At 41.4% G+C, this 72,089-nt stretch overlaps 3 protein-coding genes and 3 pseudogenes across 3 annotated transcripts; 3 read left to right on the forward strand and 3 right to left on the reverse strand.

Moving 5' to 3' along the window:
* The first annotated feature begins 4,174 nt into the window (after positions 1-4,174).
* Positions 4,175-5,254, forward strand: LOC132657096 (speckle-type POZ protein-like). The gene has a single exon (XM_060393317.1). The coding sequence runs from the start codon at positions 4,175-4,177 to the stop codon at positions 5,252-5,254; it is 1,080 nt and encodes a 359-aa protein (XP_060249300.1).
* A 20,137-nt stretch (positions 5,255-25,391) lies between these two features.
* LOC110544877 (speckle-type POZ protein-like) lies at positions 25,392-26,490 on the forward strand (annotated as a pseudogene).
* A 7,803-nt stretch (positions 26,491-34,293) lies between these two features.
* LOC132646078 (speckle-type POZ protein-like) lies at positions 34,294-35,385 on the forward strand. The gene has a single exon (XM_060363326.1). The coding sequence runs from the start codon at positions 34,300-34,302 to the stop codon at positions 35,383-35,385; it is 1,086 nt and encodes a 361-aa protein (XP_060219309.1). The 5' UTR covers positions 34,294-34,299.
* Positions 35,386-40,609: 5,224 nt separating this feature from the next.
* Positions 40,610-41,694, reverse strand: LOC110544630 (speckle-type POZ protein-like; annotated as a pseudogene).
* Positions 41,695-44,634: 2,940 nt separating this feature from the next.
* LOC132657097 (speckle-type POZ protein-like) lies at positions 44,635-45,715 on the reverse strand. Its single transcript, XM_060393318.1, is given in 2 exon segments — positions 44,635-45,405; positions 45,407-45,715. Coding segments are annotated over 2 exon segments (1,080 nt in total).
* Positions 45,716-57,948: 12,233 nt separating this feature from the next.
* Positions 57,949-59,026, reverse strand: LOC110540842 (TD and POZ domain-containing protein 2-like; annotated as a pseudogene).
* Positions 59,027-72,089: the final 13,063 nt, after the last annotated feature.

The raw sequence follows: 72,089 nt of genomic DNA on the forward strand, positions 1-72,089 counted from the left end.
TATAGTTCTGTCTGCTTGTTTTGAATATGTAAATTTACCATGTTCTATATATTTTGATGTCTGATTATTTTTTGTTATTGTTCTTTTTTTCTTTTTTTCTTTATTTTTCTTTATTAATTACACTTTATTCACTTTGTATCGCCCTGTGGTTCCCTCCCTCCTCCTGTCCCAATCCCTCCCTTCCTCCACCCTCTGCATGCATGCCCCTCCCCAAGTCCACTGATAGGGGTGGTCTTCTTTTCCTTCCTTCTGTTGCTAGTCAATTAGGTCTCATCAGGAGTGGCTGCATTGTCTACTTCTGTGGCCTGGTAATGCTGCTTCCCCCTCAGGGGAGGTAATTAAAGAGCAGGCCAATCCGTTCATGTCAGAGACAGTCCCTGTTACTATTGCAATGGAACTCACTTGGATATTGAACTGCCATGGGCTACATCTGTGCAGGTGTCTTAGGATATCTCCATGCATAGTCCTTGGTTGGAATAGCAGTCTCAGGAAAGACCCCTGTGCTCAGATTTTTTGGTTGTCTTGCTCTCCTTGTGGAATTCCAGTCCTCTCCAGATCTTACTGTTTCCCACTTCTTTCCTAAGATTCCTTGCACTCTGCCCAAAGGTTGCCCATAAGTCTCAGAATCTACACTGATAGTCTGCAGGGCAGAGCTTTTCAGAGGTCCTCTGTGTCAGGATCCTGACTTGTTCCCTCTTATCTCCTTCTTCTGATGTCCAGCCTCTTTGCCTTTCTGGATAGGAATTGAGCATTTTAGCAAGAGTCCTCCCTCTTAATTAGTTTCTTTAGGTGCACAGATTTTAGTAGGTTTATCCTATATTATATGTCTATATGAGTGAGTATATACCATGTGCATCTTTCTGCTTCTGGGATAGCTCACTCAGAATGATCTTTTCCAGATCCCACCATTTACCTGCAAATTTCATTATTTCCTTGGTTTTTATTGCTGAGTAATATTCCATTGTGTAGATATACCACAATTTGTGCATCCATTCCTCCACTGAGGGGCATCTGAGCTGTTTCCAGCATCTAGCTATTACAAATAAGTCTGCTCCAAACATGGTTGAGCAAATGTCCTTATTGTGTACTTGAGAATCTTTTGGACATATGCCTAGGAGTGGTATAGCTGGATCTTGAGGAAGTGCTATTCCTAGTTATCTGAGAAAGCACCAGATTGCTTTCCAGAGTGGTTGTACAAGTTTATGTTACCACCAGCAGTGGAGGAGAGTTTCCCTTTCTCCACAACCTCTCCAGCATGTGTTGTCACTTGAGTTTTTGATCTTAGCCATTCTAATGTGTGTAAGGTGAAATCTAGATTCGTTTTGATTTGCATTTCCCTGATGGCTAATGAGGTTGAGCATTTTTTTAAGTGATTCTCTGCCATTCGATACTCCTCTGCAGAGAAGTCTCTGTTTAGCTCTGTACCCCATTTTTTAATTGGATTGTTTGATTTTTTTTTTTTTTTTTTTTTTTTTTTTTGCTGTTTAACTTCTTTAGTTCTTTATATATACTGGATATTAGATCTCTGTCAGAATATGGTTGGTGAAGATCCTTTCCCAATGTGTAGGCTGTTGTTTTGTTCTGAAGACAGTGTCCTTTGCTTTACAGAAGCTTTTTGTTTTCATGAGGTCCCATTTATTGATTGTTGCTCTTAGAGCCTATGCTATTGGTGTCCTGTTCAGAAAGTTGTCTCCTGTGCCAATGAGTTCAAGGGTATTCCCCACTTTTTCTTCTAAGCAGTTTAGTGTGTCTGATTTTATGTTGAGGTCTTTGATCCACTTGGACTTTAGTTTTGTGCAGGGTGATAAGTATGGATCTATTTGCATTTTTATACATGTAGACTTCCAGTTAGACCAGTACCGTTTGCTGAAGATGCTGTCTTTTTTCCATTGTATGGTTTTGGCATCTTTGTCAAAAATCAGGTGTCCATAAGTGTGTGGATTAATGTCAGAGTCTTCTATTTGATTTCATGGATCCACCAGTCTGTTTTATGCCAGTACCATGCAGTTTTTAGTATTGTTGCTCTATAGTACAGCTTGAGATCAGGGATGGAGATACCTCCTGATGATCTTTTACTGTAAAGAATTGTTTTAGCAATTCTGGGTTTCTTGTTGTTCCATAGGAAGGTGAGAATTTTTCTTCAAGGTCTGTAAAGAATTGTGTTGGTAATTTGATGGGAATTGCATTGAATCTGTAGATTGCTTTTGGTAAGATGGCCGTTTTTACTATATTAATCCTGCCAAGCCATGAGCATGGGAGATCTTTCCATCTTCTGATATCTTCTTCTAATTCTTTCTTTACACACTGGAAATTTTTTTCATACAAGTCTTTGACTTGCTTGGTTAGGTTCACACCAAGGTACTTTATGTCATTTGTGCCTATTGTGAAGGGTGTCATTTCCCTAATTTCTTTCTTGGCCCGTTTGTCTTTTGTATACACGAAGGCTACTGATTTTTTTTTTTTGAGTTAATTTTGTATTCAGCCACTTTGCTAAAGGTGTTAATCAGCTGTAGGAGTTCCCTGGTAGAGTTTTTGGGGTCACTCAGGCATACTATCATATCATTGGTTGTGGAGCCAATTGACTGATTTATGCTGTACTGAGGGATGAGCAGCTTTGGAGCCAGACTCACAGGAGAGCTGGACTGGGAACTGCTGAGCTGATTCCATCACAGAAACTATTTCTGTGTTCTCTAGGCTTAGTGAGTCTCTCCAAGATGTGAAGAACTGAGAAGAGAAAAGAGATGTAAGAAGCATTTTACACATCGCTTTACAAAATGGGAAACATCACAGAGCACCATCCTGGGTACTGTTGACTATATGCTGCACCTTTGGAAACCTGAATAATCTTTGGAAACCTACATAATCTCTCACTACTAAAGCCTAGCAGAGCAAGCATGGCAGTTCTAAGGTTGAAAGGACAGAATTCACCAGTGGAGGATGCAGAACATGAGATATTGAATATCTGAATTCTATGATTGAATCCAGAAAACTTTAGGATATTCATAAACCACAACCTCAAGTAGAACTAGGAAAGTATTTCCTAGGAGGATTCTCTGAGGGAAAGGTATAAGTATAATCAGGGTGGAGCCATCAGACAGACTACTGGTCAGTTTGGAATAAAAGTCAGAAAGAATGATCCCACATTCAAAGCTTCCCGGCTCTGCTTCCTGGACACCATATATGAGATCTTCCTCCTGTCCTCCATGCTGTGAACACTCAGACCCTTACTTAACAAGGTAGAGAAAACATGCTTTCTCTGATTATGTCTCTGGCAGGGATGAGTGTAACACCATCACAAGTGTAAACAATATCTGGACAGAGACAGACTTCATCCTTTTTTAAGGAACATTGACCATGTTAAGCAAAGGACAGCTTCTAGAACTAAGTAAAATTCAGTCTGGGAGGGCACACCTATTAGAAGCTTTTTGCTTGACGTGAAGTAGGCAGACCCAGTTCAAGGACAGATTTTTGAGGTAGGCAAACACACACACCTTTAATCTAGGTCTTCTGACTAGAAGACACCCATCTGATTAGGCCACGCCTTCAGCAGGAAGCATATATAAACACATGAAAGAATGAAACCTTGTTTCTTTGCCAGCTTGGCCTCAACTTGACAGCAATTGTTTCACTTCACTGGCATTAGAGCCTACTTCTTCAGGAGTCCAGCATACACTGAAGACCACCCGAGACTTCTAGCCTTGTGGATTAAGTAAGTACTGGCTTTAACTATTGTGGGATTAGCTAGAGTGCAGTTTGTAAGTCATTGTCATAATACCAATTTTACATATAAAGAGAGGTTCATACTGTGCATTGTGTTACTGTATAGAACCCGGACTAATACAACATATATGAAATGAGAGTCTCTATAATATTCCACTCTTCAGAATTTGGATATGTTAGTCCAAACTTTTAGTCATTAACCCAAGTGTCAACACAAACACACACACAATTTAGGTGTAGCTAGTGACCAGGGCTAACTTCTCTGACTAATATTCAAACTTAGATATTCAAAGAGATACAATTTTCTAAAGTCATAGAAGGGAGAACCTAGTAGTATTTGAATTAAATTTTTAATAATTATCTATAATTGTGTACTGCAGGGTGAAGAGGAAATAATCCTAGCTCTTTTTTTTTTCCTTTATCCAGTTTAATTTCTAAACTACCTATAGCAGAAATGTCAGAGGACCTGGCAGCTGAGAGCTGGGGTTCCACACAGATCACCATTAAGACATTTTCCTACAAGTGGAGCATCAGCAAGTTCCATTTTTCTCTGGAGGGATTGAGTGAAGCCATTAGTAGTCCGGTTTTCTCATCAGAAGACAATGACCAAACAAAATGGTGTTTGAAACTACACCAAAACGGGTTTGATGAAGAAAGCAGAGATTACCTTTCAGTTTTTCTGGAGTTGCTCAGCTGTCCAAAGATCCCCATTTGGGCAAAGTTCCAGTTTTGGATCTTAGATGCCAATGGAGAGAAAAGAAATAATGTGGAGAGCCAAGGTGTCAATAGTTTCCTGCCATACCAACACAGGGGATTCAAACAGTTCATCCATAGAGATTTCCTCTTGTCCCAGGCCCAATGGCTACTACCTGATGGCAGGCTCACTCTTTTCTGCAAGGTGAGTATGAGCCAAGATGTCCTCAGCCTTTCTCGACAGACATCCACGATCAAGGTTCCAAGCTGCAATTTGACAGATGAGGTAGGAGAGCTTTGGGAAAATTCCCTCTTCACCGACTGCTGCCTCTTGGTATCTGGTCAGGAATTCAGGGCTCACAAGGCCATCTTAGCAGCTCGCTCTCCAGTTTTCAGGGCCATGTTTCAACATGACATGGAGGAGAGGAGAAAGAACAGAGTTGAGATCAAGGACCTGGAGCCTCAAGTCTTCAAGGAGATGATGGGCTTCATTTACACGGGGAAGGCACCAAACCTCCACACCATGGCCACTGGTGTGCTGGCAGCTGCTGACAGGTATGGCCTGGAGGGCTTGAAGGTCATGTGTGAGGATGCCCTCTGCAGGGACCTCTCAGTGGAGAATGCTGCTCACACTCTCATCCTGGCTGACCTCCACAGTGCAGAGCAGCTGAAAATGCAGGCACTGGATTTCATCACAGTTCATGCTTCTGAGATCTCTGAGACTTCCGGGTGGAAGGTTATGGTGAATTTCCATCCCCACTTGCTGGATGAAGCATTTCATGCCCTGGCTTCTGCACTGAGCCCTTTCCTGGAACCCCCTCTCAAACGCTTGAAAAGATAAATCCCAGCACCTGCTTTCTTGTGACCTGCACCAGTCTTCCTGAAACAGCAGCCACTGTTATTTTCAGCAACTCTCAGGTTGAGAATGGTATTGCTGTCGAGTTTAAAATGAATCTGGGGATGGACAGCACAGTGGCTCACGATTTCAAATGGCTGAAAGAAGGTGGAATGCTGTTTGGTTGGACAGCCCTGGACTCTGCTTTATTCTACCTCATGTCTACCTTGTTGCTGTACTGATTTGATAGGTGTCCCATGAGTTCAAAACTAAGATTAAACTCAGTTGATTGCAACAGACGCATCTCAGAAGGTGTGCTTTGGGCTGAAACATGTCTGGATTGTACTGAGCAGAACCCATGACCAGGGGATCAGAGCAAAGGGGAAAACAAACATGAACCTGTAATGATATGAGAAGGTACAGGCAAAGAAGACTTCTTTTTAAGCTCAGTTTGTAAGGCCTGGAGTGATAACTCATTTGGGAAGAGCACCTGTTGCTCATGCAGAGGACACCTGGATGCTTCCCAGCACACACAGGAGAGGTTTCAACCATCTGTAACTGGACATACACAGGATCTGAGGCACTTTCTTGCCTCCACGGGCACATATATTTCTGTATACCAAACCTTACAAATAAAATACAAAACGATTAAAAATGATGAAGTCATCTGTGTACCCCCATTGGCCTACGTTATTTGATTCCTTCTGCCTTCCTGTGCTGTCCTTTAACTCTCTGGTCCCCTCAAACCCTCCTCCCACTTGTCCACAAAAGTTCCAGAGCTTGTCCTATTATTTGACTCTAGGTCTCTGCACCTGTTTACATGTGCTGCTGGATGAAGCCTTTCAAAGGACAGTTATATTGGTTACTGTCTGGATACAGAAATTGTCGTACATTTTTTGTTATAAATTTATGGAGGTTCCACTTTGTGTCCAAGTACTAAGCTAAAGTATTGAGGCTCTCAGAGTCCCATGAATTACCATTAGGGAAGCAGTCAAGGAATTCGTGGGGGGTGCTCAACCTGAGTTCCAGGTATCCTAGACTGCCTTGATGAATTGTTGCCTAAAAAGTTCACAAGTTCTTGGCACTTCTACTGCCAAAGAAACAAAGGAGAAAGTCCCCTAGTCTGTCAGCTCTGGAGGTGAGTCTGGTCATGGCACCTCTGTGCAGACACACAGGAGAGGCCCTACACTGATGCTGATCATGGCTACTTAAAGGAAGGACACATCCCTGAGATCCCCTGTGTGCTCTAGTGTATGAATGTGTGGTGCCCACCCATGGTTGTCTTTTTAGTGTGTCTGTGTGTCTCTGTGTTGTGGATATAAACATGTTTTTGTTTTGGTCTCTCGTGGGAGATGTGGGACTGATTCAGATTGTCCACAGCACCAGACTTCCTTCTTGGTTCAGGCTCTGAGAAGCACTCTTTGCCAGCTGCAGGTAGTTTCAATGTGAGGAATCTGGAGAGATAATAAATACAAGAGCCCAGAGAGTGTGAAGATCAGAGAATGAACAGTGCTGTTCCTGCTTTCCCTTGCTGCTCTTTGCTGGCTGTTGTGAGACAAGAAGATAGAAATTTACTGAAACAAGGATTGGACTGGCTCCAGGGGGACCAGACAACTCTAACCAGCAGGAAGCAGCTAAGAAAGAAATGTGCCCTTTATTCTGCTGACCCTTTCTCTCTCCTACATAGTTTTGGGTTTTTGGAAAGCATTGGGAGAAGGAGATATACGAAACCTATATAAACGTTTAAAAAATAATTTCAAACACTCTGTGTGTGACATTGTGTGTGACTCTGTTAGTGTGTTTCTGGTCAGTTTTCTATTTCTTTAATGATCAGTGGTTTTCTTTGGTATGAGGACGTCTGTAGCTTAACACTTGTGAACCCCTAACGGTGGGACCTTGAAGAATTTAATTTAGCCTGTGTGACTCCATTTTAAAATGAAGAGCCTTCTTGACTGGGAGCTGAACTCAGGTACCAGGAAATATCACAGAATATGCACCTATAACAAATCAAGTCTTTTAGCAATGGTCTCCAAGAAATATCACAGAAAAAAATGTTTAGTAAAGAATAGAGACAATCTCCCTGGCAATAATTAATGAGAATTCTTTGGGAAAATTCTCCCCACCATTTCAGATGTAGTTTAGAAGTATGGCATTTGTGATTATGTAAATTGTCACCTCTCCCCTATGGCTTTTACCAAATCCTGTAATGTCAAGGCATGAACCCACCTGCTTTCTGTCATGGAAACAGGTGCCCTCCTGCTTGCAATCTTTCCCTTTAAAAACCCTGCTCACTCAGAACTCGGGGTCCCACAGCACTCCTCTACTGCTGTGTCAGTGAGACTTGGGTCCTGAGTTTGATTGCTATCCTAATAAAGCTCTATTTATGAGTTTGATTCTGGTGGTCTCTGAGGGTCCTGTGATACTGGCATTACATTGGTTCTCTGACTGGGAACCATCAGGACCTTTAGGACCCCTGACCCATAGGGCTTACTCCTTCAGGTAAATGTTTTGTGTTGTCTGTCTGTCTTAAGTTTTTCGTTATATGGTTTTGGTTAACCTTCAGTCAGGACACAGAGTATGGCTTGGGGGAGACACTCAGGTGGCCATCTGCTCATTAGAGCATCAGAGAAGTCTCATCCTCTCATCAGTAATCACTTTATCCACTTGAACTTCTGTGGCAGGGCAGCTGAAGGGGGAGCAGTTTTAGCCTTTCTGGAACTTCTGTGGCAGAGAAGTCCTGGAAAAGCCAGGTTTTTGGTTTTACTTTGTACTGTATGTGATTTTTCCTTTGTTTGGTGATGTACCATGAGTTACTGTTTCATTTCTGTGATTAATTGTTTGTGGTGTCACGTTTTCCTGAAAGTGCTTGGTTCAATTTCTGTTTGAAGCCACAGCTCTTTTCACTTAAGTGATTTCAGTTTTGTCCGAGAATATTAGCCCAGGTATAGGCTGTGATTTATTCTGTTTAGTTTTGCTTTTGCCTGAAAGGGCCGGCTCCTTTTTTCTGTCATTTACTGTTTGTTAAAATTTTCCTCTTTTTTTTTTTTTGTCTTTTCGTTCTCTTGAATTATCCTGATGAAGAGACTGACTGATAATATGGGACAAAATACTCCAAACTCTTTGAGTAGTTTCTGACTCATTTTGGTGAGGTTAAGACCAGAGCTCACAGTCCTTTATTTGATGTGAAGAAAGGAAAAATGATGACTTTTTGAACTTCAGGTTGGCCCACCTTTAATGTGGGCTGGCTGCCAGAAGAAACTTTCCACCTTCCCATCTTCCTTGCAGTGGGAAATAGTATTTCAGAAAGCATGTGAGCACCCAGACCAAGTGCCCTGTACTGTAGTTTGGAAGGATGTAGCAATTCATCCACCTCCATGGATCAGGACCTTTCTGATCCTCACTAACAATCCTCCTTCCACAGGCTCTCTGAATCCAGAGGCCATTGCCCTGGCTCCCTTGTCACACACACCCCCACGTTTTACTCTGTTTTGCAAGACGGGACGGCCATGGAAATAATTTTCCACCCCCTCCATAAAGACTTCCTCCCACTCCTCACTGGCTCCAGCCCCTTTATACAGGTTGGAACCACTATATGGCCCAGCACCAAGGACCCAGAGCTGCTGGGATACTCTCCCTCTGTGGGAACTAGATAACTGTAGAACTCAGAATTCCAGGTTCTCTGACAATTCTAGGAATTTGATTGATGTCTTTGAAACTGTTCTTTTTACCCACCAGCCCACCTGGGTTGATTGTCAGCAGTTTTTAAAAGTTTTGTCTGCCATAGAGGAGAGCAGACATATTATTTCAGAAGCATTGAAAAATGTCCCAGACACTGCAGGAGTCCCAACCACTTTCCCTACAAGAGGCCCAATTGGCATTACAACATGGCTGCAGATAGAGAGCTTCTCCTAGTCTACCAGCAGATTCTAATGGCAGGTCTCAAGGTGGCCACAAGACATCCTACTAATTTGGCCAAGGTGTATGATGTCAGACAGGGGACAGATGAAAGTTCAGATGCCTTTCTTGTAAAGATTCAGGAAGCCTTCCACAGGTATACACAGAGATCCAGAGAAGCCTGGACATATACGTACAGTTGCTTAGGCTTTCATTAATCAGTCTGCTCCAGACCAGAACCTGGCAAAGTTCCTACTGGCCAACAATATTCCAAACCCTAGAGATCAGCATATAGCCAATGATAAAGGATCCAAAGGATGACACAGACCACCACTGGGTAAAAACCGTTGTACACGTTGCAAGGAGGAAGGTCACTGGTTTAGAGAATGTCCTAAGAGGGCATCCATGTCCCAGACTAAGTTCCTGGAGTCCAAGAGGCCCTAAGTATGATTGACATAAGGGGAAAATTGGAGATTACATTGTGCATATAGGTTCCAATTTCAGGAGAAATAGAGAAAATAAATAAAACATTAAAAGAGACCTTAACTAAATGGACCTTGGAGACTGGCTCTAATTGGGTGATGCTCCTCCCCTTTGCCCTTTATAGGGTTAGGAATTCTCCTTTCCATCTAGGGTTAACTCCATTCGAGATTATGTATGGGATGCAATCCCTTATAGTGCCCACCAAGACTGATACTACCGCTTAAGTGGATAAAACAGGTTTTGAGAAATGTTTAAGGCTTCTGTGTAAGCAGGCAGCTCTTAAATAGGCAACAGCAGATTCTCAGGTTTAAAAAAAAGCTGCAAGCCTCTATGGATATAAAAATTGGATTCAACAGATAGCAAGGTGTTCCTGCCTTGAAAGTACTGCTATAAGAAGTAAAAATAAATTTTATAGTTTTGTCTGTTTGTTTTGAATATGTAAATTTACCATGTTCTATATATTTTCATGTCTGATTATTGATTATAAAAAATATTATGACTTTACATAATTTCTGTCATGTCTTAAAAGCCAGATTTATAAAATTAATAAGGTTTGTAACTTGTTTATATAAAATATGAAATCTGCACCACAATGTGTTTGTATAAAAGAACTTTTCTTGCTGGCAGCCAAAGTTTATAATATCAAAATAGTACACTTGGTGTCGATTTTAAAAATATTAAATCGTCCCAAGGGACGAGCAGTCCTACTAGGCAACAGAGGAGGGCTTTGCAGCCAGTCCTGAAGATACCTGATAAAATAGGGTCAGATGAAAGGGGAGGAGGGAGGCCAGAGCCAAGATGGAGACTAGCATGCACAGTTTCTGAGCTGTGGAAGAGCTACACACCTGAGTGGGTGAGTGGAAGGACTTCTGAGGCCAGTGAAATGATGGAGAGTCTTTCTAAATGACATGAAACATCTCACAAGGTGAGAACTTTGGTCTAAGGTCACCCATGGACTTGTTTGGGGAAGGAGAGAAACAATCCTTTGATCTCCTGGCACTCCCCTTTCTTGGACCTCACTCCACCTCAGCACAGCCGACTCACTGAGATTTTCATCTCAGAGCTCATGGCCTGGGGTCTGCAGCAGCTAAGGGGAGCCCCTAGCCCCTTTGCAGCAACTGTGAGCTGTACCAGTCTTGGAGTCCCAGACCCATGCACCATTATCCCAGGGTCCAAGGTCTGCTAGTCGCTATACTGGCCCTGCAGGTTCTCTCAACCAATGACTGAATGACCCGCCCAAACTCTCAGTGACAGATAATATGCTATATACCTACCAAAGCCCAGCAGACACGACATACAAGCTAGGCATACCAGGCACTGGGCCTCCCAGGCTTGGAGAGCACAGTGGAGGGCACCCAGGACTTCCCAGAAGCACCTGGACTGGCATCCCAGCCTCCAGCTGCAGTTGGACTTTCTAACCTGGTGACTGCACCAGCACTTAGCTGGCGGAGCACTTCAGTCCTCCTGCCTAAGACCAAGCAGGGCCAAACCAGAGAGCAGAGATCCGGGATACCCTGATCCCTGCTGATGTGACCTGCTTAAGAGTGAGTGCACCCTTGAATGTCTGCAGAGCCCCAGATCCAGAGTCCTTCTAAAATAGAAGACAGTCATTGGACCCCTCTCACCCACATAACCACTGTGGGAAACAGAGGGTCACATGGGACATTGAAGCCCCTGCTCTGCGGGTCCAGAATCAAGGCACCATTCTCCTAGGGTCCCAGATATGCTAGCCACCATATTGGCTCTGCAGGGTCACCCAGCCACTGACTGAATGGCCTGCCAAAACCCTCAGAGAGAGATAATATGCTATATACCCACCAAATCCCAGCAAACCCACCCTACAAGCTAGGCAACCAGGCTCTGGGCCTCCCAGGCTTGGAGAGTACAGTGGAGGGCACCCAGGACTCCCCAGAGGCATCTGGACCAGCATCCCAGTCTCCAGCTGCAGCTGGACTTCTGAACTTGGTGGCTGCAGCAGTGCTGAGCTGGCAGAGCCCATCAGTCCTGCCTAAGACCAAGCAGGGCCAAACCAAAGAGCAGAGAGCTGGGATACCCTGATCTCTGCCATTGTGACCTGCTTAAGAGTGAGTGTGCCCTTGAGTGTCTGCAGAGCCCCAGATCCAGAGTCCTTCTAAAATAGAAGCCAGGCATAGGACCCCTCTCACCCATATACCCACCATGAGAAACAGAGGGTCACTTGAGACATTGAAGCCCTTGTTCTGTCGGTCCAACTGAGGAGCTAAGTCAGTTAATGCTGGAAATTGTGAGCAACCATTACTGGCGCCTGCTAAATATATAGTGCATGCACAAATAACCATCTAGAAGCCTGCAAGGCAGAGCTCCTCCCACATACTGAAGGATTCAACATTCTCTATCACTCTGTCCCTTGAGACACACTGACACACACACACACACACACACACACACACACTTGCCCTTCTGCTCCCTTGTACTTTCCTCCCAGAGATACAGATAGTGTACCAATGTGGGACCTCTCTCATCTTCCTGAAGAACTCTCCAGATGCCAGAGAGAGACAGTACCAGTTTGAACTACAGAATCCAGAAACAAACTGGGAAGTTTTCAGATAAGCCAATGGCCAGGGGTAGGGGAAAGAACACATCCAACATAAATCAGGACATCATGACTTCACCAGAAACCTCCAAAATTGATGGATACACCAATTCAGAAGCACAGGAAAATGACTTTAAAGCTATGCTTACAGAATTATTTGAGGTTCATAAAGAGGAAACAAACAATTCTCTTAGAGCAATAGTCATAAAAATTCGGACAGTTAAAGCTGAAATGAACAAATCTATCAAAGATTTGGCTAGTCAATTGGAGGCAAAGAAAAAGGAAATGGACAAAATTCTTAAAGAAACACAGGCAAATATGACCAAACAAATAGAGGCACAAGTAGAGATACAATTAGTGGCATATCAAGAGGAAATGAACAACAACAAAAAAAAAAAAATAGAAACCATCGTAGAGAGACAGGAATCCACATTCAAACACATGAAGGAAATGGTGCAAGGCATGAAAACAGAATTAGAATCAATAAAGAAAACACAAACTGAGAAAACCCTGGAGCTGGCGAACTTGGAGAAAGGATCATGAACCACAAAGGTAAGAATCACCAACAGAATATAAGAGATGGAAGAGAGAAGTGATGGATCTGTAGATACACTCACAGAAATTGATACTTCTCTCAAAGAAAAGGTAAAATCAGAAAAGTCCCAAACACAAAATGTCCAAGAAATCAAGGATGCCATGCAAAGATGAAATCTAAGAATAATAGGAATTGAGGAAAAAGAAAACTCTAGGCTCCAAGGCCCAGAAAATATTTTCAAGAAAATCATAGAAGGAAAATTTCCCTACTTAAAGAAAGAGATGTCCATAAATATACAAGAGGCCTACAGAACACCAAATAGACTAGACCAGAAAAGAAATATACATCACGTCACATCATAGTCAAAACACTAAATCTACAGAACAAAGAAAAGATATTAAAAGCAGCAAGGGAAAAAGGCCAAGTAACATATGAAGGTATCCCTATCAGTATCACACCGGACTTCTCATCAGAAACTATGAAAGCCAGAATGGCCTGAGCAGGTGTCATGCAGACTCTAAGAGAACATAGATGCCAACCCAGACTACTATACCTACCCTGCAAAGCTTTCAATCAACATAGATGGAGAAAACAAAACATTCCATGACAAAACTAAATTTATGCAATATCTACACACCAAACCAGACCTACAGAAAATGATAGAAGAAAAACTCCAATCCAATGAAAACAACTTCACCCAAGAAAACATAGCATATACAAATAATATCCCAACAAAAATTAAAAGAAAACAAGCAGACCACCGACTCCAATATAAAAAAAATCTAACATTCATCAGTCACTATTATCTATCAACATCAATAGACTCAATTCTCCAATAAAAAGACTCATAGTAAGAGAATGGGTAAGGAATCGGGATCCAACTTTCTGCTGCATCCAAGAAATGTACCTCTGCAACAAAGACAAACACTACCTCAGAGTAAAGGGCTGGAAAAATGTCTTTCAACCAAACAGACTCAGAAAACAAGCTGGAGTAGCTATCCTAATATTTAATAAAATAGACTTTCAACCAAAATTAATAAAAAAAAAATTCGGAGGGGCCCTACATTCTCATCAAAGGAAAAAAATCCACCAAGAGGACATCACAATTCTGAACATCTATGCTCCAAATACAACAGTGCCTGTATTCATAAAGGAAACATTATTAAAACTCAAATCACACATCGATCCCAACATCTTAATAGAGGGAGACTTCCACACCCCACTTTCACCAAGGGACAGATCATCTAGATAGAAGATAATAAAGAAATAAAGGCACTTACAGGGGACCTAAATCAAATGAACCTAATAGATGTCTACAGAACTTTCCACCCAAACTCAAAAGAGTATACCTTCTTTTCAGCACCTCATGGAACCTTCTCCAAAATAGACCATATAGTTGGTCACAAAGCAAGCCTCAACAGATACAAGAGGATTGAAATAATCCCCTGTATTCTATCTGAACACCATGGACAAAAGCTGCACCTCAACAACAATGGAATCAGAAAAAAAAGCCATAAGCACATGGAAACTGAACAACTTGCTGCTCAATGACAGCTGGGTTAAGGAAGAAATAAAGAAAGAAATTAAAGACTTCCTAGAATTCAATGTAAATGAAGGTACAACATACTCTAAGGTATGGGACACAATGAAAGCAGTGCTCAGAGGAAAATTCATAGCACTAAGTGCCTTCAAGAAGAAATTTGTGACATATCATACAAGCAACTTAATGGCCCAACTGAAAGCCTTAGAAAAAAAAAGAAGCAAATATACCCAAGAAGAGCAGACGACTGGAAAAAATCAAACACAGGGCTGAAGTCAATCAATTAGAAAAAAAATAAAACTATTAAAAGAATCAATGAAACCAAGAGCTGGTTCTCTGAGAAAAATCAACAAGATAGACAAACTTTTAGGTAAACTTACTAAAAGTCAGAGAGAAACTATCCAAATCAGAAAAATAAGAAATTAAAAGGGAGACATAACTACAGACAGTAAGGAAATCCAAACAATCATTAGGTCATACTACAATAGCCTATATGCCACAAAATTCCAAAATCTAAAAAAAAAAAAAGATAATTTTCTATATAGAGTCCATCTACCAAAATTAAGTCAAGATCAGATAGAAAGATTGAATACTCCTATATCCCCCAAGGAAATAGAAGCAGTCATCAACAATCTCCCTTCCAAAAACAGCCCTGTACCAGAGGGGTTCAGTGCAGAATTCTACCAGACCTTCAAAGGAGTGCTAACTCTAATTCTCTCCAAACTATTCCACAAAATAGAAACAGAAGGAACATTACCAAACTCATTCTATGAAGCCACAGTCACCTTGATATCTAAACCACATAAAGACCCAACAAAAAAAAGAGAACTTCAGACCTATCTCTCTTATGAACATTGATGCAAAAATACTCAATAAAATACTTGCAAACAGAATCCAAGAACACAGCAAAGATAGCCACCTTGACCAAGTAGGCTTCATCCCAGGCATGCAAGGGTGGTTCATCATATGGAAATCCATCTATGTAATGCACCACATAAACAAACTTGAGAAAAACCACATGATCATCTCCTTAGATGCGGAAAAAGCATTTGGCAAAGTCCAACACCCATTATTGTTTAAAGTCTTGGGGAGATCAGGGATACAAGGCACATACCTAAACATAGGAAAGGCAATATACAGCAAGCCTATAGCCAACATCAAACTCAATGGAGAGAAACTTAAATCAATCCCACTGAAATCTGGCACATGACAAAGCTGCTCACTCTCTTCATATCTCTTCAACTTAGTACTTGAAATCCTAGCTAGAGCTATAAGACAACTAAAGGAGATCAAGGGGATAAAAATCAGAAAGGAACAGGTCAAAGTGTCACTAGTCGCAGATAATATGATAGTATTCATGAACAACCCCAAAAATTCAACCAGAGAACTCCTTCAGCTGATAAACATCTTCAGCAAAATGGCAGGATACAAAAACAACTCAAAAAAGAATCAGAAGTCCTGCTGTATACCCAAGACAAAAAGGCCAAAGAAGATATCAGAGAAACAACAATATTCAAAATAGCCACTAATAACATAAAGTAACTTGGTGTGACACTAACCAAGCAAGTGAAAGACCTGTTTGAAAAAAACTTTAAGTCTCTGAAGAAGAAATTGAAGAAGATATCAGAAGATAGAAAGGTCTCCCATGCTCATGAGTTGGTAGGATTAACATTGTGAAAATGGCCATGCTGCCAAAAGCAATCTACAGATTCAATGCAATTCCCATCAAAATACCAACTCGGTTCTTTACAGACCTTGAAAGAAAGATTCTCAGCTTCATATGGAGAAACAAAAAAACCCAGAATCTCTAACACGATCCTGTACAACAAGAGATCATCTGGAGGTATCTCCATCCCTGAACTCAAGCTGTACTACAGAGCAATAGTAATATAGACTTCATGGTATTGGCATAGAAACTGAAAGGAGGATCTACGGAACTGAATAGAAGACCCAGAAATAAACCCACACACCTATGAATACTTGATTTTTGACAAAGAAGCCAAAACCATTCATCTTCAACAAATGGTGCTGGTCCAACTGGATGTCTACATGCCAAAAAATGAAAATAGATCCATATTTATCACCCTGCACAAAACTAAAGTCCAAGTGGATCAAAGACCTCAACATAAAACCAGATATTTTAAATTGGTTAGAAGAAAAAGTAGGGAACAGCCTAGAACTCATTGGCACAGGAGACAACTTCTTGAACAGAACACCAACAGCACAAGCTCAAAGAGCAACAATCAATAAATGGGACCTCCTGACTGAAAAGCTTCTGTAAAGCAAAACACACTGTTGTCAAAACAAAAGAACAGCCTACAGAATGGAAAAGGATCTTTGCCAAACCTGTATCTGACAGAGGGCTGATATCCGGCATGTATAAAGAACTAAGAAAGTTAAAAAGCAAGAAATCAAGTACTCCAATTAAAAAAATATGGGGTACGGAGCTTATACAGAGCTAAACAGAGAATTTACTGTAGAGGAAGATAGAATGGCAGAGAAACACTTAAAGAGATGCTCAACATCCTTAGCCATCAGGGAGTTGCAAATCAAAACCACCCTGAGATTTCACCTTACATTCATCAGAATGGCTAAGATTAATAACTCAAGTAACAACACATACTAGAGAGGTTGTGGAGAAAGGGGAACCCAACTCCACTGCTGCTGGGAATGTAAACTGGTACAACCACCTTGGAAGTCAATCTGGCACTTTCTCAGACAATTAGGAATAGTGTTTCCTAAAGATCCAGCTATACCACTCCTAGGCATATACCCAAAATTTGTTCAAGTACACAACAAGGACATTTACTCCACCATGTTTTAGCAGCTTTATTTGTAATAGCCTGAACCTGGAAACAACCCAGAGGTCCATCAACGGAGGAATGGATACAGAAATTGTGGCATTTTTACACAATGGGATACTACTCAGCAATCAAAAACGAGGAAATCATGAAATTTGCAGGCAAATGGTGGGATCTGGAAAATATCATTCTGAGTAGGTATTCCAGAAGGAGAAAGACAGACATGGTACTCACTCATATCGTCCTATAAGATATGATAAACATAATGAAATCTATACACCTAAAGAAGATAAACAAGAAAGAGGATCCGGGGCAAGATGATCAATCCTCACTTAGAAAGACAAATGGGAGGTGCATTGGACTTAGGAGAAAACAAGTAACAGGACAGGAACCCACCACAAAGGGCCTCTGAAAGACTCTACCTAGCAGTGTATCAAAGCAGATACTAAGACTCATAACCAAGCCTTTGGCAGAGTGTAGGAAATCATATGAAAGAAGGGGAGTTTGTATCACGTGGAAAGGGTAGGAGCTCCACAAGGACCAAATATATCTGGGCACATGGGACTTTTATGAGACTGACACTCCTTCAAGGACTATGTATGGATATAATCTATAACCTCTGCTTGGATGAAGCCCGTGGTAACTCAGTAACCAATTGGTTTCCCATAGTAAGGGGAACAGGAACTATTTCTGACAGGAACTCAATGGCAGGCTCTTTGACCTCCCCACCCCTCAGGGAGGAGCAATCCTGCTAGGCCAAAGAGGAGGACTTTGCAGCCAGTCCTGAAGATACCTGATAAAACAGGGTCAGATGAAAGGGGAGGAGGTCTTCCCCAAGCAGTGGACTTGGAAACGGGCAGGGAGGAAATGAGGGAGGGAGGGATTGGAGACTGTTTATTCCTAGGTACTGTACTCTTTTAGAACTTATTGAGAATAGATTTAGTGTTTCACCTTATCTGGTTTTTTCCTTGTTCTTGTAAAGAAATACAATTAAAATCTTTACTTTGGCTTTTATATGTTACTAAATGTTTTCAGTCAAAAAAAAAAAAGAAGGAGGAGAGGAGGAGGAGGTCCTCCCCAATCAGTGGACTTGTAAATGGGCAGGGAGGAGATGAGAGAGGGAGGGTTTGGGAGAGAATTAGGGAGCAGGATACAGCTGGGATACAGAGTTAATAAAATGTAACTAATAATAATAATAAAATAAAAAATATTAAATTGTCTGCATTGATAAAATTTGGTTTTGACTTTTAAAATTATGGTTATACTTTGTGACTTCATTCCTTAAAAGGGTACTTTATTTTGATATTGCAAAAATCAATTTATGGTTTAAATTATGTTTAAGGCAATAAAACATTTTAAAGTTCATCAGGCATTTTAGACAATGACCTTGGGCATTCAAATAGAGAACTTGGAACACATTCTCAATACTTTGGGGAAGGACAAAAGATTTTGGTATTTATTTTGTTAATTTACCAAATGAAACCAAGCCATACAATTTGAGTCAATTAAAAAATCACAGTGTTTATAATGTATTATATCAGAATGATAAAATAACGAAAACAGTTCTGATGAAAACTTTTACATGGTCTGAAAATCAAGAAAAATATCTTAAAATAAAAAGAACTGGGCTGGGGAAAGACTAACCTGAAGGTATTATGGAATGTTATAGAAGGTATGAACTGTATTTGCTTTGTTTTTTCATACCTGCAAGCATGATCTGAGAGAGAACTGTAAGATATGTTGCTCTTCATTTAAAAGACTAATGTTTCTTCCAAACAAAATGGGTTGTTCTTGTTGTTGTTGTTGTTTTGTTCTTCTTTGCAGCTCTATGTTAGCCCAGGGTTATATAGGGGTATATTCAAGTCCTTGTTAGTTATTATAAAAATATATCACTGGTTGCCAGTTCCTATATAGATGATTTAATCCTGTTTCTTTCAGGCCAATAGGTTTGAAATGGCCAGAACTGTCCACCTCTGCTAAGGTTGACAGCTGTGTTTAGTTTTCCATTTAGTGCTAAATGAAACTTTTATCCTTTATGCTTTTTTGCTGTTCAGTCTTAATGCAATATCATAGGATGAGTAAGATTTGCTAGCCCTTCTATGTATTGTATCTGATTGAAATAATAGAGAATGAACACTTCATAGAAAATAGAGACAAACTCCATAGCAATAAACAATGGGAATTAGTTGGAAATTAGGTGGGAAAATTCTGTAGACCTCTTCTGTCTACTTCCTCCTGATTAGGGTCAATGGGTCTGTAGGGGATTACCAAAACAACTTTATTAGGATACCAACAGCCCAGTCCAAAGATCAATACCAAGTAGCAACATGAAGTCAGAAAAAGCTGCAAGACTCACTTGAATTGCCTGGAGAAGTTCTCTGGAATGTTTCTCTCCTCAAAGTCAAGTGTCAGAGCACTAATACCAGTGCAGACACGTCAACCCAAAAAAACGAAGCCTCACTGTGTGGGAACCTATATATATATATATCTTCTCCTCAGAGTCCTCCCAGAGATGGTCTCAGCTGCCCAAAGTCACACCCCTTGCATGTTAGGGGTCAGAGCAAAATATCACATGCTCTCCCACCAGCCAACCTAGAGCAAAACATCATGTGCCCCACTTGCAGTAAAACATCACATGACAAAACTGAGTCTTCAGGGAAACCAGAAACTTCCACATCACATATTTATTTCTGTTTTAAAATATATATATATATATATATATATATATACCTTTTACATTAACAATCCACACACAATAAGAATAATTATAATTATGGGAACCATAAGACTAGAACTATATGTCAAATAACACTCAAACAAAACTACATTAAATTTCTATCAATAAATAATAATTAAACAAAATAGCTTTTACATTTCCAAAGTCATACAAAATAACCTAAATTTCTATCAATATACAATAGTCACACAAAATAACCTTAAATTTCTATCCACATACAATACAAAATAACCTTAAATTTTCACAAAATAACCTTAAATTTTTATCAATATACATTAATTCATACCTAGGCAAAGTAACACATCAAATGACCAAAAACATCCTCCCCACCTTCTGAGAATGGGAATATCCTATATGCAAAGATATCTTTTGAGTACCCTATGAAAATCTGGGATATTGGCCATGTCCCATGAAAGCTAGCTGAATATTTGTTGTCCATTATTTCTGTTTTCTGGTCTCTGTGATGTGTCTAGTCTCTGTGTTGTCTGTCCTTTGGGCTAGCCCTCTTGAAAATGATTTGCATGCAAATTTTAGAAAAATCAGTAATTGAGGTAAAACAAAACAAAACAGAACAAGTTTGCAGGAGTGAATCACTTGGGCTATTTGCTTTGTGAAGACCCTCATGGCTCAGGTGATGAGAGGTTTTTCTGGTCAAAACTAATCTATATAATTTTTTTGGTAAGCATATTTTGACATTCCCTGTAGATACATAAGCCTAACCAGATCCCCATCTCATAACTATTGCAGATTTCCATCCTATTACCGCATCCTTAAAGTATATTGGTTGACCTAGATCTTCAGTGGTTTTTTTGTTTGTTTCTTTGGGGTTTTTTTGTTTGTTTGTTTGTTTTTAGTAACCCAGTGTCTCTCAGGTGCTGTTGTTCCTTTTTTTCCAAACATTAAGAAAATTTAGAATTAACAAAGCATTATTTAGTTTGTCCCTGGGTTTTTTTTTTTTTGTTTTTTTTTTTTTTTTACTTTTCCTTTTTGTTTAATAAACGTCTCTTCGAAGGTGCGATTGGTCCTTTCTTCAACTCCTTGTCCTGTAGGATTGTAATACCTGTAATGTGCTTTATATTGTAATATGCAAAGAATCATAGGATGAGTAAGATTTGCTAGCCCTTCTATGTATTGTATCTGATTGAAATAATACAGAATAAATACTTCATAGAAAATAGAGACAAACTCCCTGGCAATAATCAATGGGAATCGGTTGGAAATCAGGTGGGAAAATTCTTCCCAATGTTACAGATATGGTTTAGAAAAAGAGCCATTGTGATAATTTGCCTTAGCCATTGTGATTGTGTGCCTCAGAAAAGGTCAGCCCACCCTGCTAAACTTTACCCAATTCTGTAAAGGCAAGGCTTATGGTCCCTGCTTGCTGCCATGGAACACCCTGATCACAGACTTTCCCTTTAAAAATCCTGTTCACTCAGAGCTCAGGGTCCGACTTCTCTACTGCTGTGTTAGTGAGACTTGGGTCCTGAGTTTAATCGCTCTTGTAATAAAGCTCTCTTGCAATTGCATTGAGTCATCTCCTGGTGGTCTCTGAGGGTCCAGTGAACCTGGCATCACAGTAGTAGGCCTTTTATTTGAAAAGGGAAACAGTTTTGCCTTCCTTACAGGCTTCATGTTAGTTGTTTATTTTATTATAAATAGTTGGATAAAAAGATATAAAATTTATATAAAATTTAAGGATCTGGAGAAAAGTTTCAGAGTTAAAAAATTAATGAAAGGTTCTAAATAAATATTTTAAGGCAATGTTTCAGATTTCTCCCCCCTTCTCTGCTATTGATATGCTTATATTGTTATAAGATTTCAGAAGTATAGGCTTATAATATTGATTAATAAAATTGGGATACAGTGATGGAATACTGACTGCTTATTTTCCAGTCACAATCTTGAGATTTTAATTTTCTCTTGGTTGTCTTCTGGAGATAGACTTAAAGATGCATTTCATCATGCTCAGATTATCTGTCCAAAATGTTTATTTGACCCAAAAAGTCAGAGATTTTACTATGGCATTTTGAATATCTGTGACTTTGGAGGTAGACTTTGATACAGGATTTAGGAATATTTTAAATTTATTTCTTCTAGTTGTTTTGTTAAGGAAAGCCCAAGCATTCAGAGTTTAATACTAAAGCCATTAATGTATATCTGCCAAACTTTTCAGTGTAACATGGAGATGGGGACGAAAAGTAAATGCTGAGTGTATAAAAAATGGCCAAGCTCCATTGGTGCTGATTACAAACAGCTGTACCCACAATTAAAATGTTAAAGTTTCAGACCATGGACACATTTAAATTTTTATAAAGGTTGCTAAAGAAATAGCTAAGAAGAATTGGCACTCATTCCCATTGGATGCAGTTTTATCTTATTTTTCTGAGTCTTTTTATTTATTTCCTTTAGCAAACTCTAACTTTTAGCATTTATTAGACAATTTTTAGTTTTTGTGTCTAGTTTGAATTTGCCTCAGCAGATTTTCACCTGGTTGAGACTGCAAACTGACATCTGACATCTGAACTTGCTAGAAGCTGACTTGATTGCTCACTGCCTCCTCAGATAGATCAACAACTAACCAGAGGCTTCTGAGGACCACCCCATTCCCAGGCTTTGGCTGGCATTTCAGCCTCCCTAGCCCCTGATGCCAAAGGTCCTATTGTCACATTGAATACATTTTAGAAGAAGAGACCACTGGCCCAAAATTCTACCTACAGGCTGAAATGCTAAGTCAAAGGGGGGCCCTGACATTAGCTATTATCTTGGGGACATACTTAGCTGGAGCAGAAACTAGTACTGCAATACTGCAATTCTTTTGTTCAGTTTTGGATCATGCTTGCTTAACAAGTTCTTAGGATATATTAGGCAAAAACTACAGTTGATGGTAATGAGAACCCAATACTGCCAGTTAAAATCTGTCCATGGAATGTAAGAGCCCAAGATTGGCCTCTTTATTTACAAGAAAGGGGGTGAGAAATGAAGAGTTAAAGTTATCCTGAATGACTCCATTTTGAAATGAGGAGCCATCTTGATTGGGGGCTGAACTCAAGTATCAGGAAATATCACACAATGTGCACCTGGCAGAAAACAAATTTGGCTCTTCTAGCAATGGCCTCCAGGAAATATCACAGAATAAATGTTTATTAAAAAAATAGAGACAATCTCCCTGGCAATAATTAATGAGAATCAGTTGGGAGTATTCTCCCCAAAATTTCAGATGTAGTTTAGAAGAATGGCAATTGTGCTTATTTAAAGAGTCACCTCTCCCCTATGGCTTTTACTCAATCCTATAACATCAAGGCATGAACCCACATACTTTCTGTCATGGAAACTGATCACCCAGCCCCCGCTTGCCATCAAGCAAAGCTCCTGCTTGCAATCTTTCCCTTTAAACACCCTGCACACACAGAGCTCAAGATCCCACTTCTCTACTGCTGTGTCAGTGAGACTTGGATGAGGTCACTCCCTCTTCTCATAAAGCTCTCTTGCATGGAGTCATCTCATGGGAGTCTCTGAGCGTCCCATGATCGCGGTATTACAACCTGAATTCCTTTGGCATTCACTTCCCAAAGAGAACCATCCCACAAAGTGCACCTTCCCTTTTCTCACTCAAAGAATGAGAACCTTTATGATCAGAGCCCAAGCTTCCTGCTCCAGAGGATTGCAGCTCTCCTGTAAGAGGCTGCTCCCACTCTCCTGAGGCATGCTCTTCTCTGCACAGGATGCAAAATTAGGAGCACATTGCTTACAAAGGAGGTGACTTGAATTGATCACCTGCAAAAATTCAAGGGACAGATTTGAGAAAAGGAGTACCAGTTACCCTAACCTTAAAGCCACCTGGAAACCACTTAGTAGACACACTCTAGAAATCTAACTGAGGAGCCAAAAGTCAAAGTATCAAAGCCAATTGACTGATTTATGCTGTACTGAGGGATGAGCAACATTGGAGCCAGACTCACAAGAGTTCTAGGCTGGGAACTGCTGAGCTGATTGAATCACAGAAACTATTTCTGTGTTCTGTAAGCTGAGTGAATCTCTCCAAGATGTTAAGAACTGAGCAGAAAAAAGAGATGTAGGTTCCATTTTACACATCACTTTACAGAATGGGAAACATCACACAGCACAATCTTGGGTACTGTTGACTATATGCTGCACCTTTGGAAACCTGAATAATCTCTTACTACTAAGGCCCAGCAGAGGAATCGTCAGTTCTAAGGTTGAAGAAGACTGAATTCACCAAGGGAGAATGCAGAACATGAGGTGTTGAGTACCTGAATTCTGTGATTGAATTGAAAACCTCCGAGATAGTCATAAACCACACCTTCAGTTAGATCTGGGAAAGTATTTCCAAGGAGGATTCTCTGAGGGAAAAGTATAAGACCATTAACAAAACTGGGAGGAGCCATCACACAGACTACTTACTGGTCTGTTTGAAATAAAAGGCAGAAAGAATCCCACATTCACAGCTTCATGGCTCTGCTTCCTGCACAACATATACGAGATCTCCTCTTGTCTTCCATGCTGTGAAGACTCAGACCTCTGACAAGGTAGAGACAACACCCTTCCCTGATTATGTTCCTGGAAGGGATGAGTGTAACACTATCACAAGTGTAAACAATATCTGGACAGAGACTGACTTCATCCTTTTTATGGAATATTGACCAAAGTATGCTCAATACAGTTGTGATGTCCATTTATGTTCCCAATAGGACAACTTCAGGAACTTAGTAAAATACAAAACAGCAGGGCACAACTTTTAGAAGAATTTTGCTTGACATGAATTAGGTAGACCCAGTTCAAATGCAGATTTTTGCAGTAGGAAAACACACACACTTTTAATCCAGATCTTGGGGCTACAAGACACACCTCTAATTGGGCCACGCCTTCTACTATAAGCCTATATAAGCACATGAAGAGGGAAACTCTGGTTCTTTGCCTGCTTGCCCTCAACTTGATAGCAAGTGGATCACTTCACTGGCATTTGAGCCTACTTGTTCAGAAGTCCAGCATATATACTGAAGACACCTGAGACTTCTAGACTTTTGGATTAAGTAAGTACTGGCTTTAACTATTGTGGGATTAGCTGGACTGCAGTTTGTAAGTCATTGTCATAATTCCTCTTTCTGTATGTATATAGAGAAGTTCATTCTGTACATTGTTACTCTACAAGACCCCGACTGAAACCACATGAATGAAATGAGAGTCTCTAATATTTTCCATTCTTCAGAAGTTGGATATGAAAGCTAAATCTAGTTATTATTGACCTAAGTGTCAAGATACACCACACACACACACACACACACACACACACACACACAAACAAACAATTTAGCAGTGGCTAGTGGCTGGTGCTAACTTCTCTGACTAATGTTCAAGTCTAGATAAATATTTTCAGAGAGATACAAATGTCCAAAGTCATAGAAAGGGGAACCTAGGAGAATTTGAAACTAAACATTAATAATTATCTATAATTTTGTCATTCATGGTAAAGACATAAGAAATCCTAACTCTTTTTGTGTGTTTGTTTGTTTTTTTGGTTTTTTTTTTTTTCTGGTCCAGTTTAACTTCTAAGCTACCTCCAGGAGAAATGTCTGACAACTTGGTAGCTGAGAGCTGGGGCTCCACACAGATCACCGTCCAGACATTTTCCTTCAGGTGGACCATAAGCAACTTCTCCTTTTGCATGGAGGAAATGAGGGAAACCATTGAAAGTGCGACTTTCTCATCAGGAGCCAATGACAAACTGCACTGGCGTTTGAGTGTAAACCCCACTGGGAGCGATAAAGATAGCAAAGATTACGTGTCAGTTCATCTACTCTTGCTCCGCTGTCCAAAAAGCCCTGTTTGGGCAAAGTTCCACTTTTGGATCATAAATGCCGAAGGAGAGAAATGCCTAGGACTATGGAGCCAAATTGTCTTTAGGTTTGTGCCTGGTGGTGGCTGAGGATTCAAAAAATTCATCCTTAGAGATTTCCTGTTGTCCCAGGCAGAACACCTTCTTCCTGAGGACCACCTGACCCTCCTGTGTGATGTGTGTGTGGTTCAAGACTCCTGCAGCACTCCAGGACAGAACATGATAACGGCAATCAAGGTTCCAAGCTGCACTTTGACAGATGAGCTAGGAGCACTGTGGAAGAATTCCCGATTCACAGACTGCTGTTTCTTGGTATCTGGTCAGGAATTCTGGGTTCACAAGGCCATCTTAGCAGCTCGACCTCCAGTTTTCAGAGCCATGTTTAAAGATGACATGGAGGAGAGGCAGAAGAACAGAGTTGAGATCAAGGACCTGGAGCCTCAAGTCTTCAAGGAGATGATGGGCTTCATTTACACGGGGAAGGCACCAAACCTCCACAATATGGCCACTGGTGTGCTGACAGGTATGGCCTGGAGCGCTTGAAGGTCATGTGTGTGGATGCCCTCTGCAGGGACCTCTCAGTGGAGAATGCTGCTCACACTCTCATCCTGGCTGACCTCCAGGATGAGAGCAGTATGAAAATGCAGAGCAGCTGAAAATGCAGGCACTGGATTTCATTACACTTCATGCTTCTGAGGTCTCTGAGACTTCCGGGTGGAAGGTCATGGTGGATTTCCATCCCCAGTTGCTGGCTGAAGCATTCCACGCCCGGGCTTCTGCACAGAGCCCTTTCCTGGAACACCCTCTCAAACGCCTGAAGAGATAGATGTTAGCAATGCTTCCTGTGACCTATAACTGTCTTCCTGAAGTAGCAGCCACTATTGTTACCAGCAACTCCCAGGTAGACTATGGCATTAGTGCGGCGTTTACATTGAATCTTGGGAAGGAGAGCGTCATGGCTCAGGATTTAGGACCCCGGGGAAGAAGGTAGAATGCTATTCAGATGGACAGCCCTGGGTTCTTGCTTATTCTACCTCAAATCTACCTTGTTGCTGTACTGATGTGATAGTTGTCAAATGAGTTGGAAACTGAGTTTGAACTTAGTTGATTGCAACAAATGCATCTCAACAGTGGTTCTTTGGGCTGAGACATGTCTGGATTGGACTGAAGAGAACCCATGATCAGGGGCTCAGAGCAAAGGGAAAAATAGAAATGAACCTGTAATGATACGAGAAGGGACAGACTTTTTTTTTTAAGCTCAGGTTGTAAGGACTGAAGGGATACCTTCATTGGGAAGAGCACCTGTTGCTCTTGCAGAGGACACCTGGACACTTCGAAGCAAAGACAGGAGAGGTTTCAACCATGATTAACTGGATATACACAGGGTCAGAGAGACTTTCTTGTATCCATGGGCATATACCTTTCTGTATACAATACCTTGCAAATAAAATGCAAAATGAAAAAAATGATGAAGTTCATTGTGTGTTTTCGTGGTTTCTTTGTTTAGGGAAGACAAGTTTAGTGCATCAAGGTCTGCTCAGCTGTGGAGGTTTGTGCAGACTCCTCAGTGCCCCAGGCGTATTAAAACCCTTTCTCCTCTTTCTTATCACTCAGTGTCTACTGCTGCAACTCATTTTTCCTTCTTTCATTCATTCATTACTTACTTGACTTTACATCATAAGATGATCAATCCTCATTCAGAAAGGAAATGGGGCAGACATCGGAAAAAAAAGTGAAATCAAGTAACAAGACAGGAGCCTACCACAGAGAGCCTTTGAAAGACTCTACCTGGCAGGGTATTAAAGCAGATGCTAAGACTGATAGAAAAACTTTGGGCAGAGTGCAGGCAATCTTATGTAAGAAAGGGGAACTAGAAAGACCTGGAAGTGTCTGAAGTTCCAAAAAGAAAACAACAGAATCAAAAATTCTGTGCTCAGTGGTCTTTTCTGAGCCTGATACACCTACCAGATTCCATTTATAAAGATAACTTAAAACCTTTGCACAGGTGTAGCCTGTGTAGCTCAGTCTCCAAACGTGCACCTTAGTAAGGGGAACAGGGGCTGTCTCTGACATGAACTCAGTGGCTGGCTCTTTGATCACCTCTCCGTAAGGGAGTGGGGTTCAGCATGACCTGGCCACAGAGGAAGACCTTGAAAGACAGTCCTGATGAGACCTGATAGGCGAGGGTCAGATGGCAGGGGAGGATGTCCTCCCCTATCAGTGGACCGAGGAAGGGGCATGGGAGGAGATGATTGATGGAGAGAAGGAAGGATTGGGAAGGATTGAGGGTGGAGGCTACAGCTGGGATACAAAGAGAATAAACTGTAATAAATAAAAAATTATATTTAAAAAATCTAGGGAGGAAACAGAAACCATGAAACAGAACTACTTCACAAAGGCATCCAGAAATCAGCACCTAGACCTGTAATCATTCCAATCCCAGATTTGTAGGCTTAGATTTTTCACCAAACCTACTTTATTTGGGGTTGTCATACAACTTTAATGCTCTTTCAATCCCTACCCCCATCCTCAGTAGAAGATTAGAAGGGAAAAGGGCTGTAGACCTCTTCTGTCTACTTCCTCCTGATTAGGGTCAATGGGTCTGTAGGGGGTTACCAAAACAAATTTATTAGGATACCAACAGCCCAGTCCAAAGATCAATACCAAGTAGCAACATGAAGTCAGAAAAAGCTGCAAGACTCACTTGAATTGCCTGGAGAAGTTCTCTGGAATGTTTCTCTCCTCAAAGTCAAGTGTCAGAGCACTAATACGAGTGCAGACACACACGTCAACCCAAAAAACAAAGCCTCACTGTGTGGGAACCTATATATATATATCTTCTCCTCAGAGTCCTCCCAGAGATGGTCTCAGCTGCCCAAAGTCACACCCCTTGATGTTAGGGGTCAGAGCAAAATATCACATGCTCTCCCACCAGCCAACCTAGAGCAAAACATCATGTGCCCCACTTGCAGTAAAACATCACATGACAAAACTGAGTCTTCAGGGAAACCAGAAACTTCCACATCACATATTTATTTCTGTTTTAAAATATATATATATATATATATATTTACCTTTTACATTAACAATCCACACACAATAAGAATAATTATAATTATGGGAACCATAAGACTAGAACTATATGTCAAATAACACTCAAACAAAACTACATTAAATTTCTATCAATAAATAATAATTAAACAAAATAGCTTTTACATTTCCAAAGTCATACAAAATAACCTAAATTTCTATCAATATACAATAGTCACACAAAATAACCTTAAATTTCTATCCACATACAATACAAAATAACCTTAAATTTTCACAAAATAACCTTAAATTTTTATCAATATACATTAATTCATACCTAGGCAAAGTAACACATCAAATGACCAAAAACATCCTCCCCACCTTTTGAGAATGGGAATATCCTATATGCAAAGATATCTTTTGAGTACCCTATGAAAATCTGGGATATTGGCCATGTCCCATGAAAACTAGCTGAATATTTGTTGTCCATTATTTCTGTTGTCTGGTCTCTGTGATGTGTCTAGTCTCTGTGTTGTCTGTCCAGTCTCTGTGTTGTCTGTCCTTTGGGCTAGCTCTCTTGAAAATGATTTGCATGCAAATTTTAGAAAAATCAGTAATTGAGGTAAAACAAAACAAAACAGAACAAGTTTGCAGGAGTGAATCACTTGGGCTTTTTGCTTTGTGAAGACCCTCATGGCTCAGGTGATGAGAGGTTTTCTCTGGTCAAAACTAATCTATATAATTATTTTGGTAAGCATATTTTGATATTCCCTGTAGATACATAAGCCTAACCAGATCCCCATGTCATAACTATTGCAGATTTCCATCCTATTACCGCATCCTTAAAGTATATTGGTTGACCTAGATCTTCAGTGGTTTTTTTGTTTGTTTCTTTGTGGTTTTTTTGTTTGTTTGTTTGTTTTTAGTAACCCAGTGTCTCTCAGGTGCTGTTGATCCTTTTTTTCCAAACATTAAGAAAATTTAGAATTAACAAAGCATTATTTAGTTTGTCCCTGGGTTTTTTTTTTTTTTTTTTTACTTTTCCTTTTTGTTTAATAAACGTCTCTTCGAAGGTGCGATTGGTCCTTTCTTCAACTCCTTGTCCTGTAGGATTGTAATACCTGTAATGTGCTTTATATTGTAATATGCAAAGAATCATAGGATGAGTAAGATTTGCTAGCCCTTCTATGTATTGTATCTGATTGAAATAATACAGAATAAATACTTCATAGAAAATAGAGACAAACTCCCTGGCAATAATCAATGGGAATCGGTTGGAAATCAGGTGGGAAAATTCTTCCCAATGTTACAGATATGGTTTAGAAAAAGAGCCATTGTGATAATTTGCCTTAGCCATTGTGATTGTGTGCCTCAGAAAAGGTCAGCCCACCCTGCTAAACTTTACCCAATTCTGTAAAGGCAAGGCTTATGGTCCCTGCTTGCTGCCATGGAACACCCTGATCACAGACTTTCCCTTTAAAAATCCTGTTCACTCAGAGCTCAGGGTCCGACTTCTCTACTGCTGTGTTAGTGAGACTTGGGTCCTGAGTTTAATCGCTCTTGTAATAAAGCTCTCTTGCAATTGCATTGAGTCATCTCCTGGTGGTCTCTGAGGGTCCAGTGAACCTGGCATCACAGTAGTAGGCCTTTTATTTGAAAAGGGAAACAGTTTTGCCTTCCTTACAGGCTTCATGTTAGTTGTTTATTTTATTATAAATAGTTGGATAAAAAGATATAAAATTTATATAAAATTTAAGGATCTGGAGAAAAGTTTCAGAGTTAAAAAATTAATGAAAGGTTCTAAATAAATATTTTAAGGCAATGTTTCAGATTTCTCCCCCCTTCTTTGCTATTGATATGCTTATATTGTTATAAGATTTCAGAAGGATAGGCTTATAATATTGATTAATAAAATTGGGATACAGTGATGGAACACTGACTGCTTATTTTCCAGTCACAATCTTGAGATTTTAATTTTCTCTTGGTTGTCTTCTGGAGATAGACTTAAAGATGCATTTCATCATGCTCAGATTATCTGTCCAAAATGTTTATTTGACCCAAAAAGTCAGAGATTTTACTATGGCATTTTGAATATCTGTGACTTTGGAGGTAGACTTTGATACAGGATTTAGGAATATTTTAAATTTATTTCTTCTAGTTGTTTTGTTAAGGAAAGCCCAAGCATTCAGAGTTTAATACTAAAGCCATTAATGTATATCTGCCAAACTTTTCAGTGTAACATGGAGATGGGGATGAAAAGTAAATGCTGAGTGTATAAAAAATGGCCAAGCTCCATTGGTGCTGATTACAATTAAAATGTTAAAGTTTCAGACCATGGACACATTTAAATTTTTATAAAGTTTGCTAAAGAAATAGCTAAGAAGAATTGGCACTCATTCCATTGGATGCAGTTTTATCTTATTTTTCTGAGTCTTTTTATATATTTCCTTTCGCAAACTCTAACTTTTAGCATTTATTAGACAATTTTTAGTTTTTGTGTCTAGTTTGAATTTGCCTCAGCAGATTTTCATCTGGTTGAGACTGCAAACTGACATCTGACATCTGAACTTGCTAGAAGCTGACTTGATTGCTCACTGCCTCCTCAGATAGATCAACAACTAACCAGAGGCTTCTGAGGACCACCCCATTCCCAGGCTTTGGCTGGCATTTCAGCCTCCCTAGCCCCTGATGCCAAAGGTCCTATTGTCACATTGAATACATTTTAGAAGAAGAGACCACTGGCCCAAAATCCTACCTACAGGCTGAAATGCTAAGTCAAAGGGGGGGCCCTGACATTAGCTATTATCTTGGGGACATACTTAGCTGGAGCAGAAACTAGTACTGCAATACTGCAATTCTTTTGTTCAGTTTTGGATCATGCTTGCTTAACAAGTTCTTAGGATATATTAGGCAAAAACTACAGTTGATGGTAATGAGAACCCAATACTGCCAGTTAAAATCTGTCCATGGAATGTAAGAGCCCAAGATTGGCCTGTTTATTTACAAGAAAGGGGGTGGGAAATGAAGAGTTAAAGTTATCCTGAATGACTCCATTTTGAAATGAGGAGCCATCTTGATTGGGGGCTGAACTCAAGTATCAGGAAATATCACACAATGTGCCCCTGGCAGAAAACAAATTTAGCTCTTCTAGCAACGGCCTCCAGGAAATATCACAGAATAAATGTTTATTAAAAAAATAGAGACAATCTCCCTGGCAATAATTTATGAGAATCAGTTGGGAGTATTCTCCCCAAAATTTCAGATGTAGTTTAGAAGAATGGCAATTGTGCTTATTTAAAGAGTCACCTCTCCCCTATGGCTTTTACTCAATCCTGTAACATCAAGGCATGAACCCACATAATTTCTGTCATGGAAACAGATCACCCCCCCCACTTGCCGTCAAGCAAAGCTCCTGCTTGCAATCTTTCCCTTTAAACACCCTGCACACTCAGAGCTCAAGATCCCACTTCTCTACTGCTGTGTCAGTGAGACTTGGATGAGGTCACTCCCTCTTCTAATAAAGCTCTCTTGCATGGAGTCATCTCATGGGAGTCTCTGAGCGTCCCATGATCGCGGTATTACAACCTGAATTCCTTTGGCATTCACTTCCCAAAGAGAACCATCCCACAAAGTGCACCTTCCCTTTTCTCACTCAAAGAATGAGAACCTTTATGATCAGAGCCCAAGCTTCCTGCTCCAGAGGATTGCAGCTCTCCTGTAAGAGGCTGCTCCCACTCTCCTGAGGCATGCTCTTCTCTGCACAGGAGGCAAAATTAGGAGCACATTGCTTACAAAGGAGGTGACTTGAATTGATCACCTGCAAAAATTCAAGTGACAGATTTGAGAAAAGTAGTACCAGTTACCCTAACCTTAAAGCCACCTGGAAACCACTTAGTAGACACACTCTAGAAATCTAACTGAGGAGCCAAAAGTCAAAGTATCAAAGCCAATTGACTGATTTATGCTGTACTGAGGGATGAGCAACATTGGAGCCAGACTCACAAGAGTTCTAGGCTGGGAACTGCTGAGCTGATTGAATCACCGAAACTATTTCTGTGTTCTGTAAGCTGAGTGAATCTCTCCAAGATGTGAAGAACTGAGCAGAAAAAAGAGATGTAGGTTCCATTTTACACATCACTTTACAGAATGGGAAACATCACACAGCACAATCTTGGGTACTGTTGACTATATGCTGCACCTTTGGAAACCTGAATAATCTCTTACTACTAAGGCCCAGCAGAGGAATCGTCAGTTCTAAGGTTGAAGAAGACTGAATTCACCAAGGGAGAATGCAGAACATGAGGTGTTGAGTACCTGAATTCTGTGATTGAATTGAAAACCTCCGAGATAGTCATAAACCACACCTTCAGTTAGATCTGGGAAAGTATTTCCAAGGAGGATTCTGTGAGGGAAAAGTATAAGACCATTAACAAAACTGGGAGGAGCCATCACACAGACTACTGGTCTGTTTGGAATAAAAGGCAGAAAGAATCCCACATTCACAGCTTCATGGCTCTGCTTCCTGCACAACATATACGAGATCTTCCTCTTGTCTTCCATGCTGTGAAGACTCAGACCTCTGACAAGGTAGAGACAACACCCTTCCCTGATTATGAAGGGATGAGTGTAACACTGTCACAAGTGTAAACAATATCTGGACAGAGACTGACTTCATCCTTTTTATGGAATATTGACCAAAGTATGCTCAATACAGTTGTGATGTCCATTTATGTTCCCAATAGGACAACTTCAGGAACTTAGTAAAATACAAAACAGCAGGGCACAACTTTTAGAAGAATTTTGCTTGACATGAATTAGGTAGACCCAGTTCAAATGCAGATTTTTGCAGTAGGAAAACACACACAACTTTAATCCAGATCTTGGGGCTACAAGACACACCTCTAATTGGGCCACGCCATCTACTATAAGCCTATACAAGCACATGAAGAGGGAAACTCTGGTTCTTTGCCTGCTTGCCCTCAACTTGATAGCAAGTGGATCACTTCACTGGCAGTAGAGCCTACTTGTTCAGAAGTCCAGCATATATACTGAAGACACCTGAGACTTCTAGACTTTTGGATTAAGTAAGTACTGGCTTTAACTATTGTGGGATTAGCTGGACTGCAGTTTGTAAGTCATTGTCATAATTCCTCTTTCTGTATGTATATAGAGAAGTTCATTCTGTACATTGTTACTCTACAGGACCCCAACTGAAACCACATGAATGAAATGAGAGTCTCTAATATTTTCCATTCTTCAGAAGTTGGATATGAAAGCTAAATCTAGTTATTATTGACCTAAGTGTCAAGATACACCACACACACACACAAACAATTTAGCAGTGGCTAGTGGCTGGTGCTAACTTCTCTGACTAATGTTCAAGTCTAGATAAATATTTTCAGAGAGATACAAATGTCCAAAGTCATAGAAAAGGGAACCTAGGAGAATTTGAAACTAAACTTTAATAATTATCTATAATTTTGTCATTCATGGTAAAGACATAAGAAATCCTAACTCTTTTTGTGTGTTTGTTTGTTTGTTTGTTTGTTTGTTTATTTGTTTGTTTTTCTGGTCCAGTTTAACTTCTAAGCTACCTCCAGGAGAAATGTCTGACAACTTGGTAGCTGAGAGCTGGGGCTCCACACAGATCACCGTCCAGACATTTTCCTTCAGGTGGACCATAAGCAACTTCTCCTTTTGCATGGAGGAAATGAGGGAAACCATTGAAAGTGCGACTTTCTCATCAGGAGCCAATGACAAACTGCACTGGCGTTTGAGTGTAAACCCCACTGGGAGCAATAAAGATAGCAAAGATTACGTGTCAGTTCATCTACTCTTACTCCGCTGTCCAAAAAGCCCTGTTTGGGCGAAGTTCCACTTTTGGATCATAAATGCCGAAGGAGAGAAATGCCTAGGACTATGGAGCCAAATTGTCTTTAGGTTTGTGCCTGGTGGTGGCTGGGGATTCAAAAAATTCATCCTTAGAGATTTCCTGTTGTCCCAGGCAGAACACCTTCTTCCTGAGGACCACTTGACCCTCCTGTGTGATGTGTATGTGGTTCAAGACTACTGCAGCACTCCAGGACAGAACATGATATCAGCAATCAAGGTTCCAAGCTGCACTTTGACAGATGAGCTAGGAGCACTGTGGAAGAATTCCCGATTCACAGACTGCTGTTTCTTGGTATCTGGTCAGGAATTCTGGGCTCACAAGGCCATCTTAGCAGCTCGACCTCCAGTTTTCAGAGCCATGTTTAAAGATGACATGGAGGAGAGGCAGAAGAACAGAGTTGAGATCAAGGACCTGGAGCCTCAAGTCTTCAAGGAGATGATGGGCTTCATTTACACGGGGAAGGCACCAAACCTCCACACCATGGCCACTGGTGTGCTGGCAGCTGCTGACAGGTATGGCCTGGAGCGCTTGAAGGTCATGTGTGTGGATGCCCTCTGCAGGGACCTCTCAGTGGAGAATGCTGCTCACACTCTCATCCTGGCTGACCTCCACAGTGCAGAGCAGCTGAAAATGCAGGCATTGGATTTCATTACACTTCATGCTTCTGAGGTCTCTGAGACTTCCGGGTGGAAGGTCATGGTGGATTTCCATCCCCAGTTGCTGGCTGAAGCATTCCACGCCCTGGCTTCTGCACAGAGGCTTTTCCTGCAACCCCCTCTCAAAGGCCTGAAGAGTTAGATGTTAGCAATGCTTCCTTGTGACCTACACCTGTCTTCCTGAAGTAGCAGCCACTATTGTTACCAGCAACTCCCAGGTAGACTATGGTATTAGTGCGGCATTTACATTGAATCTTGGGAAGGAGAGCGTCATGGCTGAGGATTTAAGACCCCGGGGAAGAAGGTAGAATGCTATTCAGATGGACAGCCCTGGGATCTTGCTTATTCTACCTCAAATCTACCTTGTTGCTGTACTGATGTGATAGTTGTCAAATGAGTTGGAAACTGAGTTTGAACTTAGTTGATTGCAACAAATGCATCTCAACAGTGTTTCTTTGGGCTGAGACATGTCTGGATTGGACTGAGCAGAACCCATGATCAGGGGCTCAGAGCAAAGGGAAAAATAAAAATGAACCTGTAATGATACGAGAAGGGACAGACTTTTTTTTTTTAAGCTCAGGTTGTAAGGACTGAAGGGATAACTTCATTGGGAAGAGCACCTGTTGCTCTTGCAGAGGACACCTGGACACTTCGAAGCAAAGACAGGAGAGGTTTCAACCATGATTAACTGGATATACACAGGGTCAGAGAGACTTTCTTGTGTCCATGGGCATATACCTTTCTGTATACAATACCTTGCAAATAAAATGAAAAATGAAAAAAAATGATGAAGTTCATTGTGTGTTTTCGTGGTTTCTTTGTTTAGGGAAGTCAAGTTCAGTGCATCAAGGTCTGCTCAGCTGTGGAGGTTTGTGCAGACTCCTCAGTGCCCCAGGTGTATTAAAACCCTTTCTCCTCTTTCTTATCACTCAGTGTCTACTGCTGCAACTCATTTTTTCTTCTTTCATTCATTACTTACCTACTTGACTTTACATCATAAGATGATCAATCCTCATTCAGAAAGGAAATGAGGCAGACATCAGAAAAAAAAGTGAAATCAAGTAACAAGACAGGAGCCTACCACAGAGAGCCTTTGAAAGACTCTACCTGGCAGGGTATTAAAGCAGAGGCTAAGACTGATAGAAAAACTTTGGGCAGAGTGCAGGCAATCTTATGTAAGAAAGGGGAAATAGAAAGACCTGGAAGTGTCTGAAGTTCCAAAAAGAAAACAACAGAATCAAAAATTCTGTGCTCAGTGGTCTTTTCTGAGCCTGATACACCTACCAGATTCCATTTATGAAGATAACTTAAAACCCTTGCACAGGTGTAGCCTGTGTAGCTCAGTCTCCAAACGTGCAACTTAGTAAGGGGAACAGGGGCTGTCCCTGACATGAACTCCGTGGCTGGCTCTTTGATCACCTCTCCATAAGGGAGTGGGGTTCAGCATGACCTGGCCACAGAGGAAGACTTTGAACGACAGTCCTGATGAGACCTGATATGCAAGGGTCAGATGGCAGGGGAGGATGTCCTCCCCTATCAGTGGACTGAGGAAGGGGCATGGGAGGAGATGATTGATGGAGAGAAGGGCTTGACCTAGCCCTCCCATACACATGTATTTAGCAAATGTGCAACTTATTTTTCATTTCCCCTAACAATTGGAGCACAGTGCTTTTGTTGGTCCTGAAACCTGTCTCTGAATCTTTTTCCCATCGCTGGCTGCCTGTGTGGCCTCAACAGGAGCCCATGTGCTTACTCCTAGTGGGACTTGATATGCGAGGGTCAGCTGGTATTCATGGGAAATATTCTCTTCTCTGATGAGAAGTGGAGGGGAAAACAGTGTATGGAGTGTTCACTGACAACTTCCTGTAGCCAGGTGGAACTACCAGTGGAGAGAGGGGGACACCAACTCACTCACAAAACCTTCTGTTTGAAATGTGTCTCCTGTATAAGAAGTGTAGGGATTAGAGTGGTCCCTGGGAGTAGAGAATAAAAAGGACCAAAAGAGAATATAAAGTTAAATAGTTACATAGTTAAATAAATAATTACATAATTAAAAGTTAAAAAATAAAAGAAAGAGAGAAATAAAAAAATCAGAAGAGGTAAATAAATCCCTTCAAGAAAGCCATGAAGGCAAAAAAAAAAAAAACCCTCCAAAACCCAAAAAACAAACCAACCCAACAAAAACAAACTGTTGTAGAAACTCAATAAAACACTTGAAGAACTGAAGATGATAATAGATGCAATAAAATGAAAACAAACTGAGGGAACTCTGGAAATGAAAAATCTGAGTAAGTGAACAGGAAATATAGACACAAACATTACCAACAAAATACAAGGTAAAGACTAGAGAGTTCAGGTGTTGAAGATATTATAATAGAAAATGAAAATGTCAAATCCAAAAGAAATTTTCTGACTTGATTCATCCAGGATTTCTTGGACATTATCAAAAGAGCACTCTTAAAAATGATAGGACTAGAAGGACCTGAGAATCCCAGCTCAAAGGCCCAGGAAATATTGTAAACAAAATCATATAAGAAAAGTCCCCTAACCCAAGGGAGATACAGATAAAAATACAGGAAGCATCCAGAACACCAAATTAATTGGACCACAAATGAAAGTTCCCTTACCACACCATAATCAAAACACTAGACGTACAGAAAAGGAAAGAATATGAATAGTTCCAAGGAAAAAAGACCAAGTAACACATTAAAGGGTAGACCCAACTTCTCACTGGAGACTCCAAAAGCAAGTAGGGCCTGGAGAGATAAAATAAGATATTTGGGATAACATGATTGACAAGAAAATTTCATCCTGAGTGAAGTAACACAGACCCAGAAAGACACACATGGTTGTGCTCACTTGTAAGGACATATGTTGGTATAATGTTCTTGTGGAATGTACACAATTACCCTTGTTCATTAAAATGCAGATCTCTCTACACCAGCATGTGGTTTCAATCTAAACATTACATTGGGATGTAAACATCACATTGGGATTCTAAGCATCACCTGTTCAAGTTTGTGTAAATATACTACCATTTGTTCTCTGTATTGTGAATAAAATTCTCTCCAATGCTCTGCAATGGAGAGAACAGGGTAGAACATCCTGGTCTGAGAAGGAGGAGAAAGAAGCAAGTGAGAGGAGTCTGAGAGGAGAGATCAGAAGGACAAAACTTGGAACCATAAGAGAGATGAACCTGGAATTAAGCTATGAGGAACAGCAAGTATAATGTGGCAAATCTGAATGGGAGGAAACTATGTCGGTTTAGAGGTTTAGGATGGAGTAACTATTGCCTAGCATTGTGCTCTAGGTTAATTAAATAAATCCTAGTCTCTGTATGGTGGTTTTGGTATACAGCTGGTTTAGGAATAACTATTGTATACCTAAAACATAAACCAATATTAAAAAATTAATATTCAACAACATAATTATTATCCATAGAGTATATGATAACCATGCTATAATACACAAACCCAAAGAAGCCAAAGAGGACCCCAAAAAGTATATTTGAATCCCACTCAAAGAAGGAAAAATAGACATCTGAAGTAAATATAATGAAGGAAATGGATAAAAAGGGGTGTGGAGATTTAGCAGGAATGGAGATCAGGTAAAGAGAGAGTGGGGAAGGAGGGTGATGGGAGAGGATGGACCTGTGCTAGGATGGAAATAGGTGTGGGCAGTAGACCTCTCTGAGACAGGGGAAGCTACCAGAAGGCTATAGGGACTCCCTAACAGAGATATATAGTAGTGCAGTGTATGGAGTTTTCACTGACAACTTCCTGTAGCCAGGTGGAACTACCAGTGGAGAGAGGGGGACACCAACTCACTCACAAAGCCTTCTGTTTGAAATGTGTCTCCTGTATAAGGAGTGTAGGGATTAAAGTGTAGTGGCGATTCAGGGAATGGCAAGCCAGTGAGCAGACCAACATGAGTCCCATTCCAAGAGAGAGCCAACACCTGACACTTTAATGAAACTTTGATGTGCTTGCAGACAGAAGCCTGTCTTCAGAAAGGCTTCATCCAACAGCAGATGGAAACAGGTACAGAGACCTACAGTCAATTAATAGGCCAATTTCCGGAAGTTTTGTGGAAGAGGGGGAGGAGGTTTGATGGAGCCAGAAGGGACAAGGACTGCACAAGATGGCATAAGGAATCAACTAACCTAGGTCTTTGGGGACTCACAGAGACTGAACCACCAAACAAATAGCATGTAAAGCAGGACCCAGACCCCCTACACACATGGACCAGATGTGCAGCTTTGTCATCATAGGGATTCCCCAACAATGAGAGTAGAGGTTCTTTGTTGCCGGCCTTTGGATCACTTTCTTCCAAATGGACTGCCTGGTCTAGACTCAAGAGAAGATGTGCCCAGTCCTACTTGACATTCCAAGGCTGTTGCTATCCATCAGTGGTCTATCCTTCTCTGGGAATCAAGTGGGTGGGGACGCAAGGGAGGAGGTGGTATAGGTAGGGGATTAAAGAGGAGGAGGTAGGGTAAGTTCGCATCCTGATGTAAAGCAAATTGATTAATTAAGTAAATAAGTAATGAAGAAAAGAGTAGTTGATGCAGTAGACACCAAGTGCTAAGAAAAAGAAGAAAGGGTTTTAATAGGAAAGGAGCACTGAGGAGTCTGTACAAACCTGCAGAGCTGAGCAGAGCTGGATGCACTAAACTTGACTTTCCTAAATGTATAAACCAGAGAAATTCACAAAACATTTAAGTGTTTTTATTCATTTTATATTTAATTTGTAACATTTGCTATACGGAGATGTATGTGCCCACGGAGGCAAGAAAGTGCCTCAGATCCTTTGTGTTCAGTTACAAATGGTTGAACCTTCTCCTGTATGTGCCGGGAAGTTTGCAGGTGTCCTCTGCAAAAGCAACAGGTGCTCTTCCCAACTGAGTTATCACTCCTGTCCTTACAAACTGAGCTCATAAAACAGTCTCCTTTGCCTGTCCCTTCTCATATCATTACAGGTTCATGGATGTTTTTTCCTTTGTTCTGATCCATCAGTCATGGATTCAGATCTAATCCAGACATGTTTCAGCCTAAAGAACCCTGGTTGAGATTTGTTTGTTGTGAGCAACTAAGTTCAATCTCAGTTTCCAACTAATGGGACAACTATCAAACCTGTATGGAAACAAAATAGATATGAGATAGAAAAAACCAGAGTCCAGAGGTATCCACCAGAACAGCATTCCACATTCCTCCACCTGTTTGAAATCTTAAGCCACAATGCTATCATTCCCCAGACTCACTGTGAATGCTGCAGCAATACAGAGTCTACCTGGGAGTTGCTGGTAACAACAGTGGCTGCTGCTCCAGGAACACAGGTGTAGGTGATGAGGAAGCAGGTGCTAAGATCTATCTCTTCAGGCGTTTGAGAACGGGTTCCAAGAAAGGCCTCTGTGCAGAAGCCAGGGCGTGGAATGCTTCAGCCAGCAAGTGGGGATAGAAATCCACCATGACCTTCCACCCCGAGGTTTCAGAGACCTCAGAAGCATGAATTGTAATGAAATCCAGTGCCTGCATTTTCAGCTGCTCTGCACTGTGGAGGTCAGCCAGGATTAGAGTAAGAGCAGCATTCTCCAGGGAGAGGTCCCTGCAGAGGGCATCCTCACACATACCTTCAAGCCCTCCAGGCCATACCTGTCAGCAGCTGCCAGCACACCAGTGGCCATGGTGTGGAGGTTTGGTGCCTTCCCCGTGTAAATGAAGCCCATCATCTCCTTGAAGACTTGAGGCTTCAGGTCCTTGATCTCAACTCTGTTCTTTGGCCTCTCCTACATGTCATGTTGAAACATGGCTCTGAAAACTGGAGAATGAGCTGCTAAGATAGCCTTGTGAGCCCAGAATTCCTGACCAGATACCAAGAGGCAGCAGTCTGTGAAGAGGGAATTCTTCCATAGCTCTCCTAGCTCATCCATCAGAGTGCAGGTTGGAACCTTGATTGCCGATGTTGTGTTCTGTCCTGGAATGCTGCAGGAGCTTGGAACCATGTACACATTGCATATGAGAGTCAGGTGGTCCTCAAGGAGAAGGAGTTCTGCCTGGGACAACAGGAAATCTCTCACGATAAACTTTTTGAATCTCCAGTTGCTGCCTGGCAGAAACCTAAGGACAATTTGGCTCCACAGTCCTTGGCATTTCTCTCCTTCAGCATTTATGATCCAAAAGTTAAACTTTGCCCAAATGGGGCTTTTTGGACAGTGGAGCAACACTAGGTGAACTGACAGGTAATCTTTGCTATCTTCATTGCTCCCACTGGGGTGTACTCTCAAACATCATTGGAGTTTGTTATTGGCTCCTGATGAGAAAGTCACACTTTCAATGGCTTCCGTCATGCTCTCCAGGCAAAAGGAAAAGTTGCTGATGATCCAACAGTAGGAAAATGTCTGGACGGTGATCTGCATGGAGCCGAAGCTCTCAGCTGCCAGGTCGTCTGACATTTCTGCTGGAGGCAGTTTGAAGTTTCAATTTAGCCTCAAACAAAAGAATCAAGTTTGTTTTCCCTTTAACATGTAGGACACAATTACAGATACTGTAGAATCTTAGAATGTGCTCTCTGCTTTCTTCCCTCTTTGCTGAGACAGGAAACTTGGGTCTCTCTGTAATTTTCTATCCAGATTTCAGTATTAGTTTCAGAGAAGACAGTCTAGCCAGTCCCTTAGTGATTCTTACATCAATCCAATGACTTCTCTGTATACAATCTTAGGTCAATTTGGTAACTACTTTTGACAATTATACACAACTTTTGAAGTGTTTTCGATGTTCAATACATCCTTACTTCACAACATGTTATATTTGCCAGAGTCCTGTAGAGTAACAGTACCTACAGAATTAATGTGTATATGTTTATGTATGTGTATATGCATGTATATACATATACATCCATACATACTTATATACATACTACAAAATGATTAAGGAGAATGACTTACCTGCTACTGTCAGGGTAATCCACTGATGGCAAACTGCACAGAAAGTCCAAGAAGCCAGTGAGTTGTTCAGTCCAGTAGGCTAGACGTCTTGGCTTGTTCAATGTATGCTGGAATGCTGAAGAAGGAGGCTGCAATGCCAGTGAAGAGTTGGAATTCCAACAAGATGAGGGCAAGCAGGGGAATGAACAAAGCTTCCTTCTTCCATGTCCTCATTTAGGCTTGCAGGAGAAGGTGTGGCCCAGTTAAAGATGTGTCTCCCATGACCAAGACCCGGATTAAAGGTGTGTGTCTTCTTGTTTCCAGGATTGAATCAAATGTGTCTTTGGACCTCCAACTCAGTATTCAAAGTGGATCTACCAACTTGAAGTTAAGCAAAACTTTCTTACAGGATGATAATCCAGTTTTGGGTATGAGTTAATTCCAGACGTAATCAAGTTTTTAACAAAAGGAGACATCATGTGTATTTTATCACAGTAGTTAAACTGCCACAAGTGAAGGGATCATAGTATGTACTCACTTATAAGGGGGCATTAGCCATTTGGTAGAGGATAACCATACTCCAATCCACAGACCCAAAAAAGCCAAGGAGGGCCTAAGGTAGGATATTTCAATCTCACTTAGAATGACAATAAAATGGAAACTGAAGGAGGTGGAAGTAGAGAGGTAGGTGGGAGAGGGGTTTGGGAGGGAAACAATAGTGGGATCATGTTGGGGGGATACAGGTTGTGGACTAAAAAGGAAGGACCTTGAGAGAGAAGAAAAATTGCTAAGATGGGTCATCTCTGATAGAGGGGTGGCTTCCAGGAGTCTATGGGGGATAACTAGCTGAGATTCCTTGAAGCTAGGGATATGGAAACCCACTGTATCCATGGGGAATGCTCAGTGGAGGGAGGGAGAGACCCACTCACTCATAAAACCTTAAATGTGTCTCACCAACAAGAAGTGTAGGGATTCAAGTGGAGTGGAGATTGAGGGAATGCCTAGCTGATGAGCAGACCAACTTGAGAGCCATCCCATGAGAGAGAGACACCCGCTGATACTGTTAATGAAACATAGATGTGCTTGCAAACAGAAGCCTAGCATAAATATTTTCTGAAAGGCTGCATCCAGTAGCAGATGGAAACAAATGCAGAGACCAACAGGCAATTAAGAGGCCAATATCCACGAGTGTTGTGGAAGAGTGGGAGGAAGGTTTGAGGGAGCCAAGGGGTGAAAGACAGCAGAAGAAGGCTTAGGGAATCAACTAACCTGGGCATATGGGTGCTCACAGAGACTGCACCACCAAGCAAAAAACATGTATGGGCTACACCCAGAACTCGAATACACATGTAGCAGATGTGCAGGTTGGTCATCATAGGAATTCCCTAACAATGGGAGTATAGCTTCTTTGTTGCCTGCCTTTGGATCACTTTCTTCTAACTGGACTGCATGGTCTAGCCTAAATAAGAGATGTGCCCAGTCCTACTTGACATTTCGAGGCTGGTTAATATGCATGGAGGTCTACCTTTTACTGGGAATAAAGTGAGTGGGGAAGAAAGAGAGGGGGAAGTAGAGATAAAGGCTTAAATTGGAGGAGGTAGTGTAAGTTCACCTCCTGATGCAAAGGCAATTGATTAATTAAGTAAGTAAAAAATAAAGAAAGTAAAAATGAGTTGCAACAGTAGACAGTGCTAAGAAAGAGAAGAAAGTGTTTTATCAGGGTGGGGAAACTGAGGAATCTGCACAAACACCCACAGCTGAGCAGAGCTGGATGCACTAAACTTCACTTCCTTAAACATAGAAACTCACAACTGACTTCATCATTTTTATTAATTTTATATTTTATTTCTAAGGGTTGGTATACAGAGATGTATGTGCCGATGGAGGCAAGAAAGTGCCTCAGAGTCTGTGTATGTCCAGTTACAGATGGTTGAAACCTCTTCTGTGTTTGCTGGGAAGCACCCAGGTGTTCTCTGCAAGAGCAACATTTGCTCTTCCCAATTGAGTTATCACCCTTGTCCTTACAAACTGAGCTTAAAAAAAAAAAGCCGTCTTTGTCTGTCCCTTCTCATATCATAACAGATTCATGTTTGTTTTCCCCTTTGTTCTGATCCCCTGGTCATGGGTTATGCTCAATCCAATTCAGAAATGTTTCAGTAAAAGAACCCCTGTTAGATGTGTTTGTTGCAATCAACTGAGTTCAATCTCAGTTTCCAAGTCATGGGACAACTATCAAACCAGTACAGCAACAAGTAGGCATGAAGTAGAATAAACCAGTGTCTAGGGCGGTCCACCTGACCACCATTCCACCTTCTTTCCAGCTGTTTGATATCTTTACCACAATGCTGTGCTTCCTGAGATTCACTTTAAACATGGCAGAAATACCATAGTCTACCTGGGAGTTGCTGGTAACAGTGGCTGCTGCTTCACGAAGACAGGTGTAGGTCACAAGGAAGCAGGTTCTAGGATCTATCTCTTCAGGCGTTTGAGAGGGGATTCCAGGAAAGGCTTCTGTGCAGATTCCAGGGCATGTAATGCTTCAGCCAGCAAGTGGGGATGGAAATCCACCAAGACTTTCCAACCCAAGGTCTCAGAAATCTCAGAAGCATGAAGTGTAATGAAATCCAGTGCCTGCATTTTCAGCTGCTCTGCACTGTGGAGGTCAGCCAGGATGAGAGTGTGAGAGGCATTCTCCACACAGAGGTCTCTACAGAGGGCATCCTCACACATGACTTTCAAGCCCTCCAGGCCATACCTGTCAGCAGCTGCCAGCACACCAGTGGCCATGGTGTGGAGGTTTGGTGCCTTCCCCGTGTAAATGAAGCCCATCATCTCCTTGAAGACTTGAGGCTCCAGGTCCTTGATCTCAACTCTGTTCTTTCGCCTCTCCTCCATGTCATGTTGAAACATGGCTCTGAAAACTGGAGAGCGAGCTGCTAAGATGGCCTTGTGAGCCCTGAATTCCTGACCAGATACCAAGAGGCAGCAGTCTGTGAAGAGGGAATTCTCCCACAGTGCTCCCAGCTCATCTGTCAAAGAGCATCTTGGAATCTTGATAACAGATGTCTGTCGAGAAAGGCTGATGACATCTTGGCCCATACTCACCTTGCAAAAGAGTGTGAGCCTGCCATCAGGTAGTAGCCATTGGGCCTGGGACAGGAGGAACTCTCGAGGGATGAACTTTTTGAATCCCCAGTGTTGGTATGGCAGGAAACCCTTCACATTTTGGCTCTCCACATTTGGCTCTTTTCTCCCCATTCTCATCTAAGATCCAAAACTGGAACTTTGCCCAAGTGGGGCTCTTTGGACAGCTGAGCAATGCCAGGTAAACTGAAAGGTAATCTCTGCTTTCTTCATCAAACCCATTCTGGTATAATTTCAAACACCATTTTCTTCGGTCATTGGCTTCTGATGAGAAAACTGGACTGCTAATGGCTTCGCTCAATCCCTCCAGAGAAAAATGGAAGTTAATGATTGTCCACTTGTAGGAAAATGTCTTGATGGTGATATGTGTGGAGCCCCAGCTCTCAGCTGCCAGGTCCTCTGTCATTTCTGCTGTAGGTAGTTTAGAAATTAAACTGGATCAAAAGAAAAAAAAGAGAGAGCTAGCATTATTTTCTCCTCAGCCAGCAGTACACAACTATAGATAATTATTAAAATTTACTTTCAAATACGTTCTCTATTCTATAATTTTGTACATATGTATCTCTCTGAAAATATTTATCTAGATTTGAATATTAGTCAGTGAAGTTAGCACCAGTTACTAGCCACTTCTAAATTGTGTGTGTGTTGACTTTTAAGTCAATGGTATCTAGTTCGTGCTATCATATCCAACTTCTGAAGAGTGGAAAATTTTAGAGCCTCTCATTTACATGTGCTGTATTAGTCAGGGTCCTCTAGAGTAGCAATGAACAGAAGGAACTTTTTTCTATATATGCAGAAAGTGGAATTTTGACAATGACTTACAGGCTGCAGTTCAGCTAATCTAATCATGGTTGAAGCCAGTACTCACTTGATCCACAAGGCTAGAAGTCTCAGGTGGTCTTCAGTGTATGCTGTACTCCTGAATAAGTAGGCTCTAATGCTGGTGAAGTGATCCACTTCCTGTCAAGTTGAGGTCAAGCAGGCAAAGAACCAAGGTTTCTCTCTTCCATGTGCTTATATAGGCTTATGGCAGAAGGCGTGGCCTAATTAGAGGTGTGTCTTCTAGCTAGAAAACCTGGATTAATGGTGTGTGTTTTTCCTACCTCAAAAGTCTGTATTTGAACTGGGTCTGCCTACTTCATCATAAGCAAAAAATTTCTAGTAGATGTGCTCTCCCAGTTTGAACTTTACTAAGTTCCAGAATTTTTCCGATTGGGAGGGGGGGAAATGGACATCAAAGTGTGTTGGGCTTACCATGATGTATGTTCCTTAAAAAAGGATGAAGTCAGTATCTGTCCAGCTACTGTTTACCTTTGTGATTGTGTTACACTCATCCCTGCCAGAGACAGGGAAAGGTGTTGTCTCTGTCTTGTAAGGGGTCTGAGTGTTCACATCATGGAGGACAGGAGGAAGACCTTGTATATGCTGTGCAGGAAGCAGAGCCAGGAAGATGTGAATGTGGGGTTCTTTCTGCCTTTTATTCCAAACAGACCAGCAGTCTGTGTGATGGCTCCTTCCAGTTTTGTTGCTGGTCTTATACTTTTCTTTCAGAGAATCCTCCTTGGAAATATTTGCCCAGCTCTACTTGAGGGTGTGGTTTATGAATATCCTAAAGTTTTCTCTATTCAATCATAGAATTCAGATATTCAATACCTCATGTTCTGCATCCTCCACTGGTGAATTCTGTCCTTTCAACCTTAGAACTGCCATGCTTGCTCTGCTAGGCTTTAGTACTGAGAGATTATGCAGGTTTCCAAAGATTATTCAGGTTTCCAAGGGTGCAGCATATAGTCAACAGTACCCAGGATTGTGCTTTGTGGTGTTTCCCATTATGTAAAGAGATGTGTAAATGCTCTCTACATCTCTTTTCTCTTCTCAGTTCTTCACATCTTGGAGAGACTCACTAAGCCTAGAGAACACAGAAATAGTTTCTGTGATTCAATCAGCTCAGCAGTTCCCAGAAAGGGGAAGGTGCTCTTTGTGGGATAGTTCTCTTTGAGGAGTGACTGACAAAAGGAATTCAGGTTGTAATACCACGATCACGGGAAACTCAGAGTCCACCATGCAATGAGTCCATGAAAGACAGCTTTATTAGGAGAGCGATCAAATTCGGGACCCAGCTCTCACTGATGCAGCAGCAGAGGACTCGGACCCTGAGCTCTGAGTGAGCAGAGTTTTTTTTTTTTCATCAATTACACTTTATTCATTCTGCATCCCCCCATAAGCCCCTCTCTCCTCCCCTCCCAACCCCACCCTTCCTCCTCCCCCTGCATGCATGCCACTCCCCAAGTCCACTGATAGGGGAGGTTCTCCTCTCCTTTCTGATCTTAGTCCATCAGTTCACATCAAATGTGGCTGCATCCTCTACTATGGCCTGGTAAGGCTGCTCCCCCCCCCCAGGGGGAGGTGATCAAAGAGCAGGCCAATCAGATTATGTCAGAGGCAGTTCCTCTTCACATTACTATGTAACCCAATTGGACTCTGAACTGCCCTGTGCAGGGGTTCTGGGTTATATCTATGAATAGTCCTTGGTTGGAGTATGAGTCTCTGGGAAGGTCCCTGTGTTCAAATTTTCTTGTTCTGTTGTTCTCCTTGTGGAGTTCCTGTCCTCTCCAGCTCTTACTATTTCCCAGTTCTTACCTAAAATTCCACTCACTCTGCCCAACAGTTGCCCATCAGGCTCAGCCTCTGCTTTGATAGTCTGTAGGGCAGAGGCTTTCAGAGGCCCTCTGTGGTAGGTTCCTAGGTTGTTTCCTGTTTTCTTCTTCTTCTTCCTCTTTGCCTTTCCGGATGGGGATTGGACATTTTAGTTAGGGTCCTCTCTCTTGCTTAGTTTCTTTAGATGCACAGGTTTTAGTGGGTTTGTCCTATGTTGTATGTCTATATGAGTGAGTATATATCATGTGTGTCTTTTTGCTTCTGAGACAACTCACTCAGGATGATCCTTTCCAGATCCCACCATTTACCTGCAAATTTCATGATTTCCTTAATTTTCATTGCTGAGTAATATTCCATTGTGTAGATGTACCAGAATTTTTGCATCCATTCTTCAGTTGAGGGGCATCTGGGTTGTTTCCAGCTTCTGGCTACTGGATGTCTACATGTAGAAAAATGAAAATAGATCCATACTTATCACCCTGCACAAAACTGAAGTCCAAGTGGATCAAAGACCTCAACATAAAACCAGGCACATTAAATTGGCTTGAAAAAAAAGTGGGAAATACCGTAGAACTCATTGGTACAGGAGAAAACTTCCTGAACAGAACACCAACAGCACAGGCTCTAAGAGCAACAATCAATAAATGGGACCTCATGAAAATGAAAAGCTTCTGCAAAGCAAAGGACACCGTCATCAAAACAAAGCAACCGCCTAAAGATTGCGAAAGAATCTTCACCAACCCTTTATCTGACAGAGGACTCACATCCAGTATATATAAAGAACTAAAGAAGCTGAAAAGCAGCAAACCAAGTAATCCACTTAAAAAATGGGGAACAGAGCTAAACAGAGAATTCTCTGTAGAGGAATACCGAATGACAGAGAAGCACTTAAAGAAATGCTCAACCTCACTAGCCATTAGGGAAATGCAAGTCAAAACAACCCTGAGATTTCACCTTACACCCATGAGAATGGCCAAGATCAAAAACTCAAGTGACAACACATGCTGGAGAGGTTGTGGAGAAAGGAGAACCCTTCTCCACTGCTGGTGGGAATGTAAACTTGTACAACCACTCTGGAAATCAATCTGGTGCTTTTTCAGACAACTAGGAATAGCGCTTCCTCAAGATCCAACCGTACCACTCCTGGGCATATATCCAAAAGAGGCTCAAGTACACTAAAAGGACATTTGCTCAACCATGTTTGTAGCAGCTTTATTTGTAATAGTGAGCAGAGTTTTTAAAGGGAAAGATTGCAAGCAGGGGTTTTCCATGATAGCAAGCAGGGTGTACCTGTTTTCATGACAGAAAGCAGGTGGGTTCATGCCTTGATATTACAGAATTGGGTATAAGCTATAGGGTAGAGGTGACTGTTCGCATAATCACAATTACCATTCTTCAAAAGTACATCTTAAACGTTGGGGAGAATTTTCCCAAACAATTCTCATTAATTACTGCCAGGGAGATTGTCTCTATTTTACACTAAACATTCATTCTGTGATATTTCCTGAAAGCCATTGCTAGAAGAGCTAACTTTGTTTTCTGCCAGGTGAACATTCTGTAGTATTTCCTGGTACCTGAGTTCAGCTTACAGTCAAGAAGCTTCCACATTTCAAAATGGAGTCACTCGGGCTAACTTAAACTCTTCATTCCCCCCTTTTCTTGTAAATAAAGAGGCCAATCTTGGGCTCTTACAGACAATGGTTTGCTTCTAACAGGCAGTACTGGATTCTAATTACCATCAACTATATAATCCCTAGTCTTTGTCTAATATATCCTAACAACTTGTTAAGCATGTATGATGCAAAAATGACCATAAGCAAAAGATTCTGCCTTTAAGCTGTTATAATTCTGGATTTGTACATCCAGTATTGCAGTACTGAAAGGGTTAGACTAACTTTGTAACCTGTATATCTTCTAAAGCCTATTGTTTTGAGTTTTAGTTTCAGGTTAAGCTAAAGCCCCTCAGTACCTTTCCTGAGAATGGAGAAATATGACCTTATCTGTGAGGACAGATATACAATGACCTTCACTCAGCAAAAAGAAGGACCAGACCCTTGTCTTCGAGATAGTGTTTCTTAGCAACCAACCCAGATGGCCTCAATCTTTCTTCTGAGTAGCTCCTGACCTCCAGCCAAAAGTAGTAGCAGCCTTAAGGTTGGGTAATATAAGGTCTTGCATCCCACATATAATCTCAAAGGGAGTTAACCCGAGATGGAAAGGAGAATAATTTTTTTTATCAGTTACATTTTATTAACTCTGTATCCCAGCCGTGTCCCGATCCCTCATTCCCTCCCAGTCCCTCCCTCATCTCCACCGTGCCCCTTTCCAAGTCCACTGATAGGGGGGACCTCCTCCCCATTCATCTGATCCTGTTTTATCAGGTATCTTCAGGACTGGCTGCAAAGCCCTCCTCTGTGGCCTAACAGGACTGTTCCTCCCTTCGGGGGTGGGGAGACCAAAGAGCCAATCATTGAGTTCCTGTTAGAAATAGTCCCTGTTCCCCTCACTTTGGGAAACCAATTGGTTACTGAGATACCACAGGCTACATCTGAGTGGAGGTTCTAGGTTATATCCATACATGGTCCTTGGTTGAATGTCAGTCTCAGAAAAGACCCTGTGCCCAGATATATTTGGTCCTTGTGGAGCTCCTATCCTTTCCCCATCAAACTAACTACCCTTCTTTCTTATGATTCCCTGTACTCTGCCAAAGGTTTGGTCATGAGTCTTTGCTTTGAAAACACTGATAGTTAGAGTCGGAAAGGAGAATTCTTACCTCTATAAAGGGCAAAGGGGAGGAGCATCACCCAGTTAGAGCGAGTCTCCAAGGTCCATTTAGTTAAGGTCTCTTTTAATGTTTTATTTATTTTCTCTATCTCTCCTGAAATTGGGACCTATATGCACAATGCAATCTCCAATTTGCATCTTATGTCAATCATATTTAGGGGCTCTTGGACCCCAGGACCTTACTCTGGGACCTGGGTGCCCTCTTGGAACATTCTCTAAACCAGAGACCTTCTTCCTTGCAATGTGCACAATGGTTCTTACGCAGTGGTGGTCTGTGTCATCCTTTGGATTCTTTATCATTGACGTTTTGCTGATCTCTAGGGTTTGGAATATTGTTGGCCAGTAAGATCTTTGCCAGATTCTGGTCTGGAGAAGACTGATTAATGAAAGCCTAAGCAACTGTACCTATATGTCCAGGCTTCTCTGGATCTATATGTGTATACCTGCGGAAGGCTTCCTTAATCCTTTCATGAAAGGCAGCTGGACTTTCATCTGTCCCCTATCTGACATCATGCACCTTGGCCAAATTAGTAGGACATCTTGTGGCCACCTTGAGACGTGCCAGTAGAGTCTGCTGGTAGAGTAGGAGATGATCCCTATCTGCAGCCTTGTTGGAATCCCAATTGGGCCTCTTGTAGGGAAAGTGGTTGGGACTCCTGCAGTGTCTGGGACATTTTTGTGTGCTCCTGAAATACTATGTCTTCTCTCCTCTATGGCAGACAAAACTTTTAAAAACTGCTGACAATCAACCCAGGTGGGCTGGTGGGTAAAAAGAACAGTTTCAAAGAGATCAATCAAATCCCTAGAAGTGTCAGAGAACCTGGAATTCTGAGTTCTCCAGTTATCTGGTTTCCCCAGAGGGAGAGGATGCCCGACAGCTCTGGGTCCTTGGCGCTGGGCCAGTTACTGGTTCCAACCTGGATAAATGGACTGTAGCCTGCTGGGGAGTGGGAGGAAATATTTATGGAGGGGGTGGAAAAATTATTTCCTTGGGAGTCCTGTCCTGCAAAACAGAGTAAAGTGTGGTGTGGTGGGGGGTGATGAGGGACAAGGGAGCCAGGGCAATGACCTCTAGATTCAGAGAGCCTGTGTAAAGAGGATTGTTAGTGAGGGTCAGAAAGGACCTGATCCATGGAGGTGGATAAATCACTAGATCCTTCCAAATTACAGTACAGGGCACTTGATCTGGTTGCTCACACGCTTTTTGAAAGACTATTTCCAACTGCAAGGAAGATGGGAAGGTGGAAAGTTCCTGCTGGCGGCCAGCCCACATTGAAAGTGGGCCATTCTGAGCTGCAAAAAGTCATCATTTTTTCCTTTCTTCACATCAACTGAAAGACCATGAGCTCTGATCTTAACCTCACCAAAATGAGTCAGAACCTAGTCAAGGGGTTTGGAAGTATTCTGTCCCATAATGTCAGTCAGTCTCTTCATCAGAAGAATTCAAGAGAATGAAAGGGAAAAAAATAGGACAATTTTAACAAACAGTAAATGACAGAAAAAAGGAGCCAGCCATTTTGGGCAAAAGCAAAACTAAAGACAATAAATCACAGCCTGTACCTGGGCTAATATCCTGGGACAAAACTGAAATCACAGAAGTGAAAAGAGCTATGGCTTCAAACAGAAATTGAACCAAGTACTTTGAGGAAAACATGAGACCACAAACAATCACAGAAATGAAACAGTAACTCCTGGCACAACACCAAGCAAAGGAAAATTAATCACATACAGAAATGAAGTAAAACCAAAAACCTAGCTTTTCCTGGACTTCTGTGCCACAGAAGTTCCAGAAAGGCTAAAACTTCTCCCCAATTTAGCTGCCCTGCCACAGAAGTTCTGGATGGATAAACTGATTACTGATGAGAGGATGAGACGTCTCTGATGCCCTAACGAGCAGATGGCCACCTGAGTGTCTCCCCCAAGCCATACTCTGTGTCCTGACTGAAGGTTAACCAAAACCATATAACAAAAAACTTAAGACAGACAGACAACACAAAACATTTACCTGAAGGACTACGCTTTCCGGTCAGGGGTCCTAGAGGTCCTTATGGTACTCAGTCAGAGAACCAATGTAATGCCAGTATCAAAGGACCCTCAGAGACCACCAGGATAAAACTCATAAAGAGAGCTTTATTAGGATAGAAATCAAACCCTTACCCAAGTCTCACAGACACAACAGTAGAGGAGTGCTATGGGACCCCGAGCTCTGAGTGAGCAGGGTTTTAAAGGGAAAGATTACAAGCAGGGGGGGGGCACCTGTTTCCATGACAGAAAGCAGGTGGCTTCATGCCTTGACTTTACAGGATTTGGTAAAAGCCATAGGGGAGAGGGGACTGTTTACATAATCACAATTTCCATTCTTCTAAACTACATCTGAAACATTGGGGAGAATTTTCCCAAACAATTCTCATTAATTATTGCCAGGGAGATTGTCTCTATTCTTTACTAAACATTTATTTTGGGATATTTCCTGGAGGCCATTGCTAGCAGAGCTAACTTGTATTCAGTGTTCATTCTGTGATATTTCCTGGTACCTGAGTTCAGCTCCCAGTCAAGAAGGCTCTTCATTTCAAAATGGAGTCACCCAGGCTAACTCTTTTTTGGGGGGGAGGGGGAGCTTAACTCTGACCCTGGTCTGCACCTAAGGCAGGCTTTTTATTAAAACAAAATAAAACAAAACAAAACGAAACAAAACTGCAGCCAAATAACAACCAGGCAACAAGACTGTAACCAGGCGTAGGAAATAAAACACAATTAGGTAAAAACCAGATAGCAAGCGGAGGCCAACATTACAGCAGTTTGATTAGCTAGACAAAGTTTTCTAACTGACCTTTAATTTTATTGGTTCTACAGTTGGGGGACTTTACAGAGTGTCCTGGTAGCAAAGTATACAAAGTTTGAGAAATGAAACAGCAGAGACATAATCATTGGAAGACAGAGCCTGAAAACTTGAACTTAATTTCACCTAGATTTTCTTTATACTCATAAGAATCTTTTTTTATTAATTACACTTTATTAATTTTGTATCCCCCATATGCCCCTCCCTCCTCCCCTCCCGATCCCACCTTCCCTCCCATTTCTCCATGCATGTGCCTCCCCAAGTCCACTGATAGGGGAGGTTCTCCTATCCTTTCTGACCTTAGTCTATAAGTTCTCGTCAAAAGTGGCTGCATTGTCCTCTTCTGTGGCCTGGTAGAGCTGCTCCCCCTCAGGGGGAGGTGATCAAAGAGCAGGCCAATCAGATTATGTCAGAGGCAGTCCCTCTTCCCATTACTAGGTAACCCACTTGGACACTGAACTGCTATTGGCTACATCTCTGAATAGGTTCTAGGTTACCTCCATGAATAGTCCTTGGTTGGAGTATGAGTCTCTGGGAAGTTCCCTGTGTTCAAATTTTCTTGTTCTGTTGCTCTCCTTGTGGAGTTCCTGTCCTCTCCAGCTCTTACTATTTCCCACTCCTTACATAAAATTCCATGCACTCTGCCCGAGAGTTGGCCATCAGGCTCAGCATCTGCTTTGATAGTCTGCAGGGGAGAGGCTTTCAGAGGCCCTCTGTGGTATGTTCCTAGTTTGTTTCCTGATTTTTTTCTTCTGGCTTTCAGAGGCGCCCTGTAGCAGGTTTCTAGGTTGTTTCCTATTTTCTGATGTCCATCCTCTTTGCCTTCCAGGTGGGGATTGAACATTTTAGTTAGGGTCCTCTCTCTTGCTTGGTTTCTTTAGATACATAGATTTTGGTGGGTTTGTCCAATGTTGTATGTCTATATGAGTGAGTATATACCGTGTGTGTCTTTTTGCTTCTGGGACAACTCACTCAAGATGATCCTTTACAGGTCCAACCATTTACCTGCAAATTTCATGATTTCCTTGTTTTTCATTGCTGAGTAGTATTCCATTGTATAGATGTACCACAATTTCTGCATCCATTCTTCAGTTGAGGGGCATCTGGGTTGTTTCCAGCTTCTGGCTATTACAAATAAAGCTGCTCCAAACATGGTTGAGCAAATGTCCTTTTTGTGTACTTGAGCCTTTTTTTGATATATGCCTAGGAGTGGTATGGCTGGATCTTGAGGAAGGGCTATTCCTAGTTGTCTGAAAAAGCACCAGATTGCTTTCCAGACTGGTTGTACAAGTTCACATTCCCACCAGCAGTGGAGAAGGGTTCCCCTTTCTCCACAACCTCTCCAGCATGTGTTGTCACTTGAGTTTTTGATCTTGGCCATTCTCATGGGTGTAAGGTGAAATCTCAGGGTTGTTTTGATTTGCATTTTCCTGGGAAACAACACCCTTCACAATAGCCACAAATGACATAAGGTACCTTGGAGTAACCCTAACCAAGGAAGTCAAAGACTTGTATGAAAAAAATTTCAAGTCTCTGAAGAAAGAATTAGAAGAAGATATCAGAAGATGGAAAGATCTCCCATGCTCATGGCTTGGCAGGATTAATATAGTAAAAATGGCCATTTTACCAAAAGCAATCTACAGATTCAATGCAATTCCCATCAAATTACCAACACAATTCTTTACAGACCTGGAAAGAAAAATTCTCAACTTCATATGGAATAACAAAAAACCCAGAATTGCTAAAACAATCCTCTATAATAAAAGATCTTCTGGAGGTATCTCTATCCCTGATCTTAAGTTGTACTATAGAGCAACAGTTTTAAAAACTGCATTGTACTGGCATAGAAACAGAATGGTGGATCAATGGAACCGAACAGAGGACCCAGAAATAAACCCACACACTTATGGACACCTGATCTTTGACAAAGATGCCAAAACCATACAATGGAAAAAAGATAGCATCTTCAACAAATGGTGCTGGTCCAACTGGATGTCTACATGTAGAAAAATGAAAATAGATCCATACTTATCACCCTGCACAAAACAGAGGTCCAAGTGGATCAAAGACCTCAACATAAAACCAGACACATTAAATCGTCTAGAAAAAAAAAAAGTGGGGAATACCCTAGAACTCATTGGTACAGGAGAAAACTTCCTGAACAGAACACCAACAGCACAGGCTCTAAGAGCAACAATCAATAAATGGGACCTCATGAAACTGAAAAGCTTCTGCAAAGCAAAGGACACCATCATCAAAACAAAACGACTGCCTACAGATTGGGAAATAATCTTCACCAACCCTTTATCTGACAGAGGACTCACATCCAGTATATATAAAGAACTAAACAAGCTGAAAAGCAGCAAACCAAGTAATCCACTTAAAAAATGGGGAACATAGCTAAACAGAGAATTCTCTGTAGAGGAATATCGAATGGCAGAGAAGCACTTAAATTCCTCAAGGTCCCCAACATTAGGGGTTCACAAGCATTAAGCTACTGGCCATCCTCATACCAGAGAAAACCAGTGATCATTAAAGAAATAGAAAACTGACCGGAAACACACAGAAACACAGAAATAGTGTCACACACAATGTCACGCACAGAGTGTTTAAAATTATTTTTTTAAACTTTTATATAGGTTTCTTATATCTTCTTCTCCATTGTCCAGCCCAATTTGTCCAACAATCCAAAACTATGTAGGAGAGAGAAAGGGTCAGTAGAAGAGAGGGCACAGTTCTTTCTTAGATGCTTCCTGCTGGTTAGAAATGTCTGGTTCCCCAGAGTCAGTCCAATCAGTTTCAGTAAATTTCCATCTTCTTGTGTCACAACAGCCAGCAAGGAGGAGCAAAGAGAAGCAGGAACAGCATTGTTTTTTCTCTGATCTTCACACTCTCTGGGCTCTTGTATTTATTTTTTTCTCCAGATTCCTCACATTCAAACTACCTACAGCAGGGAAAGAGTGCTTCTCAGAGCCTGAACCAAGAAGGAAGATGGCCCACATCCCCCGCATGGGACCAAAACAAAAACATGTTTATATCCACAACACAGAGACACACAGACACACTAAAAAGACAACCATGGGTGGCCACCACACATTCATAAACTAGAGCACACAGAGGGAAACCAGGGATGTGTCCTTCCTTTAAGCCCTAATCAGCATCAGTGTTGGGCCTCTCCTCTGTGTCTGCACAGAGGCGCCATGACCAGACTCACCTCCAGAGCTGACAGACTAGGGGACTTTCTCCTTTGTTTCTTTAGGAGTAGAAGTGCCAAGTTCTTGTGAACTTTTTAGGCAGCAATTCATCAAGGCAGTCTTGGATACCTGGAACTCAGGTTGAGCACCGCCCAGGAATTCCTTGACTGCTTCCCTAATGGTAATTCATGGGACTCTGAGAGCCTCAATACTTTAGGTTAGTCCCTGGACACAAAGTGGAACCTCCATAACTTTATAACAGAAAATGTACCACAATTTCTGTATCCAGACAGTAACCAATATAACTGTCCTTTGAAAGGCTTCATCCAGCAGCACATGTAAACAGGTACAGAGACCTAGAGTCAAATAATAGGACAAGCTCTGGAACTTTTGTGGACAAGTGGGAGGAGGGTTTGAGGGGACCAGAGAGTTAAAGGACAGCACAGGAAGGCAGAAGGAATCAAATAACGTAGGCCAATGGGGGTACACAGAGAAACCCACAAATGACTTCATCATTTTTAATCATTTTGTATTTTATTTGTAAGGTTTGGTATACAGAAATATATGTGCCCGCGGAGGCAAGAAAGTGCCTCAGATCCTGTGTATGTCCAGTTACAGATGGTTGAAACCTCTTCTGTGTGTGCTGGGAAACATCCAGGTGTCCTCTGCATGAGCAACAGGTGCTCTTCCCAAATGAGTTATCACTCCAGTCCTTACAAAATGAGCTTAAAAAGAAGTCTTCTTTGCCTGTACCTTCTCATATCATTACAGGTTCATGTTTGTTTTCCCATTTGCTCTGATCCCCTGGTCATGGGTTCTGCTCAGTACAATCCAGACATGTTTCAGCCCAAAGCAAACCTTCTGAGATGCGTCTGTTGCAATCAACTGAGTTTAATCTTAGTTTTGAACTCATGGGACACCTATCAAATCAGTACAGCAACAAGGTAGACATGAGGTAGAATAAAGCAGAGTCCAGGGCTGTCCAACCAAACAGCATTCCACCTTCTTCCAGCCATTTGAAATCGTGAGCCACTATGCTGTCCATCCCCAGATTCATTTTAAACTCGACAGCAATACCATTCTCAACCTGAGAGTTGCTGAAAATAACAGTGGCTGCTGTTTCAGGAAGACTGGTGCAGGTCACAAGAAAGCAGGTGCTAGGATTTATCTTTTCAAGCATTTGAGAGAGGGTTCCAGGAAAGGCCTCTGTGCAGAAGCTAGGGCATGAAATGCTTCATCCAGCAAGTGGGGATGGAAATTCACCATGACCTTCCACCCAGAAGTCTCAGAGATCTCAGAAACATGAACTGTGATGAAATCCAGTGCCTGCTTTTTCAGCTGCTCTGCACTGTGGAGGTCAGCCAGGATGAGTGTGAGCAGCATTCTCCACTGAGAGGTCCCTGCAGAGGGTATCCTCACACATGACCTTCAAGCGCTCCAGGCCATACCTGTCAGCAGCTGCCAGCACACCAGTGGCCATGGTGTGGAAGTTTGGTGCCTTCCCTGTGTAAATGAAGCCCATCATCTCCTTGAAGACTTGAGGCTCCAGGTCCTTGATCTCAATTCTGTTCTTTCTCCTCTCCTCCATGTCATGTTGAAACATGGCCCTGAAAACTGGAGAGCGAGCTGCTAAGATGGCCTTGTGAGCCCTGAATTCCTGACCAGATACCAAGAGGCAGCAGTCGGTGAAGAGGGAATTTTCCCAAAGCTCTCCTACCTCATCTGTCAAATTGCAGCTTGGAACCTTGATCGTGAATGTCTGTCGAGAAAGGCTGAGGACATCTTGGCTCATACTCACCTTGCATAAGAGAGTGAGCCTGCCATCAGGTAGTAGCCATTGGGCCTGGGACAAGAGGAAATCTCTATGGATGAACTGTTTGAATCCCCTGTGTTGGTATGGCAGGAAACTATTGACACCTTGGCTCTCCACATTATTTCTTTTCTCTCCATTGGCATCTAAGATCCAAAACTGGAACTTTGCCCAAATGGGGATCTTTGGACAGCTGAGCAACTCCAGAAAAACTGAAAGGTAATCTCTGCTTTCTTCATCAAACCCGTTTTGGTGTAGTTTCAAACACCATTTTGTTTGGTCATTTTCTTCTGATGAGAAAACTGGACTACTAATGGCTTCATTCAATCCCTCCAGAGAAAAATGGAAATTGCTGATGATCCACTTGTAGGAAAATGTCTTAATGGTGATCTGTGTGGAGCCCCAGCTCTCAGTTGCCAGGTCCTCTGACATTTCTGCTATAGGTAGTTTAGAAATTAAACTGGATCAAGGAAAAAAAAAAAGGAGCTAGGATTAATTCCTCTTCACCCTGCAGTACACAATTATAGATAATTATTAAAAATTTAATTCAAATACTACTAGGTTCTCCCTTCTATGACTTTAGAAAATTGTATCTCTTTGAATATCTAAGTTTGAATATTAGTCAGAGAAGTTAGCCCTGGTCACTAGCTACACCTAAATTGTGTGTGTGTTTGTGTTGACACTTAGGTTAATGGCTGAAAGTTTGGACTAACATATCCAAATTCTGAAGAGTGGAATATTATAGAGACTCTCATTTCATATATGTTGTACTAGTCCGGGTTCTATACAGTAACACAATGCACAGTATGAACCTCTCTTTATATGTAAAATTGGTATTATGACAATGACTTACAAACTGCACTCTAGCTAATCCCACAATAGTTAAAGCCAGTACTTACTTAATCCACAAGGCTAGAAGTCTCGGGTGGTCTTCAGTGTATGCTGGACTTCTGAAGAAGTAGCCTCTAATGCCAGTGAAGTGAAACAATTGCTGTCAGGTTGAGGCCAAGCTGGCAAAGAAACAAGGTTTCATTCTTTCATGTGTTTATATATGCTTCCAGCTGAAGGCGTGGCCTAATCAGATGGGAGTCTTCTAGCCAGAAGACCTGGATTAAAGGTGTGTGTGTTTGCCTACCTCAAAAATCTGTGCTTGAAAAAAAAAAAATCTGTGCTTGAACTGGGTCCGCCTACTTCACATCAAGCAAGAAGCTTCTAATAGGTGTGCCCTCCCAGATTGAATTTTACTTAGTTCTAGAAGCTGTCCTTTGCTTACCATGGTCAATGTTCCTTAAAAAAGGATGAAGTCTGTCTCTGTCCAGATATTGTTTACACTTGTGATGGTGTTACACTCATCCCTGCCAGAGACATAATCAGAGAAAGCATGTTTTCTCTACCTTGTTAAGTAAGGGTCTGAGTGTGCACAGCATGGAGGACAGGAGGAAGACTTCATATATGGTGTCCAGGAAGCAGAGCCGGGAAGCTTTGAATGTGGGATCATTCTTTCTGACTTTTATTCCAAACTGACCAGTAGTCTGTCTGATGGCTCCACCCTGATTATACTTATACCTTTCCCTCAGAGAATCCTCCTAGGAAATACTTTCCTAGTTCTACTTGAGGGTGTGGTTTATGAATATCCTAAAGTTTTCTGGATTCAATCATAGAATTCAGATGTTCAATACCTCATGTTCTGCATCCTCCACTGGTGAATTCTGTCCTTTCAACCTTAGAACTGCCATGCTTGCTCTGCTAGGCTTTAGTAGTGAGAGATTATGTAGGTTTCCAAAGATTATTCAGGTTTCCAAAGGTGCAGCATATAGTCAACAGTACCCAGGATTGTGCTCTGTGATGTTTCCCATTTTGTAAAGCGATGTGTAAAATGCTTCTTACATCTCTTTTCTCTTCTCAGTTCTTCACATCTTGGAGAGACTCACTAAGCCTAGAGAACACAGAAATAGTTTCTGTGATGGAATCAGCTCAGCAGTTCCCAGTCCAGCTCTCCTGTGAGTCTGGATCCAAAGCTGCTCATCCCTCAGTACAGCATAAATCAGTCAATTGGCTCCACAACCAATGATATGATAGTATGCCTGAGTGACCCCAAAAACTCTACCAGGGAACTCCTACAGCTGATTAACACCTTCAGCAAAGTATCTGAATACAAAATTAACTCAAAAAAAAAAATCAGTACCCTTCGTGTATACAAAGGACAAATGGGCCAAGAAAGAAATTAGGGAAATGACACCCTTCACAATAGGCACAAATGACATAAAGTACCTTGGTGTGAACCTAACCAAGCAAGTCAAAGACTTGTATGAAAAAAATTTCCAGTCTGTAAAGAAAGAATTAGAAGAAGATATCAGAAGATGGAAAGATCTCCCATGCTCATGGCTTGGCAGGATTAATATAGTAAAAATGGCCATCTTACCAAAAGCAATCTACAGATTCAATGCAATTCCCATCAAATTACCAACACAATTCTTTACAGACCTTGAAAGAAAAATTCTCACCTTCCTATGGAACAACAAGAAACCCAGAATTGCTAAAACAATTCTTTACAGTAAAAGATCATCAGGAGGTATCACCATCCCTGATCTCAAGCTGTACTATAGAGCAACAATACTAAAAACTGCATGGTACTGGCATAAAACAGACTGGTGGATCAATGAAATCAAATAGAAGACCCTGACATTAATCCACATACTTATGGACACCTGATTTTTGACAAAGATGCCAAAACCATACAATGGAAAAAAGACAGCACCTTCAGCAAATGGTGCTGGTCTAACTGGAAGTCTACATGTATAAAAATGCAAATAGATCCATACTTATCACCCTGCACAAAACTAAAGTCCAAGTGGATCAAAGACCTCAACATAAAACCAGACACACTAAACCGCTTAGAAGAAAAAGTGGGGAATACCCTTGAACTCATTGGCACAGGAGACAACTTCCTGAACAGAACACCAATAGCATAGGCTCTAAGAGCAACAATCAATAAATGGGACCTCATGAAAACGAAAAGCTTCTGTAAAGCAAAGGACACTGTCTTCAGAACAAAACAACAGCCTACACATTGGGAAAGGATCTTCACCAACCATATTCTGACAGAGATCTAATATCCAGTATATATAAAGAACTAAAGAAGTTAAACAGCAAAAAAAAAATCAAGCCATCCAATTAAAAAATGGGGTACAGAGCTAAACAGAGACGTCTCTGCAGAGGAGTATCGAATGGCAGAGAATCACTTAAAATAATGCTCAACCTCATTAGCCATCAGGGAAATACAAATCAAAACGACTCTAAGATTTCACCTTACACACATCAGAATGGCTAAGATCAAAAACTCAAGTGACAACACATGCTGGAGAGGTTGTGGAGAAAGGGAAACCCTCCTCCACTGCTGGTGGTAATGTAAACTTGTACAACCACTCTGGAAAGCAATCTGGTGCTTTCTCAGATAACTAGGAATAGCGCTTCCTCAAGATCCAGCTATACCACTCCTAGGCATATGTCCAAAAGATTCTCAAGTACACAATAAGGACATTTGCTCAACCTTGTTTGGAGCAGACTTATTTGTAATAGCTAGACACTGGAAACAGCTCAGATGCCCCTCAGTTGAGGAATGGATGCACAAATTGTGGTATATCTACACAATGGAATATTACTCAGCAATAAAAAACAAGGAAATCATGAAATTTGCAGGTAAATGGTGGGATCTGGAAAAGATCATCCTGAGTGAGCTATCCCAGAAGCAGAAAGATGCACATGGTATATACTCACTCATATAGACATATAATATAGGATAAACCTACTAAAATCTGTGCACCTAAAGAAACTAATTAAGAGGGAGGACTCTTGCTAAAATGCTCAATTCCTATCCAGAAAGGCAAAGAGGCTGGACATCAGAAGAAGGAGATAAGAGGGAACAAGTCAGGATCCTGACACAGAGGACCTCTGAAAAGCTCTGCCCTGCAGACTATCAATGTAGATTCTGAGACTTATGGGCAACCTTTGGGCAGAGTGCAAGGAATCTTAGGAAAGAAGTGGGAAACAGTAAGATCTGGAGAGGACCGGAATTCCACAAGGAGAGCAAGAGTACCAAAAAATCTGAGCACAGGGGTCTTTCCTGAGACTGCTATTCCAACCAAGGACTATGCATGGAAATATCCTAAGACACCTGCACAGATGTAGCCCATGGCAGTTCAGTATCCAAGTGAGTTCCATTGCAATAGTAACAGGGACTGTCTCTGACATGAACGGATTGGCCTGCTCTTTAATTACCTCCCCTGAGGGGGAAGCAGCATTACCAGGCCACAGAAGTAGACAATGCAGCCACTACTGATGAGACCTAATTGACTAGCACCAGAAGGAAGGAAAAGAAGACCACCCCTATCAGTGGACTTGGGGAGGGGCATGCATGCAGAGGGTGGAGGAAGGGAGGGATTGGGACAGGAGGAGGAAGGGAACCACGGGGCGATACAAAGTGAATAAAGTGTAATTAATAAAGAAAAATAAAGAAAAAAAGAACAATAACAAAAAAATAATCAGACATCAAAATATATAGAACATGGTAAATTTACATATTCAGAACAAACAGACAAAACTATAAAATATATTTTTACTTCTTTATTTTTTTTTATTTTTTATTTTTTTTTTATTACATTTGTTTTTTTTTTTATCAGTTACATTTTATTAACTCTGTATCCCAGCCGTGTCCCGATCCCTCATTCCCTCCCAGTCCCTCCCTCCCTCCCTCCCTCCCTCCCTCCCTCCCTCCCTCATCTCCACCGTGCCCCTTTCCAAGTCCACTGATGGGGGGGGGGACCTCCTCCCCATTCATCTGATCCTGTTTTATCAGGTATCTTCAGGACTGGCTGCAAAGCCCTCCTCTGTGGCCTAACAGGACTGCTCCTCCCTTCAGGGGTGGGGAGACCAAAGAGCCAGTCATTGAGTTCCTGTTAGAAATAGTCCCTGTTCCCCTCACTTTGGGAAACCAATTGGTTACTGAGCTACCACAGGCTACATCTGAGTGGAGGTTCTAGGTTATATCCATACATGGTCCTTGGTTGAATGTCAGTCTCAGAAAAGACCCTGTGCCCAGATATATTTGGTCCTTGTGGAGCTCCTATCCTTTCCCCATCAGACTGTGCATTGAACATATGACAGGAGTCTACTGAGCGCATCTGAAAGACTCTAACTAGCAGTGTGTTCAAAGCAAAGACTCATATTTTTACTTCTTATAGCTGTACTTTCAAGGGAGAAACACCTTGCTATCTGTTGAATCCAATTTTTATATCCATAGAGGCTTGCAGCTTTTTTTTAAACCTGATAATCTCCTGTTGCCTATTAAAGAGCTGCCTGCTTGCACAGAAGCCTTAAACATTTCTGAAAACCTGTTTTATGCACTTCAGCAGTAGTATCAGTCTTAAGGTTGGGTACTATAATGGCTTGCATCCCATATATAATCTCAAAGGGAGTTAAGCCTAGATGGAAAGGAGAATTCCTAACCCTATAAAGGGCAAAGGGGAGGAGCATCACCCAGTTAGAGCGAGTCTCCAAGGTCCATTTAGTTAAGGTCTCTTTTAATGTTATATTTATTTTCTCTATCTCTCCTGAAATTGGGACCTAGATGCACAATGCAATCTCCAATTTGCATCTTATGTCAATCATACTTAGGGCCTCTTGGACCCCAGGACCTTAGTCTGGGACCTGGGTGCCATCTTGGGACATTCTCTAAACCAGTGACCTGCCTCCTTGCAATGTGTACAACGGTTCTTGCCCAGTGGTGGTCTGTGTCATCCTTTGGATCCTTTATCATTGACGCTTTGCTGATCTCTAGGGTTTGGAATATTGTTGGCCAGTAAGATCTTTGCCAGATTCTGGTCTGGAGAAGACTGATTAATGAAAGCCAAAGCAACTGTACCTATATGTCCAGGCTTCTCTGGATCTATATGTGTATACCTGTGGAAGGCTTCCTTAATCCTTTCAAGAAAGGCAGCTGAACTTTCATCTGTCCCCTGTCTGACATCATGCACCTTGGCCAAATTAGTAGGACATCTTGTGGCCACCTTGAGACGTGCCAGTAGAGTCTGCTGGTAGAGTAGAAGATGCTCCCTATCTGCAGCCATGTTGTAATCCCAATTGGGCCTCTTGTAGGGAAAGTGGTTGGGACTCCTGCAGTGTCTGGGACATTTTTCAATGCTTCTGAAATAATATGTCTGCTCTCTTCTATGGCAGACAAAACTTTTAAAAACTGCTGACAATCAACCCAGGTGGGCTGGTGGGTAAAAAGAACAGTTTCAAAGAGATCAATCAAATCCCTAGAAGTGTCAGAGAACCTGGAATTCTGAGTTCTCCAGTTATCTGGTTTCCCCAGAGGGAGAGGATGCCCAGCAGCTCTGGGTCCTTGGCAGTCGGCCAGATACTGGTTCCAACAAGATAAAGGGGCTGGAGCTAGCTGGGGAAGGCATAGGGAGCAGCTTAAAGAGGAGGAGGTAGGGCAAGTTCACATCCTGATGTAAAGCCTATTAATTCATTAAGTAAATAAGCAATAAAGAAAAAAGGAGATACGGCAGTAGCCACTGAGTGCTAAGAAAGAGGAGAAAGGGTTTTAATAGGGAGGGGGCACTGAGGAGTCTGCACAAACATCCACAGCTGAGCAGAGCTGGATGCACTAAACTTGACTTTCCTGAACAAAGAAACCAGGAAAACCCACAAAACACCTCAATGTTTTTATTCATTTTGTATTTTATTTGTAAGGTTTGGTATAAAGGCAAGAGGGTTTCTGGGACCTTATTCTGTGTAAAGACAGGACCATGGGGGCTCTGTTCCTTCTGGAATCTGTGCGTGTATGTGTTTATCTGTGGAATTAAAATGATGATATTTTAAAATCTGACTGAAGATATTAATATTTTTGGACATGAGACAAATCAACACCTCTAAGTTTGGTCCTGGACCATCAGAGTTAAACTCTATAAAACATTTTAAAATTTATCAGGTATTTTAATATAATAATCCTTGGATAATCTAACAAAAAACTTAAAAACAGTTTCTCACGCCTTTGGGGGAGGTCAGAAGACCTTGGTATTTAGTTTATTAATTTTTTTAAATTGTCAATATTTTATTTTATTTTATTTTATTGCATTTTTTTATTTTTATTTTTTTATCAGTTACATTTTATTAACTCTGTATCCCAGCCGTGTCCCGATCCCTCATTCCCTCCCAGTCCCTCCCTCATCTCCACCGTGCCCCTTTCCAAGTCCACTGATAGGGGGGACCTCCTCCCCATTCATCTGATCCTGTTTTATCAGGTATCTTCAGGACTGGCTGCAAAGCCCTCCTCTGTGGCCTAACAGGACTGCTCCTCCCTTCGGGGGTGGGGAGACCAAAGAGCCAGTCATTGAGTTCCTGTTAGAAATAGTCCCTGTTCCCCTCACTTTGGGAAACCAATTGGTTACTGAGCTACCACAGGCTACATCTGAGTGGAGGTTCTAGGTTATATCCATACATGGTCCTTGGTTGAATGTCAGTCTCAGAAAAGACCCTGTGCCCAGATATATTTGGTCCTTGTGGAGCTCCTATCCTTTCCCCATCAGACTAACTCCCCTTCTTTCTTATGATTCCCTGTACTCTGCCAAAGGTTTGGTCATGAGTCTTTGCTTTGAAAACACTGCTAGTTAGAGTCTTTCAGATGCGCTCAGTAGACTCCTGTCATACGTTCAATGCACATCCCATCTGTCTTTCTAAATGGGGATTGATCATCTTACCCCATGTCTGCTCAATTGATTATCTTTTTTAGGTGTATAGATTTCATTATGTTTATCATATCTTATAGGTCTATATAAGTGAGTATATCCCATGTTTGTCTTTCTCCTTCTGGGATATTTCACTCAGAATGATCTTTTCTAGATCCCACCATTTGACTGCAAATTTCATGATTTCCTCCTTTTTGATTGCTGAGTAGTATTCCATTGTATAAAAATACCACAATTTCTGTACCCATTCCACCGTTGATGGACATCTGGGTTGTTTCCAGGTTCTGGCTATTACAAATAGAGCTGCTATAAACATGGTTGAGCAAGTGTCCTTTTTGTGTACTTGAACAAACTTTGGGTATATACCTAGCAGTGGTATAGCTGGGTCTGGAGGAAGCACTATTCCTATTTGTCTTAGAAAGCGCCAGATAGCTTTCCAGAGTGGTTGTACCAGTTTACATTCCCATCAGCAGTGGAGGAGGGTTCCCCTTTCTCCACAACCTCTCCAGCATGTGTTATCGCTTGAGTTTTTCATCTTGGCCATTCTGATGGGTGTAAGGTGATATCTCAGGGTCGTTTTGTTTTGCATTTCCCTGATGGCTAATGAGGATGAGCATTTCTTTAAGTGTTTTTCTGCCATTCGATATTCCTCTGTCGAGAATTCTCTGTCTAGCTCTGTTCCCCATTTTTTAATTGGATTACTTGGATTGCTGCTTTTCAGCTTCTTTAGTTCTTTGTATATACTGGATATTAGTCCTCTGTCAGATAAAGGGTTAGTGAAGATTCTTTCCCAAACTGTAGGCAGTCGTTTTGTTTTGATGATGGTATCCTTTGCTTTACAGAAACTTTTCAGTTTCATGAGGTCCCATTTATTGATTGTTGCTCTTAGAGTCTGTGCTGTTGGTGTTCTGTTCAGGAAGTTGTCTCCTGTGCCAATGAGTTCTAGGCTGTTCCCCACTTTTTTTTCCAATTGATTTAGGGTATCTGGTTTTATGTTGAGGTCCTTGATCCACTTTGACTTTAGTTTTGTACAGGGTGATAAATATGGATCTATTTTCATTTTTCTGCATGTAGACATCCAGTTGGTCCAGCACCATTTGTTGAAGATGCTGTCTTTTTTCCATTGAATGGAATTCGCTTCTTTGTCGAATATCGAGTATTCATAGGTGTGTGGATTTATTTCTGGGTCTTCTATGTGGTTCCATTGATCCTCCTTTCTGTTTCTATGCCAATACCATGCAGTTTTTATTACTGTTGCCCTGTAGTACAGCTTGAGATCAGGAATGGAGATACCTCCAGATGATCTGTTGTCGTACAGGATCGTTTTGGAGATTCTGGGTTTTTTGTTTCTCCATATGAAGCTGAGAATCTTTTTTTCAAGGTCTGTAAAGAATTGAGTTGGTATTTTGATGGGAATTGCATTGAATCTGTAGATTGCTTTTGGCAGTATGGCCATTTTCACAATGTCAATCCTACCAATCCATGAGCACGGGAGATCTTTCCATCTTCTGATATCTTCTTCGATTTCTTTCTTCAGAGACTTGAAGTTTTTCTCAAACAGGTCTTTCACTTGCTTGGTTAGAGTCACACCAAGGTACTTTATGTTATTAGTGGCTATTGTGAAGGGTGTTGTTTCCCTAATTTCTTTCTCAGCCTTTTTGTCTTTGGTATATAGGAGGGCTTCTGATTTTTTCGAGTTGATTTTGTATCCTGCCACTTTGCTGAAGGTGTTTATCAGCTGAAGGAGTTCTCTGGTTGAATTTTTGGGGTCGCTCATGTATACTATCATATCATCTGCAAATAGTGACACTTTGACCTCTTCCTTTCCGATTTGTATCCCCTTGATCTCCTTTAGTTGTCTTATTGCTCTGGCTAGGACTTCAAGTACCATGTTGAAGAGATATGGGGACAATGGACAGCCTTGTCTTGTCCCTGATTTCAGTGGGATTGATTTAAGTTTCTCTCCATTGAGTTTGATGTTAGCTATAGGCTTGCTATATATTGCCTTTACTATGTTTAGGTATGTGCCTTGTATCCCTGATCTCTCCAAGACTTTAAACATGAATGGGTGTTGGACTTTGTCAAATGCTTTTTCGGCGTCTAAGGAGATGATCATGTGGTTTTTCTCCTTCAGTTTGTTTATGTAGTGGATTACATTGATGGATTTCCGTATGTTGAACCACCCTTGCATGCCTGGGATGAAGCCTACTTGGTCATGGTGGATGATATCTTTGATGTGTTCTTGGATTCGGTTTGCAAGTATTTTATTGAGTATTTTTGCGTCAATGTTCATAAGAGAGATAGGCCTAAAGTTCTCTTTTTTTGTTGGGTCTTTGTGTGGTTTAGGTATTAAGGTGACTGTGGCTTCATAGAATGAGTTTGGTAGTGTTCCTTCTGTTTCTATTTTGTGGAATAGCTTGAGGAGAATTGGAGTTAGCACTTCTTTGAAGGTCTTGTAGAATTCTGCGCTGAAGCCATCTGGTCCAGGGCTTTATTTGGAGGGGAGACTGTTAATGACTGCTTCGATTTCCTTGGGAGATATAGAGCTATTCAGTCTTTCTACCTGATTTTGACTTAGTTTTGGTAGATGGAATCTTTCAAGAAAATTATCCATTTCATTTAGATTCTCAAATTTTGTGGCATATAGGCTTTTGTAGTATGACCTAATAATTGTTTGGATTTCCTCAATGTCTGTGGTTATGTCCTCATTTTCATTTCTGATTTTGCTGATCTGGATAGTTTCTCTCTGCTTTTTAGTTAGTTTGGCTAAGGGTTTGTCTATCTTGTTGATTTTCTCAAAGAACCAGCTTTTTGTTTCATTGATTCTTTGGATAGTTTTATTTGTTTCTAGTTGATTGATTTCAGCCCTTAGTTTGATTATTTCCAGCTGTCTGCTCCTCTTGGGTGTATCTGCTTCTTTTTTTTCTAGGGTTTTCAGTTGGGCCATTAAGTTGTTTGTATGTGATGTTACGAATTTCTTCTTGCAGGCACTTAGTGCTATAAATTTTCCTCTGAGCATTGCTTTCAATGTGTCCCATAAATTTGGGTATGTTGTGCCTTCCTTTTCATTGAATTCTAGGAAGTCTTTAATTTCTTTCTTTATTTCTTCCTTAACCCAGCTGTCATTGAGTAGTAAGTTGTTCAGTTTCCATGTGCGTGTCGGCTTTTTGTTGTTTCTGTTGTTGTTGAGGTCAAGCTTTAGTCCATGGTGATCAGATAGTATACAAGGGATTATTTCAATCCTTTTGTATCTGTTGAGGCTTGCTTTGTGGCCCACTATATGGTCTATTTTGGAAAAGGTTCCATGCGGTGCTGAAAAGAAGGTGTACTCTTTTGAGTTTGGGTGAAATGATCTGTAGACGTCTATTAGGTCCATTTGATTTAGGGATTCTGTGAGTGCTTTTATTTCCCTATTTGGTGTCTGTCTAGTTGATCTGTCCCTTGGTGAGAGTGGAGTGTTGAAGTCTCCCACTATTAAGGTATTAGGATCAATGTATGATTTAAGCTTTAATAATGTTTCATTTACGAATGTCGGTGCTCTTGTATTTGGGGCATAGATATTCAAGATTGTGATGTCCTCTTGGTGGATTTTTCCTTTGATGAGAATATAGTGGCCCTCCTTATCTTTTTTGATTAACTTGGGTTGAAAGTCTATTTTATTAGATATTAGGATGGCTACTCCAGCTTGTTTTCTGGAACCATTTGCTTGAAAAACAGTTTTCCAGCCCTTTACTCTGAGGTAGTGTTTGTCTTTGTTGCATAGGTGTGTTTCTTGGATGCAACAGAATGTTGGATCCTGTTTCCTTAACCATTCTGTTAGCCTGTGTCTTTTTATTGGTGAGTTGAGTCCATTGATATTGATAGATAATAGTGACCAATGCATGTTAGTTCCTTTTGTAATGGAGTCGATGATCTAACCCTGTTTCATTGCTTGTTTTCTTTTCATTTTTGTTGGGACATTATCTGTATGCCCTGTTTTCTTGGGTGAATTTGTTTTCATTGGATTGGGGTTTTCCTTCTAGTATCTTCTGTAGGGACGGTTTGCTGTGTAGATATTGTGTAAATTTAGTTTTGTCATGGAATATTTTGTTTTTTCCATCTATGTTGATTGAAAGCTTTGCAGGGTATAGTAGTCTGGGTTGACATTTGTGATCTCTTAGAGTCCCCATGATACTTGCCCAGGCCCTTCTGGCTTTCATAGTTTCTGATGAGAAGTCCAGTGTGATTCTGATAGATCTACCTTCATATGTTACTTGGCCTTTTTCCCTTGCTGCTTTTAATATCTTTTCTTTGTTCTGTAGATTTAGTGTTTTGACTATGATGTGACGTGATGTGTTTCTTTTCTGGTCTAGTCTATTTGGAGTTCTGTAGGCCTCTTGTATATTTATGGACATCTCTTTCTTTAAGTTGGGAAAATTTTCTTCTATGATTTTCTTGAAAATATTTTCTGGACCTTGGAGTCTTCTTTTTCGTGAATTCCTATTATTCTTAGATTTTGTCTTTTCATAGCATCCTTGATTTCTTGGATATTTTGTGATTGGAACTTTTCTGATTTTACTTTTTCTTTGAGAGAAGTATCCATTTCTGCAAGTGTGTCTTCAGCTCCAGAGATTCTCTCTTCCATCTCTTGTATTCTGTTGGTGATGCTTACTTTTGTGGTTCCTGATCTTTTCTCCAAGTTCTCCAGCTCAAGGGTTTTCTCATTTTGTGTTTTCTTTATTGATTCTAATTCTGTTTTCATGCCTTGCACCATTTCTTTCATGTGTTTGAATTTGGATTCCTGTCTCTCTACGATGGCCTCTATTTCTTTTTTCATTTCCTTCTTATATGCCACTAATTTTTCCTCTACTTGTGTATCTATTTGTTTGGCTATGTTTGCCTGTGTTTCTTTAAGGATATTGTCTATTTCTTCTTTCTTTGCCTCCAATTGACTGGCCATCTCTTTGAAAGACTTGTTCATTTCCTCCTTATGAGCCTCAAATAATTGGGCAAGCATGGCTTTAAAATCATTTTCCTGTGCTTCTGCTGAATTGGAGTATCCATCGATTTTGGGGTTTGCTGGTTAAGTCATGATGTCCTGATTTATGTTGGAAGTGTTCTTTCGCCTATCTCTGGCCATTGGCTTATCTGAAACCTTCCCTGTTTGTTTTTGGATTCTGCAGATCAGACTGGTGCTGTCTCTCTCTGGTGTCTGGAGAGTTCTTCAGGAAGCTGAGCACTCTCAGCGTGTGCTGAGGACTAGCTGTACCTGTGGGAGGAAAGTACGCAGGCGCAAATGCAAGCGTGTGTGTGTGTGTGTGTGTGTGTGCGCGCGCGCGCGCGTGTGTGTCTGTGTGTGTAAGTGTGCATGGATGAGTTTCTCGAGGGACAGAGTGATGGCTAATGTTGAACCCTTGAATGTGTGGGAGGGGCTCTGCACTGTATATGTCGCAGGCGCTAATGATGATCGCAGCGCAATTTCTGGCATTAACTGTCTTAACTCCTCAATCAGGCCCACAGGGCAGGAACTTCAATGTCCCTAGTGCCCCTCTGTTTCCCAAAGTGGGTATGTGGGTGGGAGGGGGGTTCGATGCCTGGCTTCTGATTTAGAAGGACCCAGGATCTGGGGAACTGCAGATTCTCAAGGGTGCACTCACTTACAGGCAGGTCTCTTGGCAGAGATCTTGGTATCCGGGGCTCTCTGCTCTCTGGTTTGGCCCTGCTTCTTTGATGTGTTCCGCCAGTTCTGTGCTGCTGTCACTGCC

The sequence above is a fragment of the Meriones unguiculatus genome, chromosome 10, assembly GCF_030254825.1.
Source record: "Meriones unguiculatus strain TT.TT164.6M chromosome 10, Bangor_MerUng_6.1, whole genome shotgun sequence".
Taxonomy (NCBI): Eukaryota; Metazoa; Chordata; class Mammalia; order Rodentia; family Muridae; genus Meriones; species Meriones unguiculatus.

Coding starts and splice junctions, on each gene's coding strand:
- LOC132657096 (XM_060393317.1), top strand. CDS start 4,175: ATGTCAGAGGACCTGGCAGCTGAGAGCTGGGGTTCCACACAGATCACC.
- LOC132646078 (XM_060363326.1), top strand. CDS start 34,300: ATGTCTGACAACTTGGTAGCTGAGAGCTGGGGCTCCACACAGATCACC.